The sequence below is a fragment of the Quercus robur genome, chromosome 8 (genome assembly GCF_932294415.1).
Source record: "Quercus robur chromosome 8, dhQueRobu3.1, whole genome shotgun sequence".
NCBI lineage: Eukaryota > Viridiplantae > Streptophyta > Magnoliopsida > Fagales > Fagaceae > Quercus > Quercus robur.
The window spans coordinates 56,315,875-56,386,848 of NC_065541.1; the positions used below are offsets into that span (position 1 = coordinate 56,315,875).

At 34.8% G+C, this 70,974-nt stretch overlaps 7 protein-coding genes across 8 annotated transcripts; 1 reads left to right on the forward strand and 6 right to left on the reverse strand.

The window, feature by feature from the left end:
* Positions 1–2,594: 2,594 nt before the first annotated feature.
* LOC126697181 (glycine-rich RNA-binding protein RZ1C-like) lies at positions 2,595–8,175 on the reverse strand. 2 transcript variants are annotated; one of them, XM_050394068.1, is made up of 4 exons: positions 7,949–8,175; positions 7,691–7,830; positions 3,188–3,684; positions 2,595–2,956 (listed from the first exon to the last, which is right to left on the reverse strand). In XM_050394068.1, exons 2-4 carry the CDS (start codon positions 7,799–7,801, stop codon positions 2,719–2,721), a joined length of 846 nt encoding a protein of 281 aa, XP_050250025.1. In that variant the 5' UTR covers positions 7,802–7,830; positions 7,949–8,175; the 3' UTR covers positions 2,595–2,718. The 2 variants fall into 2 exon arrangements, with proteins under 2 accessions (XP_050250025.1, XP_050250026.1); XM_050394069.1 differs by lacking the exon at positions 7,949–8,175 and adding an exon at positions 4,728–6,691 and having other exon boundaries at positions 7,691–7,829.
* Positions 8,176–13,999: 5,824 nt separating this feature from the next.
* Positions 14,000–21,032, forward strand: LOC126696514 (4-hydroxybenzoate polyprenyltransferase, mitochondrial-like). Its single transcript, XM_050393238.1, has 9 exons — positions 14,000–14,427; positions 14,519–14,654; positions 16,778–16,899; positions 17,992–18,061; positions 18,189–18,338; positions 19,520–19,655; positions 19,819–19,915; positions 20,067–20,138; positions 20,359–21,032. The coding sequence occupies exons 1-8, from the start codon at positions 14,000–14,002 to the stop codon at positions 20,134–20,136; spliced, it is 1,209 nt and encodes a 402-aa protein (XP_050249195.1). The 3' UTR covers positions 20,137–20,138; positions 20,359–21,032.
* Positions 21,033–22,933: 1,901 nt separating this feature from the next.
* On the reverse strand, positions 22,934–28,205 carry LOC126697182 (protein SEEDLING PLASTID DEVELOPMENT 1-like). The gene is made up of 9 exons (XM_050394070.1): positions 27,409–28,205; positions 26,173–26,387; positions 25,524–25,674; positions 25,230–25,421; positions 24,822–24,984; positions 24,454–24,695; positions 23,932–24,108; positions 23,687–23,848; positions 22,934–23,398 (listed from the first exon to the last, which is right to left on the reverse strand). Exons 1-9 carry the CDS (start codon positions 27,877–27,879, stop codon positions 23,096–23,098), a joined length of 2,076 nt encoding a protein of 691 aa, XP_050250027.1. The 5' UTR covers positions 27,880–28,205; the 3' UTR covers positions 22,934–23,095.
* A 7,286-nt stretch (positions 28,206–35,491) lies between these two features.
* On the reverse strand, positions 35,492–38,522 carry LOC126697185 (pectinesterase 31-like). The gene is made up of 4 exons (XM_050394072.1): positions 38,441–38,522; positions 36,397–36,481; positions 36,228–36,259; positions 35,492–35,814 (listed from the first exon to the last, which is right to left on the reverse strand). Exons 2-4 carry the CDS (start codon positions 36,472–36,474, stop codon positions 35,652–35,654), a joined length of 273 nt encoding a protein of 90 aa, XP_050250029.1. The 5' UTR covers positions 36,475–36,481; positions 38,441–38,522; the 3' UTR covers positions 35,492–35,651.
* Positions 38,523–38,598: 76 nt separating this feature from the next.
* LOC126697184 (dynamin-related protein 3B-like) lies at positions 38,599–40,340 on the reverse strand. Its single transcript, XM_050394071.1, has 4 exons — positions 40,268–40,340; positions 40,031–40,168; positions 39,091–39,177; positions 38,599–38,812 (listed from the first exon to the last, which is right to left on the reverse strand). The coding sequence occupies exons 2-4, from the start codon at positions 40,166–40,168 to the stop codon at positions 38,672–38,674; spliced, it is 366 nt and encodes a 121-aa protein (XP_050250028.1). The 5' UTR covers positions 40,268–40,340; the 3' UTR covers positions 38,599–38,671.
* Positions 40,341–43,615: 3,275 nt separating this feature from the next.
* LOC126696515 (protein MAIN-LIKE 1-like) lies at positions 43,616–52,691 on the reverse strand. Its single transcript, XM_050393239.1, has 6 exons — positions 52,545–52,691; positions 47,253–48,016; positions 45,578–45,668; positions 45,070–45,462; positions 43,732–44,564; positions 43,616–43,619 (listed from the first exon to the last, which is right to left on the reverse strand). The coding sequence occupies exons 1-6, from the start codon at positions 52,689–52,691 to the stop codon at positions 43,616–43,618; spliced, it is 2,232 nt and encodes a 743-aa protein (XP_050249196.1).
* A 9,049-nt stretch (positions 52,692–61,740) lies between these two features.
* Positions 61,741–66,136, reverse strand: LOC126697186 (ACT domain-containing protein ACR10-like). Its single transcript, XM_050394073.1, has 6 exons — positions 65,690–66,136; positions 65,027–65,248; positions 64,142–64,247; positions 62,778–63,114; positions 62,292–62,576; positions 61,741–62,178 (listed from the first exon to the last, which is right to left on the reverse strand). Exons 1-6 carry the CDS (start codon positions 65,841–65,843, stop codon positions 62,041–62,043), a joined length of 1,242 nt encoding a protein of 413 aa, XP_050250030.1. The 5' UTR covers positions 65,844–66,136; the 3' UTR covers positions 61,741–62,040.
* Between the last annotated feature and the right edge of the window lie 4,838 nt (positions 66,137–70,974).

Below are 70,974 nucleotides of genomic sequence, written 5' to 3' on the forward strand. Positions count from 1 at the left end.
CCAAATCGATCTGTGCACAAGTCACAAAGAACTCCAAAAGATAAATATAGGACAAATATAAATAACATGTACACAATATTTTATGAAAGTCAAGAGAGAACAGTAATTTAAACAAGTGTAAAATACTTCAATGAGTTTTATTTAATTAAGTCAAGTATTTGAGTACATTAAGCCATTTTCAAAAGATACTCTACAAAGCCCATAAGTCTCAAAGGTCACAGATTTAGTTAGCCCCTTTTTGGATTCACAAGGCTTGTGAGATTTGAGCCCTTGGATCAACGTAGCTCCTTGAATATCACCAAAAGACTTTTTACAATGTTTTCTTTCTCTATGTGAACTTGACCTAAGTTTTAAAACCCCTTTGGTACTTTCTGAGTTCTTTTCTCTTTATTGTGTATATTATCTTTCTTCTTTTTTTTGCTTCTTAACTTGTTCTTCGAGTGACTGCCTTCTCCTTTTATATTGGTCTTGGAAGGCTTGAAATTACCATTTGCGCTCCCCTACCTTGGTATTGGAGTTAGTCTCTTTGATCTAAAACTTGGTGGCTGTTCTTTCCTCTTACTTTGTCTTTTTGGGAACCCATGTCTAAAAGTGTCATGGTTGTTTTTCCCTTCATAGAAGGCATCTTCTAAGGTTAGTCAGATCCCTTTTGAGGTTAATGAGGTAGAACTTATTTTCAAAGCTTTAAAAGGGACACTGAGAAAGTTCTCTTGTCTTGATTGTGGAGGGAATGTGCAAACTGGCACAGTGAGGAGGAAGTATATCGTAAGTTAAGATGCGTTTGAAAGAAAGTTGCAAAGTAGCATCTCGAGTTTCATAAACTCGATTTCAATCTAAAACTCAAGGGTTAAAAACTCGATTCCCACTTGGTGAGTTGTCAATATAATGCCACATAGATCTCGAGTCTAAAAGACTCGATTTTGTACTTGAAAAACATCAAATCTGAAGAAGAATAGAGGAAGAACGATTTGAAGAGGCACAATCTGATCTGAAGAGGAAGAACGAAGAGGCGATTTGAAGAGGCACGATCTAATCTAAAGAACAAAAAGACGATTTGAAGAGGCATGATCTGGTCTTCAGATCTGCCGTCGAAGAACAAAGAAGAAGAAGGAAAAATGATCTGACAAAGATGAAGAAACCCAGCAGATGAAGAAAACTAGGAAGATGAAGAAACCCAGAACGAAGAACGACGAAGAACATAGATGATGAACGCTGGGTCTGAAAATGGTGAAATTCGAGTCTTTAAAACTCGAGTTCCACGTGGATTTAGCTACCAGCCCTTGCAAATCAAGACTTAAAAACTCGATTTTTATCTTATAACTCGAGTTTTAGACACTCGAGATGCTATTTTTCAACATTGTTTTGCAATGTGACAACTTACTAAATTTTTGGATATTTAATGTTATTTGGAAAAAAAATTCCTTGATTGTGGCTTTTCCTAGTTGGGCCTTTTCTTGAAAATAGTATAGATTCTTCTTCAAGATTGATGAACTCGAAAAGTCTTTAAGCACCCTTCCTCTTTTCCCATGTTTTCTCTGGCCGAGATTCCTCGAACTCTTCACGTTGAATTTCGAACTTCAAAACCTATTGAGGGCATCATAAGTTCCTTTCATCTTTTCCTCTTCTCCAAGGAACTCAATTGTGATGGGCTTTTCCAGGGTTCCCTCAGTTTTCTTGATGGGCTTTTCTCGAGGACCCCTTTCTTGATCTGCTTCTCGAACAAGGCTTTTCATCACTTATTTGCTTTCTTTTGACATTGGGCCTTCTTATCACTCCATCCTTTACTTCCCTAATTGAATTCTTCTTCTTTTTGCAGGAACACATATTAAGCCTTGGGTCCTTTGATTCCTTCAGGCCCATAGTCTAGTCCCTCAGACTGGGCTTTTTGCAGGAACACAAAACTTCGATTTATTCTCCTACTCCTTATAATTAATTAATAGGAATATGTTGATTACAAACCCTCCTGCAAATCTTCTCCTGTACACTAGTGACTAACAGACGCAAGAAATTGCCGTTGACAACATAATATATACCGAAGGGAAATTTGCCGTGAAAGCCCCATGATTGACCAAAATTTTACCTTCCTCCATTTCATTACTATATATTCTTTCTTTTTATTTTCTCATTTCCTTTCTTTTTACGATAAGTAAAATATTTTATTAATAAATTAGAATGCAAATACAGGACCTATATATACTAGGATTACATCACAACTAAGCTTGGAGATTGCATAGATTTAACAGCACTAATAAATTAGAAACAGCAAACAATTCTGTTGCTTATGTCCACTCAAGTAAAATTTTAAGGAATTGCCGTTTCAGATCTGGAATATCCCATTCACACCCCTAGGTTCTAGCATTTATTTCCCTCCCAATGCACCACTTTCCATATTTCGGTTTTGACAGACAGTTGAGAACTGAAAAGCTCCCCGAAGTTGTTTACCTCTCATATCTTAAAGATCTGATAACAGTTTTCCCTTTCACATATTTGAAAGATCTCATTTAGTGCTTTTGCCTAATCAAAAATGGAGAATGGACATTAAGCATTCATGAAGTTTTATACAGGGGAAAAGGATGTTTATCGGACAAAAGCCAAGATAAAAGTAAATGCATTAAACCATTGGTTCATCCCAATTGCGGCATTCTACATAACTGAAAACCAAGCACCTACCAGAGTTTATACACCTAAAAGTTCCAAAAGAAAAATAACTACGAACATTTAGTAGCGGTCAATGGAAGATGGGCGCCCAGCCCTGTCAGTGCGGTCATAAGGACCCGACCTGTTCCTGTAACTTCTTCCCTCATTCCGTGCTGGTCCTCCATTTCCATACCTATTGCCACCCCCTCTTGGGCCACCATCCCTATCATAGGCTCTGTCCTTGCCATAACCATTCTGGGGATAACGATCTGAACCTCCATACCTATCACTCGCAATGCGGTCTCCACCAGGCACATACCTGCATGGTAATAAGTTAAAAACCATCCATATCAAGGCTCTAAATAGGATAATTGAAATCTAATGGGCATTTGTTCCACCAATGTTCACAATTAGAATATCCAAAACTATTCCAAAAATATATATAAATGGCCACCATCACCATAACAAGGACCATACAAAATGCATAAAGCACTACTTCAGTTACTGTTCTAACTGTTTTAACAATTGTCTTGTCTTAAAACTAGGATACCTGTCACCAACATGGCGATCACGGCTGCCATATTTGTTGTCTCTGCTGTCAAAACGATCCCTATCTCCATGGCGACCTCCATCATAACGGTCATCCATATAGCGATCACGTTCTCCCCCAAAACGATTCCCACGGCCACCAGCCCCTCCAAACCTAGAACGTGAAGAAAATGAACCTCCACCCCCACCGCGGTCACCACCTGTTAAAGGGCAGTCCCTCGCCCAATGACCTGGGCGCCCACACTTGAAACAATCATCTTGCCCAGTAGACCTATCTCCTCCTCCATAGCTTCCCCTGCCACTAGATGAGTAGCCTCCTCCCCTATAGCCATGGTCTAAATCCTCCCCCATTTTGGGTTGGGCCTTATTCACTGAGATAACCCGATCCCCAAGCTCCCGTCCATGCATATCCCTGATTGCATCTTCCATTCCCCGACGATCTGCAAACGTAATGAACCCAAATCCACGAGGGCGGCCTGTATCTCTTTCCAACATGATCTACATAAACAGACCGTAATGAGCTCATGCCAGTTTTATGCAATTGATTTTTTAGTGCTGCTTAATGCAATTGATTGATATCAGCTGCATAAAGCAATACTAAAAATTCAGAACAACTATTTAAAGAACACAGTTGCAACAAATGATGAGCTAGCAATCAAGCCAAACATGACCTTGTGTACTACAGCTTAAGCTAAAAAATAATTTACTTAAGAAATGCATATGGACTACCCCCTCCAAAAAACAACTGGAACTTCATAGCTATAAACCTAAAGCAAACCCTGAAGAAAAGAACTGGCACTTCATATAAGTGACCAAAGTGTCCAAGAGCCTTGTGGCCGCTCAATGGCACTACCCAGCTCTTCTCATGGGGAGAACCTAAAGCATTTCAGGCAATATCTTTTGTCAGTACTAATCCTTAAAGTTTTCAATTAATCACAAAACTGAGGAAAAGATAATGCCAATTGCAAAGGAATTGATGATTATATAAAAGAAATGGATTTGAGAATACCAACCTCAAATACAACTGGTACTGTAGATAATATATAAAAGGGCACTATGTAGAAGTATTAACACCAACTTTTAAAAGAAAGAAAAGGGCATTAAGATACAAACTTATAAGGTAAGGCTGCTCAATCTCCAACCCCATACATACATCAAGGTCAAGTCGGTGACCATAAATTCATAATAAGCTAACGGAAAAACTAGAAGACAATACAAACCCATTGAAATTGACCTAATAGCTGATATCACTTATTTGGTTTAGTGCATGATTAGTGGTAAACCATCATGAAGCAAATCCTTTTTCTTTTCTTTTCTGATAATGGCAAACCATAAAGAAGCAATATTCAAAATACTATGAAACGATATGAAATGAAATGCAAATCTATTTCAGATTTCTATGGGAAACAGAAATAATAAAATTTAGAATTATAATTCATCAACTAAAAATAATAGGAAATAAAGAAGTAAATTCAACAACAAGATCAGCATAAAAATTAGACAAAATGGGAAGAAGCTCAAAACTAAAGCAGATAACTTACTTTTTCTTTGCCATTATGGATAAGGCAATGCAATGTGTTTCATATTGCAAAGAATTCTTAAACAAACCAGAAGAATCTGCCAGATGGTACATGTCTGTCATCTGACAATATATGAGACTCCAACCTCAAATTTTTCACAGAATCTGAGAGACCAGTTGCAGCATAAACTGGTATCTCTCTTAATGCACCATGTGGTCAAGAAGTACATGTAAACACTCTAAAATTGTTACAACATCCCACTTAATCTGGTCAGAAGTCAAAGCATTCTATCGGATACGATATCCCAATCAAGAAGTCATTATTTTCAACAACAAATATCGGAACAAGAAAACAATGCGGGTACCCATCTACTGGTAACAAAAAGGAATCTCTTCCAGAACCAAACTTTTCATGGACATCAGGCAGTGTAAATCCCCATAAAACATTTCTTGCAACTATGAGTTTTCCCAAGTACAGCATAAACAATACCTACAATAAGGATATAACCAATTGATAGTCTTCATTTGGGAGACTACATCCTAGCTTTTTCCATAATTCTGCCACCTTCTTCAGCGGTTCTACCAGGAAAGAAAAATGATTGCAATAATCAGGCAGATACATTGTCAAAAGCGGCGCTAACTATACATCTCTTCCAACTGATAACTTGACATGGAACAAATCTAACACCAGAAAACAGAGCCTACCACTACCATAAAAACTTTCAGTCGGCATGCCAACAGAAGTACAAGATCTCTGTGCCCTTGGGTAGAATATTGGCGCAGAGTTGGAGGGAATAGATGAAATGATCTGTGATACCAGCTGTGAGTACCCAGACTCCAAACTTAAACAGATTCAGCATCCCAGGCAGTCAAAAGGAGACGCACTACACTCCAAAATTTTTGAATTCAGATAATGAATCCAGTCATCCAACCATTACTACCATGTTTTAAAACATCAAGATTTAGTCTAGATGTGAATGCATTTCAGGCACCTGAGCAGTCCAGCCGAGATCAGTAAACGAGGATGATTGTAATATGTTAAGTCAACTTACAGATAGTCTAAAGCTGCCCAGTACTAAAATGAACAAGGAAAAACTAAAATTGGTGGTTCAAGGGCTCTTGAAGAGAATGGTATAACTTAAAATGGTTTAGACAGTTAAAACAAAGGTTCAATGGATCCACACAACCCAAGCCAAGCACAAATGGCAACCATGAATTTGCCAACTAAAACCAGAGACATTAACTTAATTGTAACAGCAAATACATATGCCAAACCAAACAGAACCTCAAGAGAATAAGGCTCAAAAACAGGAACCTTGTACCCCATGAGCCCGCTGCACTAGAAGATGGGAGTATCTCATTGCCATCAAATATAGTAGCTATGTCAGAAAAACTGCAGCATTGTGTATTATGTAACTAAAGTTTCAGAATCATAGAACCATTGCAGATGCAACCTCACTCAAATTATAGTCAATATCAAAGGTGACATATCTCTTTGATTCTCTGACACAGAAATCAAACTGACATGGATCGTCATTGATTTAAATCCACAAACAAGAATAAGGACACAGTATCCAGCTGAAAAACTTGTGTTCCTCACATAACCTTATATATTCAAGTTTTAGCCTTACTAGTGTAAGGACAGCCAATTAATAAACAAGACGCATCTCCTTTCAGTCTGTCTAAAACAAAAAAGCAAAATTCTTCAAGCAAATGAATAAAGGTATCACTTGATCAAACAACTATCATTTTTCGACCTTCACAACCTCAGCCACAAAATCCAGAAAGAACATCAGTAAGCTCTTCAACAGTACTTCTCATGGTCTGCTAGATCATGTTTGTGTTGATTTGTTGGCCAGTTTTTACTCCAACTTACCCATTTCAAATTTATGAGATTATCTTATAGATCCCAACCACATTTCCAAACACTGTCTTTCATGTGAGTAGTTCCTCGGTTGACAATTTTTTTACAACAACCTGCTTAATCTAATCAAAAAATGACATTCAGGTTAAGCAACTTGAATGCAAACCACTCTGACCAGAACATCTTTAAAAAGATCCATCTACAAGATCTCAAAAGAATGTGACCACCATTACCCAAAATAATTAATATTATGAAAAGACCGAAGGAATTTTAATCTATTAGAAAAGAAAACAACAATAATATCAAAAATTAATGACAGCCACTAATAAAAGTAAGGGTAATTTCAGGCATAGGCATATGAATCATGTTTCAATTTAGTGAGAACAGGAATAAACAACCTGACATCTTTTCTTAACTAACTATTCCCTAATCATTCTTCTTAAAAGCATGAACATATAAGGTTCAGAACAAGAATCAACAGGATTTAATTTCCGGCACTCGCAAATTTGATGTCCCAATGGAGTTCTTAATTTGCACTTCGAACAAAATCCATCAATTTCAAAACAAATGCTTCTAAATAAATTTTTTTTTTTTTAAATTCAATTTCAAAAATTATTATATGATATAACTTAAATTCTTTGTTGAAAGATGTTTAAACTACCAGAACAGCACGTCCATAACGTGGTTTATTCTTAAAATAGTGCTTTTGCAAGAACGCAACCTAGCTGAATTTCTTCTTGATTTGCTTAATGCCACAGGACTAATGCCTCAAACTACCTAAAAACAAATCAAACACGAGCGTAATTTCACAGACAAGATACTTCACTTGTCAAGTCATGGCTGAGCACGACGCGAAGAAACATAATACATATGCATTGGTTCATTCTAATGTGATTTAACCAATGTGAAGAATCACAAATCACTATGTTTTTATTATTATTTTATTTTTTCCAGGTTTTCACAAGCATACCAGTGTAAAGTAATACATTGTTTTTTTCCATATTTGGCTAATAGAACACCAGACTGAAATTCCAAAACCTAGTTTTCTTTTCATTTTCCTTAATTTTCTTGGCAACCAAACAGAGCAGGAACAGCAATGAAATGAAGAGAGAGAATCTTACCTGACATTCAACGATTTTGCCGAAGCGATCGAAAGCGTGGTGGAGCTGTCGCTCCGTGACGTTCCACGACAAACCTCCAACAAATATTCGGTTCTCTTCCTTCCCAGCCATCACTCTCTCTCACACACACACACAATTTTCTGCGCACAAATAAGAAACAGTGAGTGACAATTCAAACAAAATTTTTTTTTAAAAAAAACCCTAAGTTCTGTTTGTTTCCTAAGAAAAAATAAGAAAAAGAAAGGGAATAGTGCGTACCTAGGGTATGAATTTTTGTGTTAGAAAAAAATTAAAAGTGGAAGACTTGCTCTCTGTATATCGTAATGTAAAGAAACTTTTGGAGTATTTTAGGGTTTTGAATGAAACCTAGACTATACGGAGAGGATGTAGTGGATTGGGTTCCGCTGTTTTTGTTGTACCTTTGAAATTTTCACTTGATTTTTGGTGATTTGGCAATTTTTAAGGTACAACCGGTGGAAAATCGAACCACAGGAATTGCAGTCTTTCCAGTTAGCTAGGTCCGTTTGTAGAGAAGGTCGGAGGTATTAGTGGGTTTAATCGCTTTTTGGGTTCTTCATCGGCCCAATTTATTTCCTCAATACGTTGGGCCTTTTTTTGGACATTCTTTATTTTATTGGGTACTGAAATAATATGGACTGGATAAAAATTTAGCTAAAATATCTTCAATGCATTAGGTTTTCCTATTAAATAATTTAAATTAAAAAAAATTTTTTTTTTTTTGAAAAAGGAAAACCAAGTTATATTGACCAATAAAATACGTAGTATCTAAGGTGCAGTATCTGAGGGATTGTATGTTTCTACGTAAATGAACAGAAAGTAGGATGTTTACTTTGCTTTGAGGGGGCTAAATGTTATTTCTTGTCCAACTTTGTAGGTGATGGACAAGCAACACTAATCTGACAATTGACTGAGGTGTCAAACACCTCATGTGGCTAATGGTGTTTATGAAATTTAATCCTTAAAATTTTCTTAAAATTTCTAACTTTATTTTATTTAAATATATTTTTCTCTCTCTCAAAATAAATAACAATAATTTTTTTTTTTTTTTTTCTATCTTCCATTGGCGCCTTTCACAGCATTACCACCACACCATAGAGGCACACCAAGGTCAAACTAGCATTTGCTCCCAAATCCCAAACCCAACTTGAAAACCAAACGCAACTAGGTTTCTTATTAAACCCAAACCCGTAAAGTCCACACCCATCAAACCTAACCTTTTAAACCTAAAACCATAACCTTATCTATCTAAGCCTATATCCCAAACCAAAAATTTTAAACCCAAACCCATATCCCATACTTCATTATCCCACTTGCCCCTAGGGTCGTAAATGAATCAAATTGATTCACTGTTCATAGACATCTTGGATTTGACTTGATAAAAAAAGCTCATTAATATTTATTTGTTTATAAACAAGCAAAATTTAAGCTTTAGTTTTATGCTAGTTTAATAAACAAGCCGAGCTTGAGTAAAAAAAAAAAATTATTCATGAACAAGCTCGTGAACATTAAACCTTGATACAAAACAAGTTGAACTTAAACTTATTTATGGGTTTGATAATAAGATTGATATGAGTTGGACTAATAAACTCATATCTTTCTAAGAGTTTAATTAAGTTGAGACTACTCATCCAAACAAAACAAGTTAAGTAATAAGCTTGATACGAGCTTGATGATATACTTGTGTTGGATCTCAAGCTCGAAGCATGATATTGAGTTCCAGCTTGGCTTGACTAATATCAAGCCAAGCCAAACTCAAACTTTTATACTTTATAACAGGCTCAAACTTGAACATGATTTGCAACCTTGATTCAAGCTCAAGCCATGCCTAAGCATTCTATCTTTGTTGTCGACTTGAGTTTGAACATTTATTACTTAACAAAGCTCTGCTCATTTATAGCCCAACTCATCACACCTCCGTCACAACAAAAGTCACAAATTAAATTAAACCCTCCATTTGGTTGATCTGTCAATGTTTAAGGATATATTTGGTAAACTGTAATAAGCACTATAATATAATAGTTATTCCAATAGTTTAGCTATTCAATAATTTGGTTATGTTTTTATTACAGAGAATAGTCATTCCTTATGAATAACTATTCTTTAAAAAAATGAATAATTATTCATTTCTAAAAGGGTTGTAATAGCTATTCCTTGGTAGATATATTAATTTCTAAAATTAATATATTTCAAAACAAACAAACAAACAAACTTTTCATGTGCACATAACAATTATGAAAATAAAAACTCATAAAAAATAACTAATATCTTTTTCAAATTTTAAAAATATTATTTTTTATGATATATAATTATATGAGTAAGATATTTCCTAAAATATATCTTAAGTTTAATTTAAAATGTTTTTATTCTATTGTCTCTAGGGTTCTATGATTGCATTGTCACCAAACAAATGAATAGTAATAACTAGCCTCATCACACATGTTTTGCACGTGCGATGAGGCTTTTTTTTTTTTTTTTACTGTCATAATTTTTCATTCATTCCAATTTAAGGCTTACGCATTTTCTCATTAATATTACGCATTTAGAATTTATAAGTGGATAAAACAATTTGAAAATCAACCGGAGAGTGGTCTTATTTTTTAGAATTGTATTTTTATCGGATTTTGCTTTAGTTTTGTCTCTACTTAAATATAGGGGTATAAAGGCATTTTTAAACTAAAAAAATGAGAATCTCAAATAGGGAAACTCCTTAAATTGTAGTATAGATTATAGAATATAATTATATGAGTAAAATATTTCCTAAAATATATTTTAATTTTAATTTAAAATGCTTTTATTTTATTGTCTCTAGGGTTTTATGATTGTGTTGTCACAAAACAAATGAATAGTAATAAGTAACCTCATCACATGTGCTTAGCGCGTGCGATTAGGCTTTTTTTTTTTTTTTTGGTGTCATGATTTTTCATTCATTCCAATTTAAGATTTACACATTTTCTCATCAATATTACACATTTAAAATTTATAAGTGGATAAAGTAATTTGAAAATCAACTAGAGAATGGTCGTATATTTTTAGGCAATATTTTAGTGGGAGTTATTGAATTATCTTTTAGTTTTGTCTATACTTAAATATAGGGGTGTAGGGCCATTTTTTAACCCAAAAAAATAAGGACCCCAAATAGAAGAACTCCTTAAATAGTAGTATTTCCTTAAGATAGTATAGATAATTACATTATTGCGTCTTGTATTCCTTGTAATACCTATTCCTATTCCTATTCTTATTCCTTTTTTTTTAATGACTAAATTCCTATTCCTATTCATATCTAATTACAGCTACTCCTTTTCTATATTACTATTTAAGGGACTTCCTCTGTTTGGACCAGTAAAATTACATTTTTAACTTCTAAATAACCCACTACAGAATAACTTCACATCTACTAAACCACTACTAAAATTCAAATTTGCAATAACCACTCCTATTAAAATACAGCAATCAACTATCTTCTTCTTTTCTTTCTTTTTTCAAATCTTTTTGCAAGTTCTTTTTTTTTTTTTTTTTTTTTCCCTCCTTCACTATAAGTTGGTCTTTAAAAAGATAAACAAGCACATCAACAACACAAACACGCACACAGAGTTAGGGAAACTGAGAAGAAAGTGAGTTTGTAATTGTTCTCTAAACCTTTAAAAAAGAAAAACAAAAAAAGAAATGGTACAAGTTCTTCTTCAGTCATCACCACTACTCCTCCAATGTTGTTCCTCTTCTTCTCGTCCCATTCCTAGGTAATCATCCAACAGTTTTCGCTTTAAAAACTTGCAATTTTCATGCACCAAACTTATCTTCTTCCTAGTTTCTTTGTTATTTTTATCCTTTTCTTTTTTGGGTTGTTTTTATTTCTATGTGTTTTGTTCATGTAAGAGAGAAGAGATTATGAAATTGGATATGAGGAAATTAGTGAAACAGAGAGAATTTGTGAAAATAAATCAAATTTGATTAGGAATGGTGCAATGTGAAATGGTTAGTCATCTTTTTTGTGAATCTGTTTTAGTAAATGTGGGAAAATGAGTTGGGTATTGATGATCAATGCATATAGACTATGTTTCAATGCTGTTTTCTTTTTTCATTTTCCTAGTCTCAATTTTTAGGAATTTTTGTGTGGAAACAGTTAATGATGGCTGGTGAGTTTTTTTATTTTTATGTAAATGGAATAGGTTGAAGGTAGTTTAGAATTTGGTGGACTAGATTTTGATATTCAAGTAGGACTAGGACAAAATCAATGGTGACAAGTCAAGTGTGATTGATATTTGGAGTGCACCATCTATGAGGCACTTAAAGGTGTGAAGTTTTCACATAAATTTTGGGTGTACTCTATGTTTTTACTTGGGCTTTGGAGAATTCAAGCCACACGAAAAAACCAAAACCTATAAAGCAGAGAAAAAGCCACACGAAGAGGTAAAGACTTATTCCTAGAGAGTTCTCTTTTAGTTTAGGTTTGATTATTATTGGTTCTAACTTTCAATTTTCATATTTGTTTGATTACTATTGGTTTTAAGTTTCTATTCATAGTTTCAATTGATTTTGCGATATTTCATATTTGCTTTGTGTTTTTGCTGTGTTTTTGCTTTCGTTTGTTTATATATATATATATATATATATATATATAATCAAATTATTAAAAAAAAAAAAAAAAGTCATTCTTTGGCTAGTGGCGGCTATAGGATTATTTTTAAGGGTGGTCATTATTGACCAAAATTTAATAAAAAGAGAACTTTATATATTGACCAAAACACACACAATTTGACAATTTTCTTATAGGAATTTTCTTATTTTGAAATCTTTGCATGATAATCTCATTATTAATGTTGCAAGTTACATTTCTTTCAAAAATTTATTGGGATTTTTCTTTTTGTTTGTAAGGACCTATTATATTGTTAAAGTGGCCAAAATTTAAAAATAAAGTTTGGCTACAAACTTAGTTGTAGTCTAAGACTACAACTCTCACTAAACAAATTAACATGATTATATATTTTGAAAATCTAACCATTGAATTGTATATTCTTTATATTCTTAAAACACATGTCAAATTTCATGTCAATTGGATGTTATTTATTATTTGATCTATAAACTTAAATTTTTATGTAATTTTAGACTACAAAAACTCAAAATTTAAATATTTTATTGATGACGTAACTATTGATCTTTGATTTTCTTGAAAATTTGCAAGTATGGAGGATATAAGAAGAAAATGTAATCCAATGGTGAATTTTTCACAATTCACATCCAATAAAAAAATATTGAGTGAAGTTATAGTTTTAGTCTACAATTAAGTTTTTTTTTTTTTGAGGGGAAGTCTACAATCAAGTTTGTTGTCAAATTTTGTCAAAAAGTTAATTATATTGGGTCTAAAAAATTTTAGGGTGGTCACAAATATTTTTTAAGGATAATAAAATTATAAATTTTTTAAAATTTACATATAATAATTAATTGTTTTGCCAAGTCAGGGTGGTCTTGACCACCTTAAACTACATGTGAAGCCACCAATGTCTTTGGCTACTTCCCAAAAACATTCATAAGTTGCTGCTTCCGGGATGTAGTTTTTTGGTTATTAGTTCTTTTGACTGTATTTCAAAAGTTATTTCTTTTTCTATTTTTCTCAGGCTAGGTGTTTGCTATGCCGGAGGTCATACTTTCTATACATTTTTCTTTGTTTGATATTCAATATATTCTATCTTTTCTCTAAAAAAAAAAAGTCCTTATTCATTTATTTATATATGAGTTAGAGAATGAATTGGAAACATACACTTTGCACCAACAAAATTATAAAGTTTGCTCTTTAAAAAAAAAAAAAATTAATTAAAATATTTGGTTTATTCAAATTTCAAAGTAATAATAACCTTAAATTTAACTATTACTCATCTCTTATCATCTTTTGCTCAAAAAAATAAATAAATAAATAAATAAACTATTACTCATCTCTCTCTCAGGTTGATGTATGTATAATAGGGCATATTGGAATGAAATATTAGATAAGTTTGAGTAGAAGACTTTACAAGAATTATTGTATAATTCAAACCTCACATGAAGTAGTTGTTATCTAAGAAATTATTATAAAAAATAAATTTCATCACACTCCTAGTTTTTTTTTTTTTTTCATTGAAAATGTAATAATCTCAAATTGTAATAAATGCTCTAAGCCTCTTAACACACATACGAGTACGTGCATGCCTCAAAAGCTAGTGTTTTTTTACTGAGTTTCTATTTGTATTCCTGTATAATTACCGTTATAAAGGTTTAAAATTCCTTACGAAACAGCATCTATGCAGAGGAACAAAAATGGCGCGGTATTTGGCGGGCGGAGCATTGCGTACGCGTAGGCTTCAGAAATCCTCTCTTTCTACTTCTTCCTTCTATCTCGCTCGCTCCATCTTCAATCCCTTATCTTCTCCTCCTCCTCCTCCTCCTCCTCCTACTACCTTTTACAAAATCCCAATCACTAATCCTAATTATCCCAACACCTTCACTCCCACCTCTGAAGTTTTCAAATTCGGTCGGGATTTTCGATCCTTTGCCCACATTTCAACAAGCAGCGTCGAGGAAAAGAACAATGATGATGGTGATCGATCCAAGGCGGCGGCAGCAGAGGTGGTGGTGTCTTCTTCTTGGATTGACTTGTATTTGCCGAAGCATGTTCAACCTTATGCTCGTCTCGCTCGCCTCGATAAGCCCATTGGGACTTGGCTCCTTGCTTGGCCTTGTATGTGGTAAGTAACCAAAAAAAAATGCTTGATTGCTTTCAATTCAATGAATTGGATAAATATGCAATTCATTTCATGTGGAATTGGTTTGGTTCAGGTCGATTGGCTTGGCGGCAATTCCGAGACATTTGCCTGATTTTAAGATGATGTTGCTGTTTGGCTGTGTATCTTTGATTTTTAGGGGTGCTGGATGTACCGTAAATGACCTCATCGATCGCGACATTGATACAAAGGTAGTATCATATGATGCAATTTTTCATTTTATGTTTGTGGTGGGTGGTTCTGAGCTTGAGCTTTAAGTATTGTCATTTTGCAAGTACATGTACAAGTAATGTAGAGAAAACCCACATAACATATAGACCAAAGAGAGAGCAATAGAGATCAAAAAAAAATCGTCAGGGCTAGGTAGCTAGCAAAATGACTGAAATACATTGGCACACTTTTATTATAAGAAAGCACTAATTAGAATTAAATTTAGCCTTTTGGAATTTCAGCCATCCAAAACACCACAATTAGAAGAGGGTTTCTTGGCATGAGATAGAGTGAATTCTTTCACTATTGGATGTGCTTCCAGATGGTATCAATGGGTTCTTGGCATGAGAGTGAGAGATTAACGGAGGGTTAAATGATCTTTTGAACTCAATCTTTGTTTTCCTAATTAAGTAATAATTTTAATATTTATGCATTCTATAGTCAGTAGTTGGCCTATGTTCATGTACCATTGATGCTACTTGATGTATACGGTATACCATAGCACTCAATTAAGTGAATCAACAAATATTTTCTTTAGGACGACTAGATCTTTAGGATGCCTTTGACTATGCAGGAGTGTCAATTCGGATTAGCGTGTTGGGTTCGTATCGTGTCAAAGTAGGGGTATTTGACTAAATGGTTCAACCCTAATCCGACCCATTTAATAATCGTGTCACGATCCTTCAACTCTAACCTGACCTATTAATAAGGCGGGTTGACTTGAGATGGGTTGACTTGACCCAACCCATTTGACACGCTTAATAAACGAGTCATGTTAGGTTGACACGAATGTAACACAACCCATTTCAACCTGCATAATATTAAATATAACATCCATCTAGAAATAATTTTTTTTACATCCCAAAAAGTAGTGCATACACTTCAAGTCTTCAACCTACATTCAAAATAATATAGTTCAACAAAAATATAACATTCATCTAGAAAATAAGTTTTTTACACTCCAGAAGAAATGCATACACTTCAACCCAAATTCAAAATAACTAAGTTTAACAAAAATAAAATAACTTAGTTCAACAAAAACATAATATCATTGGAACTCGTCAAATGCTAAGTATCAATATTGATAGAATTTGAGTAAACAGTAGACTAATCCTGACCATGACCACGATTATCATCCATAGATTCTTTGTTGATGTCCAAATTCATAACATCTTCCACAAGCTCATCCAAGTTCATTTGTGCAAGTTCTATGCCATAAAAAAGAAAAAGAAAAGTATTAGTAGTTCTAGGGTCTGTAAAGTTTCAATTTCCAGTTATATCCCTTGTAAATTTTTGTAATTACTCACTTTTTTTTTTAATTTAAAATATATGTTGGATATAAAAGGTATTTGACAAATCTAAAATAAAATAAATATTTATTTGTTATACGAGTTAAACGGATTGTGTTAAGTGAGTCATTTCGGGTTGACACAAATAAATTAGCGTGTCAAACGTGTCTATTGCGAGTTATGCGGGTTGACCCGCTTATGACATGTTTCTTATCGTGTCGCTTTCAGGTCGATCCGTTTATGACCCAAACCCGAAAAAACCCGTGTCAGGTTCATGTCGTATTCACGGGTTGGGTCGAACATTGACACCCCTATAATGATGTTATCAATGGTTTTAACATCAATGACCTACCTTAAAAAAATTTAATACTTATTTTTTTTTTGTGCATGTGATTTAGTGCCTTGAAAATTCAAACCACATGATTGGATTTTAGAAAAATATTAGGTTTTGGCATTTATTTTAGGGTCTAGTTAACGGGTGTCTTAAGAAAATTTGTTAATAGACCATTTTAGAAAAATTTGACACTTTTATAGAAAACATAAAAAGTTATTAAAAATTAAAATAAATAAATTACTTTTTTCTTTTTCCATAAAAAGTTTTTAAAATTATTTCCTAAATCAAAGCATCAGTTAAATTTTCCCTTTATTTTATAGTTCTCTAGTCCTTGTTAATTGACACTCCCATCCGTACAACTGTTCCTTATCTTTATATGATTGATAACAAAATGAAACTTAAGGATATTTTGATCTGAATCTCGATAGATCATTCTTCCTTCAACTAGAGCATTTTTATAAAAGAACTCTCTGTAATGCAGGTGGAACGTACAAAGTTGCGACCAGTTGCAAGTGGTATTTTGTCACCATTTCAAGGGCTTTGTTTTCTTGGGTTTCAATTGCTTTTGGGTCTTGGGATTCTCCTTCAATTGAATAATTATAGGTTAGTGTTGTTTTAATCTGCCTTACTTGAGTTACTCTGATGAATCACCAACTTTTGCAACATTTGTGACCATTTTGTTTTCTGAATTGAGAGCTATCAAGTCATCATTTGAGCAGGATCCCACAAAAACAATCAGTGGGATTTGTTGCTTCATTTCAACAAATGTTCCTAAAATGAATTTATATTTTTACCTTTTAGACTTATTTCTGTAGAGCGAAAATTGATAGCATGGTTAGGCAACAAATATGCATAAAACTACCAATGCAATTAATGTAATCTTACGTCTTATTCACCATCAATATAAAGTTTTTGGCAAATCGATGAATATTTTGTCAAATTCAAAAGTTAGAACAAGATTCAACTTGGTTTACTAAGCATGTACAACCCGCCATGCAAACTTTTAGCTTGCTTGCATGTAAATACTTTCTTTTTTCTTTTAATGCACGTAAATACTTTGATCTACGACATTAAATTTCTATTTCAACAATCTAAAGTAGTTTTCTGACCATGTGAGCCCTTAGTGTTCAGCACCATATGGGAGATAGGTTTGCACTACTAGAATTATACTTTGTTTTGGTAAGTTATAAATTTATTCAAAAGAGGTGATTGTTCAAATATATTGTGTACCAAACCACTCCCAAAAATTTACAATCTCAGATTCAATAAATCTAAGAATTCTAAAACAGAACATAGTTGAATGCACACTCCAGTATGTTCAATGGTGAACTATCAAATTCCAGAAAAGGGTGTTCTCGTTGCGTTTTGTGAAGGAAGAGAGCATTGATGCAATTTTAAAGCTTAAGCACTTTGTGAAATAAATCAAAATCATTGCAATGATAATTTACTCTGATCATTGATCTGGTGGAAGCTAGCAATGAGTTTATCAGCTTTCCAAACTGAATGGTTTCAAGTTTGTTTTCAAGGTCTTAATTCTACTTTTTTACTCTCTTTGTGAAACCTAGTTAAACAATGCTGCAAAGGGACAACAGTTTTTTTGTGTAAATTGTGAATTTTCTTCTTCTTCTCATTTTTCTTTTACAAATTTTCTTTGTAAATCTAATCAAATTAATGTGGCTCATTTATTTCTACCAGCTGCATTTTGGGGGCTTCATCCTTGTTGCTAGTCTTCTCCTATCCTCTCATGAAGAGGTTTACATTTTGGGTAATGATGTTTACATGTCTGTTTCTGCTAACATATGCAAGTATAACATTGTTTCTTTCTTTCATTTGATGATCAATTTCATGAAGTTTAACTAATATTCTGATTAAGTACAACTTTGTCACTGCAGCCTCAAGCCTATCTAGGTTTGACCTTTAACTGGGGTGCTCTATTAGGCTGGGCTGCGGTTAAAGGAAGTCTGGATCCAGCTATAGTGCTCCCATTGTACATTTCTGGAGTATTTTGGACTCTTGTGTATGATACGATATATGCACATCAGGTACTATTATATATCTTTTCGAGGTTGTGATCTCATTTCCTTTTGCCTCTTTCTCTCCAATTGCTCCATGTCACTGTATTGACTTGTACGAGCCATTTAGAACAAGATTTCTTAGGACAAAGTCTTTTCTCATGGTTTTTGTCAGTTGTATTTTATTTTACTTTATTTTTTGCTCTTTTCTTTGACAGATAAATTGGTATCTTGGTGTTCCCTTAATCTCATCTAGGCTGAAGAAAGTGGACTATTTTAGTTTGCATATTTGCATAAGAGCCATTATTATTTTGATTTCATCTAGCATTCAGCACTTCCATATTTTTTATTATTATGAAGTAGACAGTTTTTATGTATTGTTTTAAGGGGGTTCCATTGTTAGTTTTTGGTTAATGCATATGCACCTTTTTTGTTGCTCTGGTTGTATCTACTATACATCCTCAGCTAATAATACTTTTAGTTATATAACCTTTAAACATTAAAAAGAGAATGGCATTGAAAAACTAGATTTTTTTTTTTTTTTTAGTTTTGAAAAAACTTGTTTGAATTTTAAATTTTTGGTTAAATAATGAATTTGGTCCTCCCAACTATAGGGTAAGGTTCAATTTGATCCCCTCAACCATTGATTGTTTCAAATTAGCCTCTCAGCTATTAATTGTACCAATTTAATCCTCAAACTTTCAAAACTAAGTCAATTTCATCCTTGATTTTACTATCCTTTAAAATTTTAATGAATATAGTTAATGTGAAAAATGGAGCACAAGTTAAAAGGTTATGATAGAAAGTGTAAAAATTTTGAACTCCAATCAATTTCAACTATTATTTCATTAAAATTTAAACAGATAGGAGATGCAAGGATGAAATTGACTTGATTTTGAAAGTTGAGGGACTAAATTGAAAGAATTAATAGTTGAGGGACCAAATTTCTCTTTACCCAATAGTTGGAGGACCAAATTAATTATTAAATCTAAATTTTTCACATCAAAAAAAAAAAAAAATCTAAATTTTTTATTCATTGTTTTTTATCTTATGGTGTAATTTATTGGTAAGAAGAAACTTAATCTGTTGTGGCTTTCTTGATCAGAAATAATTACTATAATTTAAGGGTTTGTGGTTTCCAAGATCTGCTGGGTTGAGTAATAGCACTTCTCCTTACTATCTAATAAATAATGCTGTTAACATGCATTCAGGATAAAGAAGATGATTTGAAAGTGGGTGTTAAATCTACAGCTTTGAGATTTGGGGATTCAACTAAGGAGTGGATTACTGGGTTTGGAATTGCATCCATCAGTAGTCTTGCCCTCTGTGGCTATAATGCTGGGATTGGTATGTGCTCTATATTCTGTACCTGCAACTCTGTGTTAACAATTGTGCTTATAATGGATTTAATTTTGGGATTGGGATTTCTATTTTTCTGTATTTGCAATTTCCTCTTAAAAGTACTTGGCTTATAGTCTTTTTTTATTTTGGGGAAAAAATTGTGGAGCAGGGTGGCCATATTATGCATTTCTGACAGCTGCATCTGGACAATTAGCTTGGCAGATATGGACGGTTGACCTATCATCACGTGCTGATTGCAATAGGAAGTGTGTAATTTTATTTTAAGACAATTTACTTATAAAAATAATTAATAATGAGTCTCAATTTGTTTGTTTTAAGAAGTTCTCTTTCTTCTTTGTTGATCTTTGACCACTACCAGCTCATCTTTTTTATTGAATTGTCTTTGCTTGTTTTCAGATTTGTTTCCAACAAGTGGTTTGGTGCTATTATTTTCAGTGGGATCTTATTTGGAAGAATTTCATCATAGTGGTATGGTTTCCTTTTCTATAAAAGATGATACCTGATATAAACTTCAAATCTAATTATTCCCTGCTCATGTCACATTGATTACATGATGATCCCATTGATAAATATCCCATTTGGGCATTACTTGTGTATGCATCTCTGGTTTTTTTTTTTTTTTTTTTAGCCTCATCCTGCATAAAAAAGCACGGATGTTTGAATATGTTAAATTTCAAATGATTCACAGGGACACTGTATATTGGATTTGCAGGGAACGAAGGCTTCCAAATTGAATAAATGGTTGAGCAGTTTAAGTTCATTTAAAACAATAGTAAGCTGCTCTCTCTCTCTCTCTCTCCAAGACACACGTGTGCACACACACATACATGAATATACACTGAATTGATAGACTTGAATAGGTGTTCGTGGGTCAGTTCAGGTTGGTAACATATTGACCCGCTACTGACCGATGGGTATGGTGAAACCACCCACCCAATGGGATCATTGGGTTGGGTTGCATGTTAGAAAAAACCAATCTTGATTCTTGTTTGGATGGTGTTCAGAATTATCTTCCATTGAAATGCATGGTTTAGGTGGACTTTTTAGTACAAAATTACTTGAGGTTCAAACCAGACTAGATGGTTCAACTGGGAACTAGGCCCTAAACCGGTCTAGTAAAAACCAGGAACCGATCCCTTTTTAGGTTCTTTGACCATTCTTGTATTTAAAACCATGGTTTTTTTGTTTGTTTTGTTTTTGGGATGAGATTTCAAAGTAGTCAGTTTACAAGAAATTTGAAAATTTTAAACATTGTCGAATATTTGGACCATTTAGCTATATCAAAGATGGAAGACAGAGCTGCAACATGCCTTCTGTTAGTCCAAGTGATTGGCTCTGAGTCCATTATATTTCAGATTTATTATTGATTATTATTTTTATTTGAATCAGCTATGGGCTGCTTTTTCAGACATTTGGTGTTGATGATAAATGGTTGGGGGATGGATCTTTGGGAAAGTTTGACAGAAAATTGAAAAGAGAAGAGTGGTATGTATGTAAAGCCCAATTGCTTTTAATTAGAAATTGGGGGAGATTCTAAAGTGGACTTTTTAAAAGTCCAGCTTTGGAAATTTTGTGGTCATCGTAAAATTATATTTTAGAGAGTTGCATGGAATCTATGGATACTGTTGTAAGATTCATATTTTTTAGAGAGCTGTATGTGTACTGCTGTAAGATTCATTTTTATGGATACTGTATTTGTTTTCTGTTTTTTTTAGAGAGCTGTACGGATACTGATGTAAGATTCATTTTTATGGAGAAATATAGATGGGATGAAAATGGTATACTTCAACATTATTTTTTCTAATATATGGTTAAAAGTAATGTGACTTGCCTTTAGGAGGGTTATCCCAATACAACAAGCCGGAATTTAAAAAGTGCATATGTTTAGATTGTATCACTATGATTATAAAAAAATAAAAAGACTATCACGAATGCGGTAGAAGTTGTTAAGGGCACACAATTATGTGAGGCACATTTGGTAGTCATTTCTTTTCTTCAAAGGTCACATTCCAATAAATTGCGGAAGTTTTATCACCAGATTGAAGATTGTGGACTTGCAATGCTAGAGCCGGCTCTATTTCTCTGGTGCAAGAAATTAATGTGGAAATGCTCAAATAACCCGTATTCGATTTTAGATTTCCATAATAAATGTGTCCATCTATTTGTTGGTTATGGGTATAAATACGGTTCATTGGATGGTGATTAGATTAAAGGTTCCTTTTGGAGGTTATATAATCAAATAACATTTTCCTAGCTTTAAATATTCTAGATTCTAGTCTCTGCTTAACATGTTTGAGCCGAAAATTTCTATCATCCAGTTCCAAAGTCTGGAAAATCATTCCCCCTCTTTTTGTTAGGGGAAGTGACACAAATCTAATATTGTTTTAACGCAGCTTAAATAGTCTCATTCATTATAAATGTATTTTTATGAAAAATTTTACCTCTATATATTAAAAGGATTCAGAAAGTTAGTTATTGTCTTTTTGACTTCCAAAAATACCCCTAATTTAATTAACTTATCATTATTCTTAAAAACAAAAATGAGGTTAAAACTATAAATTGACAAAAAATAAAAACAAAAAATCTACCCATGTCTATAAAACTACCCCATGTTCTATAAAACTTCTCACTACCCCATCTACACAACCAAAACTACCTCATGTTCCTAAAAATAAATAATAATAAAAAATAAAAAATAAAAAAACCTACCCCAAGTTCCTATTAAAATATATATATATATCTAAAAAAGAGAGCCTCATTACATGTACAAAGCATGTGTGATGAGTCTAATATGTTTTAATGGTCTGTCTTATTTTAATAATTATATGTTGTTTTGTCATTTTTTTCTCTTTTACATCTTATTTTTTAACATATCTAACTAAAGTGGAGCAGTATCTATAAAACTACCCCATGTTCTATAAAACTTCTCACTACCCCATGTACACAACCAAAACTACCTCATGTTCCTAAAAAAAAAAACCCGACCCCAAGTTCCTATTAAAAATATATATATCTAAAAAAAAAAGCCTCATTACATGTACAAAGCATGTGTGATGAGTCTAATATGTTTTAATGGTCTGTCTTATTCTGATAATTATATGTTGTTTTGTCATTTTTTCTCTTTTACATCTTATTTTTTAACATATCTAAATAAAGTGGAGCAGTATTTATTCCTCTTCCTTGGAAAGAATGGTAAAGGAAAGATATGCTTATGAATCTCTCATTTCACTAGGTCGAAAAAAAAAGAAAAATGACACAATGCAGGGTAAAAAGCGCATTTCATATTTGGGAAATGAATACAAATTGCATTACATATTTGACAGTTAAATAATTACATGGTATGAGATACATAATTTGCACGTGTGCGTGAAATGACACACTAGTCAACCAATGATTGAATGTGTTACAATTGGAGACATGTCATATTATTCGGGCAAAAGGGGCAGCCTAGTAACACTTGTACCTCTGCCACTGCGAGTTAATGGTGTAGAATCTGCTTCTTTTCGAACACTTGAATGAGATTTAGGGGATTTGGGTAAATTTTTCTTGCTTAACCTTTGAGGGAGAATCTGCAGCCTTGGATTAAGCTCGGTACCAGAGTTCTCAGCAGCCAACTGATAGCTTTCCACAAGCTCAAGCTGCCGGGCAATAATTTCAGAGCGTCTAGGAAGAAGCTCCACTGGTTCTCCACCAGGAATCACAATATACTCAATTGCAAGTCGAACCTCCTGTCAGAAAAGAATGAAAGAGTACTAACAATTAAACATTTGCAAGCTATTACAATTTACACATGGTAAGATTACTTTAAAAGTTAAAAGTGGAATTGTTGTTTTTAGTGACCGTGTAAGTGAAGAGTGTGTCTCATGTATTGGATATATACATCTTCACTCTCAGATTATGTATTTTGACCAACAAACAGTTACTCCATTAAGACTTTAAAAGGATCAGCTAAATTGAAACGTTTCTGAACAGATGAAAACCGAAATGGAAAATATGCAATGAGAAAGGATTTGCACCTCCAATGCATCAATCTCTTCTAGGGATGGTTTTCTTTTTGGGGCATCATCTTCAATTTCAATGTCAAACAAATTATTGAATGGTTGCTTTGATACTGAGGAAAATGATTCCATTTCAAAGATCATGCGAACTGCCTTGACCATTTGTGCCATGGTATTTGACTGCAACAACAAATGTTAAATTATCTGCTAGGTGGAACTTTAATCTAATTTATTTGCAAAATAGATAAAGCAACAAGAGTTACCTTGATAACAAATACAGGCAACTGATGGAATTTTGCTATACCACGGATCCATGGGTTCTGCTTCATTTCAGAACTGGACGCCAAAATTGCATCTGCGGTTCCAATGTCATCAGTTACATCTATTTCATCCTCAAGCCCCATTACTGTTGCTACTTGTAGAAGATCAGCATCAAGGATCTGAAGACATCCATTCCAACCAAAAATAAAATGAGAAGTTTCATAACAAGTCTTCTGCCTCAGATAGTTTTTCAAGTATAAAAAATTATGCAGCTTCAAAATGGCTGCAGCTTCAAAATGGCTTTATGACATCTTAAGTCCCAAATGATATCAAACATTTTTACTAAGCATAGGCAGCTTCGGAAACAAGGAATAAACCAAAAACTTCTAAATTGGGAATTATTTTTACAACAATCTCATCTTCAATGAATGTAGATTCAATATTCCTCCATGTATTATTGACTGAAATTTATAGTGGGAGAACCAGGAGAAAAATGAATGCAGATATAAACTTGAGGAATTTACCTTGTAAGTATAGACACACACTGGTGAGCTCCGCTTCTTCACATATATACTAGTGCTCTGTTTTTTAGACCAACTGGGTGGATGACCTACTTCTTCCTCATCAGACTCTATGTCAGAACTTACATCTTTACCATCATTCATATTTGATTCTTCTATATGGCTTTTTTCAGGTAACAGAGTAAACTTCAGAGAATCATTATCATCAGCATCCATGTGACGGATTTCGAAGAGAGGAGATTTTCCTATCACCCAATAAAAATTCAACTTCAGATTAACTGTTGGCCTAAAAACTTCAACCCTCATACAAGTATGTGAACATTATATTACATAAGAATCAATTCAAATATTCCATAGAAAAAGCACAATACCTGCTAAGATGGCATCTACTGTGGCATCCAATCTGTGATGAACACGACACTCAGTTTTAGATATTATCTCAACAGCACATGTAAATGTTGGAGGCCCCTGCCTTTCAAGAATTGTCTTCTGCACTTTCCTCTTCCTCGCTTCCTCATCTCCAAGAGTTACACTCTGTGTTTAGATGAAGAACTAGTTTTGATCAATCAAAATTCCTTACTCAGCAAGGCTTAAAGTTGGTAAGATTCCCACACAAAGTAAATTGTGATGGAAATTTCTTATTTTATGGATTCCCATTCAGATATGATACCACAGTCTGGATCAACTTGCACTTTATGAGATTAACAGATGGGTTAACCTTACTAATTATAAATCCATATGAATGAATGTAGATTAAAACAAAAGGAATCACTTTGCACCTCTATGCCACCAACAAGGATCTGCAGAGAGGGGTTTTTTATTATGTTGTCTATAGTCATTCCATGTGCCGTTCCAACTAGCTGGACTCCTCTTTGAGCAATAGTACTGGCTGCCAGTGCTTCAAGCTCAGTTCCAATTTCATCAATTATAATGGTTTGAGGCATATGATTTTCAACTGCTTCAATCATAACCTGCATAGAAGTCAACCAAGAAAATAACATCACTGAAAAGGAGAACTTGTCAAAGTAACATTTGGAAAACACACAAACCATACAATTGAGTTCAAAGCTTACATTATGCTGCATATGAACATTAGGAACTTGCATCCTTCTTGCACGACCTATTCCTGCATGAGGAACATCTCCATCACCTCCAATCTCATTAGATGTGTCCACAATAACAACACGCTTCCTGTGTTCATCTGCCAACATTCTAGCAATTTCTCTGCACAAGCAAAGTGTCTTCAGATATTAAACAAGTGTATTCTTGATGCTTGTAGCCACAATAAAAGAAACGTGATAGAATAAAGCGTCAATTTCAAATGCTCATTGAATTTTGAATTCATCCTTTTTGTGTTCCTCTTCCAATGGAAGAACTTGAACACTACATAATAGAGATCATTATCATGAAAAAGCATGCAGCAACTAATTATAAGAGGATATGAAGAAACACAATGATGGCAAGCCAATGACGGGAAATTAGTCTTCCAAATTACTAAAAAGAACAAAATGTAAACCAAAAAAAAAAAAAAAAAAAGGCACTCTAGTAGACAACAAATATAAACATGGACAGGATATAGAGTGCATTGTTGGTGAGGATGAAAAATGGATCAACCAAAATTGCACACAAAAAGTTTGAAATTAAAAATCAATTCTTTAGACAGTTACCAAAATGATCATCAACTCAATAGCTTCATTTTACACACATCAGAAATGTAAGTACCTGATCAAGGTTGTCTTGCCGACCCCAGGAGGACCTATGACTAAGATGGAACCTCCCCCCTCAACTAAGTCACGTATTATCCCGGCACTTCCGGATACAGCACGACCAACCCGGCAAGTGAGGCCAATGATTTGCATTTTCCGATTCCGAATAGCACTTATACGATGTAAAGAATTATTAATACCCGAACGGTTGTCATCCGAAAAATCACCAACCTAATAGGATCAAGTAACTTTACATTAAACTCTCTAAACATCCACCTCCCCACAAATATCCTAAGTAATACAGCATACACATGTAATCCGAATAATAATTTATTATAAGAAGTTATCATCAATAATCAGCACAACCAATCACATAAGGGAAATACCAAAGGTACTATAAAATTTATACATGGGTCATGTTAACGGGTGACCTCAGGACAGGGCAGATGTTAATAAATCATATTTAAAAAGTTTTTTATCCAACTTTTAAGGAAAATATTAAAAACTGTCAAAAAAATCAATTGATTTTTTATTTTCCAATAAAAAGTTTCTAAAAATAATTTCTAAACTAATGGCTTAGGGCATTTCGTTTTTTTTTTTTTAATCTGACATGTCAAAATGTAGGTGATTAATGCCACATCAATAAAATAATAAATAAATCTTTTATCTTTTAATTACTACTTTTCTTGATTTGTTTTTAGAAGCTGACCCATCACCTTTTAGAGCTTGTAATAAAATTTGTAGTAAACCTCATCACTATCACACAAAATTTGACCATTCAATTAAATATAACATAAAAAGTGCTCTAAGCATATATTAGAGCATTCAAATCAGTCTCACTAATTTAATATTTCAGCAAAAATTTATCTAAACTCAACCAAAACAAGCCTGTATCAGAGTCACTAAATTAACTAAAGTTTCTAAATAAGATAGTCTCACTGCTACATGTAATGAGCCTCTATCCTCAGTACATTAAATTTCAATATTGATAAAGTATTGAGGCTGACTATGTGTATGAAAATAATAGGGAGCTAAACCAGTAAAAGTAGAGTTTTTTGGATTAGTTTAGCTATATATTTGAGGATACCGAAGTGAATGCTCTTAGTAGCTAAGTCACCATCTCTCTAAAAGTCTAAAATGCAGAAGCACCGAATGAAATACGTTACAAACGAAGCATTTTTATTTGCACGCAAGAATTCCAATGAGCTCAAACCTCCAAAAACAATGAAACAATGGAAATGACATTGATCACCTTAGATATCGCGTGCTTTAGATCTTCATGCTTTACGGGTTGCTCCGAGATGACCCAATCACCCGAAGGAAACCTCGCAAGAGGCTGCCTTCCCAAATCCATAACAACCTCAATAAGCTCCCCAATCTCCTCGTGCTGAAACAGCTCCCCCCTCATCCTCTGAGGCAGCAACTCGAGAAACATCTCGAGCTCCGACGATCGCGACGTCGAGGCCGAATTCGGCGAAATCGACGGCGACCCATTTCCGGGAAAGAAACGATCGGACGGTCTACGGATCTCCGGGGCCGCCGGTCTCGACGACGAAGCTATTACGGGACGCGCGCGACATGTTCGACGAAATGACGAAGAGAGAGCGGAGATGAAGTTTGAGGAGTTCTTGAGGTACGTGAGAGTCGAAGTTGGGATTTGGTTCGCTGAGTGCCATGATGTGTGCAGATCAATCAGCACCAAATGTGAATTCAAAGCTCTCATTCCTTTAAAAAAATTTGTGTAATTGTTTTTTTTTTTTTTTTCTTTTTTTCTTTTTCTGGTTAGTTTGGATAAAGAGAAGAAGGAACAGTCAGAGAATTTGGATGAAGAGAAGATTCGAAAGGATCTCCTCTGGGATTGGAGGGAGGGTGGGGCCAATAGAGAGAGGGAAAACAAGTTAGCTAACTGTTTAGCTTGGGCAATAATTGGTTGAACGTTGAAGTTGAACCACGTGGGGCTGCGAACCACACATGTTTGAAGAAGAAGAGCCGTGTTTAGCCATTTCCCTGTTTTGGCGTTTGGCGTATAATTTTCTTCAATTTTTTCAGAAAGAGAAACGCAATTTCCCTTAAATAATCTTTTTTTTTTTTTTTTGGGAAAAGGGGGGGGGGGGGGGGGGGTGTAATGAAACTAGAAGCTTTATTAATTAATACTAATTAATTACGTATAGAACAGGTACATGTCAGGTGGACTATTGATTGGGCTTAATGGGTTTTCCAACCTGAGTCTAAAAGACTAAGTTCCATATGCTGGCAGGACTGAATTGGAAAAATTATTCACACGGAACTTGAGTCTACCCTAAAGAAACAACAAACAAAAACGGGAAATGTAGGAAACTAGCATTAAAAAACTAACTATTCAGTTAGTTGGACCCGTTTGCAAACAATTTGTGGTTGTAACATCTCGAGCCTTAGAGGGTCGATTTAGGCCTCTAAATCGACCCTCTAAGCCTCGGTTTACCTGGGTTAACATGCGAAAATTCCACGTGGAGTACACGAGGAAATCGAGTGTCTGAGACTCGATTTCCGCGTGTACTCCACGTCGAAATCAAGTCTCAGAGACTCGATTTCTACGTGTTCTCCACGCAAAAATCGAGTCTATGAGACTCGGTTTTCTAAAGGTTAAACCGAGTCTCAGACAGTCGATTTTTACACTTTCAGAATCCCCACCTCTTGGTTTGTCTCTTTTGGACGCACATGGAATATCTGACCAGCCAGGCATTGGTCATGTCTGTTGGGCGCAGAGAATATCTGACCAGCCAGGCATTGGTCATGTCTTTTATGTTTTATTTTGAATGTGCAATGTTTTGTCTAAAAGCTTATAAAGAAAAATCTTTGGGCGTGAAGAATATCTGACCAGCTATGCATTGGTCATGTCATGCCCATTTTTATGTTTATTTTGAATGTGCAATGTTTGTCTAAAAGCTAAGAAAAAGTCTTTGGGCGTGCAGAATATCTGACCAGCTATGCATTGGTCATGTCATGCCCATTTTTATGTTTATTTGGAATGTGCAATGTTTGTCTAAAAGCTAAGAAAAAGTCTTTGGGCGTGCAGAATATCTGACCAGCTATGCATTGGTCATGCCCATTTTTATGTCTATTTTGAATGTGCAAAGTTTGAGCAGCACTGTTTTGGCATTGGTCATATCCGTGTTTTGTTTTTTGGGTGATTGGTCAGAAAAAAAAAAAAAACTCTCACACAACTCTCACACCTTCAGCAACTTCTATCACAGAACCTCTCTCAACAACTCTCACAAAACATCATACAAGTCTCATAAACTCTCATACATCAGCAGCAAAACATTGCTCCTCTCACTCTCATACAATCTCAGCAGTATATTTGCTCATCCTCATGTCAAGTAAGGGTCTCCTCCTCACTCTCTAGTTGGTTGTTTAGTGTATATAGCTGCTTTAAAAAGTGTTGCTTGCATTGAATTTGTCATGCCATTTCTTGATTGTATTAAAAAGTGTTGCTTGCTTTAAAAAGTGTTTGTATTAAATATTTATATTTGTTTCCTAATAAGATATTTGTTTATATTAAATATTTATATTTGTTTCCTGAGAAGATATTTGTTTGTATTAAATATGTATATTTGTTTCATAATATTTTTTTTTTTTTTGAGTAACCGGCGTGGAAGCCCAGGCAGGGCTCCTTATGTATATTAGTTGGTTGTTTAAATATGTGTATATATATTTATATTTATACAACTAAATGCAAATATAAATATAAATATATATTTATATAAATATATAGATTTATATTTATATTTATATTTATATTTATATTTATATATATATATATATATAAATATTTATATATTTATATATAATTATATATTTATATTTATATTTATATATTTATATATTTATATATTTATATATTTATATAAATATAAATATATGTGTATATTTATACAACCATATATTTATATTTATATATATATATATATAATTATATATATTTATATATTTATATTTATATATTTATACAACTATATATTTATATTTATATATCTATACAATTATATATTTATATTTATATATTTATACAACTATATATTTAAATATTTATTTATTTATATAAATATATAAATAATAGACACATAAGGAAAGAAAAAAGAAACAGGTTCAAAGAATTGTGCAACCTCCAACTTTTATGAAATTCCAACCATGAGAAAGACATTATTGAATACAGTAAAAGGTATGAAAATAATTGGGTCACCGGTCCAGTTGCACCTAATTAAGCAGCTAGCATTTTTCCATTTTCTGGATGACATAAAGCTGATGACATATTAGCAGATTCGAAACAAATTTACTGTCATGACGGATTTTTTATTGTATGATTTTTATGATTCAGAGTCAAAATTTGAGTTTGTATATCACATCTAGTATATTTCACTGTATATTAATGCCTTGATTTTCAAATTAGATGATATGTCTAATTTGATTGATCATGATCATATTCACATTAGTGTTTTTTTTTTTTTTTTTTTCTTTTGTCTGATGAACCCTGCTCTATGTTATTTCATTAATAGTAGTGTAATAGGGTATGCCATTAATTTCCATAGCACTGGAATGATGATATTTTTATTTATATTTTTGTTAGAGCTGAGTTTAAAATTTGTAATGGGGGTGAGTTTTGTTTTTAGTTTTTTTATTTGTTTGAGTACGAAATTATAATGATTGAGTGTGTTTGTATGTGATGTGGGGTGAGTATATGCAATTGTTACACTTTTAGATCCCTTGTAATTTTTGTACTTTGAGTAGATAGAAAAGGTTTTTTAATTCGAACATAAATGAAAGAGATAAAATATGTCACTAACATAAATTTCCTTGGCTTGGCTCTCTAATAGGTTCACAATCTTTGAAGAATATTGATATAAATGTATACTTCGGTGGACCCCTTCACAATCCTGAAGGGATTGACGGATTCCCATTTAGAGGGGAGGGTATCGAATGCTACTACATGATGTTACGTCGTAAGTTGAAGACGTTGAATGATTTGAAGAGGAAAATAATGGGCGACTTGAAATTGAATCCTGCTTGGTATGACATCAAGATTATTTATCGTTACCCACAAGAAGTCCTTCATGAACGGATAAATTATGGGTATATGGCGATCAAAGAAGATAAACATGTAAAGATGATGTTTAATAGGATCCAGAAAATGCCCCAAGTAAATGCTGCTGAGTTGTATGTAAGTTTGGAGGCGCCTGCAGATAACACTACTGAGGTGGTGCAAGAAACAACTACGGCTTTACAATTTACAGCCCTAGATGATGGATGCACTACAATGGGAGGGTATACGATGGGAGGGTATACTACACAAGAAACAACGATGGGAGGTTATACGCTCCCATCTCAAGATCATGTTGCTAATACTAGTGAAACCCTCTATCGTGAAGAGACACATTTAGAGGAGGAAGACGAAGACGAAGATCATGTTGCGAATGATGGTGAAAATGTTGAGGTTGTGGATGAGTACGAAGAGAGGATTGAGCAAGGCGACTTTGAGAACGATGTGGATGAACATGAAGTCATTCCCAATTTTGAAGAGGAAAATATGGAGGACCATGATGAAGGTGATGCAAATGATGATATTGGTGTCCAGTATAATAGAAATACGACCACTGGCTACAGACCTCCTGCTGAGTCATTCTACTCAAATACTTGGGAAGGTATGGTTGATCCTTCACGTCTTCAGATACCATTTGTCTCTACTTGGGAAGATGGGATGCATTTTTCTAAAGGGTTGACTTTTGCAAATAAAGATGCGGTGAAGCATGCATTGATAATATACGCAGCAAAGGATAATAGAAATTTTATAATCCGGAGGTCGACCAAATCGAAATTGTGCGCCGCATGTGTTGATGACAACTGCATGTGGTATGTTGGGGCATACATGAAGACTAAATTCAATGGTATGTGGATGGTTACGTCTTATGTGGGTCCACACACTTGTATACCCTTTGGCCTAAAAAGAGATGGTAGAATGATGGATTCGCATTTTGTTGCATCAGAAATTGTGGGAAAATTGCAAAAAAATCACACTACACGTATTGATGACCTATGGGAGATCATACGTACTAAGTATAATCATGAGCTTTCTTACTATAAAGTATGGGACGCAAAACAAAAGGCAATTGCTAAGATATTTGGGGATTGGGAGGAGTCTTACCAAAAGTTGCGAAAGTTGTTGTTGGCATACTTGGATGAGGACTCAGGTACCCAGTACAGCTATCACACCATACCTAGGCCACACGAAGGTACTGCGTTACTACGCTATGTATATTGGGCATTCGCTCCATGCATTGCTGCATTCCAATATTGCAGGCCAGTGATTAGTATTGACGGGACTCATCTGTATGGTAAATACAAAGGGGTATTGATGATTGCAATGGCAACCGATGCTAACCAAAAGGTTTTGCCTCTCGCCTTCGCTGTTGTGGACAAGGAGTCAGGGGCTAGTTGGGGGTGGTTTTTAGAGTGTCTCAGGATTTCCATAGAGCATGTCATACCTAACGATGGCATTTGTATTATTTCTGACCGACATAAAGGTATTAAATGTGCCATTCGAGAGTGGCCTAGACGTGAGGACGGAAGAGAACAGGTATATCATCGATATTGCCTTCGACATGTTGCTAGCAACTTCAACAGACACTTTGATAACCCGATTCTAAAGGCATTGGCCTTGAAAGCTGGATATGCGAGTAATGAAGCTAAATTTAAGTCCATAATGGAAACCATTAAGGAGGCCGAGATTAATTTACTGAGGGGTGTAGACCCTACTGATACGCGGATTGAACGTTATATGCCGTACACATATCTAGTGAGTGAGGATGTGGAGAAATGGACCCAGTCACATGATGGTGGAAGACGTTACGGGGCAATGACAACCAATATCTCCGAGTGCTTTAATGGGGTACTTAAAGGTGCCCACGGTTTGCCCATTGCTGCAATGGTTCATTTCACTTGGTGCAAACTTGTTGCATATTTCCACGATCGACATAAACAAATTACTTCTGATCTCTCTCGAGGTAAGCTGTGGAGTGATTATGCAATGGATATCTATAGCAGAAATGAGCAGAAAATTGCAGGACACACTGTGAGGAATTTTAATCATGCAGAGGGTGTATATCAGGTGGTTACCCCATACAATGACCATAGAGGTGGAGGGGGAAACCACAGTCATGAAGTGCGCATATTTGCTAGAACATGTGGTTGCAGAAAGTGGCAAAACTTGAAGATCCCTTGTTCACATGCAATTAAAGTTCTTCAAGATCTGCATCTCAATGCGACCAACTATATTGACCCATGTTACAGTTTGAACAACGCCATTCTCACATATTCACATAATTTTGTGGTACCAAAGTCAGAGTCTGAGTGGAGGGACGTTTCCGGACCACGATGGGTGCCTGACCCACTGCTGTTGCGGGGCACAAGTCGTCCTGTGAAGTCAAGAATAAGGAATGAAATGGATGAGGTACGGCGAGAACGGGGAAGCCAGAGGGAAGATCCGGACTTGAGGGAGACTCAACCGAGGCAACGATGCGGAGTGTGTCATCAAGAGGGGCATAACCATAGAAGTTGTCCCAATTCCCGTGGGGCATCGACAAGTGGTACTGCTATAAACTAGGCAAGTGCCCTCACTGTTTTTATATAATATATTCAGAATTTCATTTTGTTATAGTTCTTTGCATTTGGAAACTAATGACCGTATTTTAATTTTTGGCAGGCAAGCGGAAACTCGATTTTGCTAAGTGACATTGTACGTGGGACTTGTGGTTATCTTCTGTATGGACAAGTGCTAGGTGACTATGTAGAGTATGTTGTATCAGTATGGAGAAGTGCTTGGTGACTATGTAAAGTATGTTGTATCAGTATGGTTTAGTATGGACAAGTGGTAGGCAAATATGGGGACTATGTTGTATTTATTAGTTGTTATTTTGGTAATTGTTGAATGTTGTTGTAATTGAACTATTTGCTGTCTATTGTACTTGTTACTATAGTTGCGTTGTGCAGCTTTTGCCTCTAATGCCAGCAATTATATTACGGCTGGCATTAGTAGCTACTACTTTAAAGCACATTCAACCACAGGGCCCTCCTTTGAAGCATTTTGTTGCTAGTATTGAATGTATTTTGTCCGTTAATAGGGAACCTATAATGGGTATGAATAGTAACTGTTTGAATCCAGTTGTTTGCATATGATGTACGAGCCATTTACCAGTATCATATGCTTTGTATCTACTTGTTTATCGCTGCTCATGTTATGTGTTCTGGATCTAGTTTACTGCTGCAGGGGAAGGGAAACCAATTATGGTTTACTGCTGCACGAGTAGGTGCCAAAAACAAATAAAACACAAAAAAACCCCAGTAGAAATCGACTCTCAGAGAGTCGATTTCCATAGGAAATCGACTATAAGATAGTCGACTTCCACTGGGGGATTTTTTTTTTTTTTTTTTTAATCCAGTTGGGAACTAATTTCAACAGGCAAGTGAATAGGATTGAAGTGGACTAAAATAGACTGAATGAACCTAATAGACCGAATTGGACTGCAGTGAACCGAATGAACCTAAATGGACGGAATGGACCTAAGTGGACCGAATTGGACCAAAATAGACCAAAAGGACCAAATAGACTGAATTGGACCGAATTAACCAAAGTGGACGTAAGTGAACCAAATTAGACCGAAATGGACCCAAGTTGAAATCGACTATAAGATGGTCGACTTCCACTGGGGGAATTTTTTTTTTTTTAAATCCCAAGCATACACAATCAACAGGCAAGTGAATAGGATTGAAGTGGACTAAAATAGACTGAATGAACCTAATAGACCGAATTGGACTGCAGTGAACCGAATGAACCTAAATGGACGGAATGGACGTAAGTGGACCGAATTGGACCGAAATTGACCAAAAGGACCAAATAGACTGAATTGGACCGAATTAACCAAAGTGGACCTAAGTGAACCAAATTAGACCGAAATGGACCAAATGGGACTTAACATAAAGTCATAACCCTTGTAGGTCTTGCATGAAATACATATGCCAGATCAAACGAGCGCTAAAGTTGATGCCAAAGTTGGCACTTGTAAATAAAGTCATAACCCATGTGTTTATAGTTTTGATCTTCATGGCGGTCAACATGAGACCTATTATTGCCCAACTATAAAATGCTCACTGCTTGTGACTAAAAATTAAAACTGGTTTTTCAAACACTTAGATAAACCATCTTGCTTGTACAAAACCATCAGTCACGAATTGCTGAAAATGAAGTCTGGAAATTTTCAAACACTATTTGAAAGAATCTTAACACAAGTTGATCGGAGAAGTTCACAAAATATAAGCCAAACAATCTATAGAGGAAGTTCATACATCAAAAGGCACCATGCTATTCTCTCATAACTTGACCAATCAAAGACTTAAAAATAAAACGTATTATGCAGCTCTTATATTAGTTGCTGGGAAGCATAAGCAGGTCTCCTTCCATTAAGTTTACGCAGAATATGGTATCCTCAAGGCCATTCTTTGGGCAAGCCAAGGTCTTTCTGAATCTGGGTCAATGAAACGAGGCATGAGGAACTGTTCTGCTTCTTCGTCTATCAATTCTCTAGCCCATGCGACCCTCTTTGATGGGCAACTACCTGGCCCATAGCACCTGCATTTTTAATTGAAGCATTCCATACTTATTTAGTGTGCTATTAAGAATAAACTTTCATAAACACAGCAGCATCCATTTCAGAAGAAAAGTCAAAGAAAAGAAAGTACAACCAACTCCACCAAAACAGTAATCCAACATGTTATCAATTCATTTTCATTTTCATCTCTACTCAGCATCAAAAAAAGGTTATCAATAAGCATCTACACTTGTTACAAGCTACCAAATCATAATGGTAAAATTGCCGAAAATTTTATTGCAATTTATTAATTATATGGTAAAAAATGCGATGTTCATAATAAAGGCTTATGGTCATTAAGCACAGGAATTAGCAAGCAAATAATTTGAGAAGCATGGTGATGTGTGCTGGCAGCAGCCACACCAAATTGACTATGCTGGGATTGGACGCTTACCAAGTTAATTGAGTCATACTTTTCATCAGCATCTGTAAAACAAGAAAGGTATGTTGTAAGCACTTCACACACTAATGTAGAATGACAACAATTGAATTTAGCGGAAATTCATACAATCTAGTATCAAGTAATTACATAATTTTTTAAGGTAAAATACAAGAAGCCCAACCTGCACTGTGCTTTCTGCTGCTTTTGATGCCAGGTACAACCAGGTTGGAGCCACAAGACGCGGATCATATTCTGTCATACTCTTTCTGAAAGCACAAAAAGAAGTTAAGCTTAGCAAGCAAAAGAGGTGATGGTATTTTTGTTTTTTGTTTTTGTTTTCTTGTTTTCACTTTCATCAGTCACTTCATCAAATTCAGAATCCTCAGTGGCATGTTCACTTTCAGAGTCACTCAACACATACCTTGTTTTCTAACTTGGTTCACCCTTTGAGGTCTTGCTCTTGCTGGTGCAACTTCAATAGTTTCTTCAGTACTGGCAGAAGTAGAAGCAGAACCCGAAAATTGCAATAATCATCATCATCATCATCAGATATCTCCGAAACAGTTGCCAAGGGCTTCTTCTTCTGTGCAGCAGCAGCCCTTTTGCTAGGTTCTTTCTTCTTGGCTGGTACTTTGGGCACTTCAGTCTCCATGGCTGTCAGGCATAAAAACAAAGAGAAATTTACTGTGGGAATACTTACAGGAAAAACAGTCCAACACATTCCCAATGATCACGGTAAAAGATCATGGAAAAATTCACAAGAAACTAATTATTAGTGATGCTGAATCTGAAGTGGAAACAAAAGTTGGTGCTTGTAACATGGAAAATTTTGAGCAATGTACATTACAGAATATGACGAGACAGCTTCTGCAACAGATTTTGCATTATTTGCCTTCTTATTATTGTTCTTCCGTGGGTTCGTGGGTGCTTCTCTAGCAGACTTCATAGCAGCTTCACCCCTTGCTTTGCCTCTCATTTTCTTTCTTAACTCCTCTGACTCACATCACTTCTCTCTAGCTCCTAAATGACATAAAACTAAAAACAGTCAACAAATAGACAACTACACAAAAAAAACAAATCATCACAAGGAATTGTTAATTTTTCAGTCATACATCGAGTTGCCCCTCCAAAGCATCAACATCTGTCCTCCAAAAGGACTTTGGAGTTTCCTTTCTCAAATCATCAACCTCCTTATTGGCCTTATCCCTTTCAGCGCATAACTCCTGAACCTTCTCAATGGTCAAGCTTCCAATTGCCATGGCCAGTAGATACTCATAATCACTTATCTGTACCCCATTACTACTGTTGTCAGCAGGAGATTTCACTTCTGTTTCTTCTGTATCATCAGTTGCACCAGCAACTTCTGGCTCAACAGCTTTAGATCCAAATGGAAAAGGACTGAAACCTTTTGTTTGCAGCTCAACAAACAGATCAGCTCTCTTCCTATTACTTACAATGATCTCTCCCTTCACAACTGCAAGGATAAACCTAACCTTGTTTTCTAACTTCAACAACTCCATTTCACGTTTGTTCAGTACAAATTTCTGCACAAAATACAAAAACTGCAATTAATAATTGTTTCCCTAAGAAATGGCTGAAATTATTGAGTATCAGTGTTCTATTTGTGTTCACACAACAGGCCATGACATCAAAGGCAAGATATAAATTCTATGAAGCAGCTTAAGAAGCTTGCAATTTTTGAAAGCGCCAAAGTTTTTCAGCAATTAGATTCTTCTGGAAAAAAAATACAAAAAATAATAATAATAAACAAAATAGATTCCAATATGTTTGACTGTAAGTCTGCTATAAGATGCTTCCAAAAAGAGAATTTACTTACTACATTCAGGATTTCCTAGAGATTAATATTCATGGAGGAAAAAAATAAATAAAAATAGATGCACCTATAGAAATAAGATGCATCAGTGCATGTATTTATCAAAACAAGCTCAGGAAAACAAAAATCTAATTGCCTTTAAGTACATTCTCTACAGAATAGAAAAGACAGAACATCAGTTAAGGAATGAAGTTTCAAATTACAAATCAAATACAGATCATGAAGTACAGTTTCTAAGCAAAACATCTAACGGTCAAGGATTTTCTACAATGTGAAACAGATGAGGTATGTTCACCCTCAGTGGCATACCTTGTTTTCACTTTCATCAGTCACTTCATCAAATTCAGAATCCTCAGTGGCATGTTCACTTTCAGAGTCACTCAACACATACCTTGTTTTCTAACTTGGTTCACCCTTTGAGGTGTTGCTCTTGCTGGTGCAACTTCAATAGTTTCTTCACTATTGGCAGAAGTAGAAGCAGAACCCGAATATTCTTCATTTTCAGTCACTTCATTTACCTTACCAACCCTTCCCAACACAGATCCACTTTTCTTGTTGAATGGAGATGCCCTCATCTTTCTCACTTTCTTCTCCGGTGAAATCCTGGAATTTTCAGGAGGCTTTAACATGTCAGTTCAAAGCTTCTGGGCCAATGTCTGAGGCTGCTGCTTATTCGCTGCACCTCTCTTCTTTGCCGCTGCAGCAGCCCTTTTGCTAGGTTCTTTCTTCTTGGCTGGTACTTTGGGCACTTCAGTCTCCATGGCTGTCAGGCATAAAAACAAGATGTGATATGGTAGGGCTGTTATTGGGGGGTTCAATCACAAAATCAGTGATACAAAAATTGTATATGCAATGAATTCAGATCTATTTAACAGATGTTCATATTGATCATGAATTTCAGAGTATCTAGTTGGATCTGAACTCATATCATGCCATATTCACATTGAATTGACAGTCATGTAACATACTTCATTATCACATATCACATAGCTAACTGTCTAATCCTATATAAATGGTTCAACCAAAAGTGGTGGAACATACCTGCGATGATCTCAGCTGCTGCATAGCAATCTCAACAGCTTTGCTCCCGCCTAAGAAATTTGGATTTGAAGAATTTATATAATCCATCTGAATGAAATAAGTTCATATATCAGCAGAAAACAATACTGGCATTTGTGTGTCAAATTTGATGTTATTGAAAACAAGATGTGATCAGTAGAAAGACTGCCATCACATATGAAATTCTGCTGGTACCAAAGCACAATCACTTATCATGTAAGAATCAAGAAAGCAAATGAATCAATCCCTTTCATTCCAGCAAGTGACCAAAACAACAGATTATCAAGGACATCAAAGGTGTAATGAAATTATCTGAAAGCTGCAAAAGTATTGTAATTCGGTAATTCGTGATGCTTGATTTCGGGATACAAGCTTTCATATTCTGTTCTTTATGTTATTGTATAGCCAACACCATGGTTTTGTTTCTATTGATAGCAGGATATAAGTTTTTGATTTCTTATATCCGACTAGTAGTAAGCAATCAAACACTTAGATAAAACCTAATTTTCAAGCCTTCATTTTGCCTTTAAAATTCCAGTCCACATTTTGAAAGATATTAGTATATGTAATATCAGATTTCAAATGAATTTTGAAACTTGGTGATTCCACTTTACCATCAATTAGCACAGATGCAATATGAAGTTCTAACTATAAACACTTTTGTGCCTACTTTGCCACCCATATATCTAATTACGTGCCATCCTAGATTTTAAGTATAATATCATTGCCCACAGCTTTTTTTTTTTTTTTATATGTAATTTTAATTTACTAAAATTGGAAAAGCACATACAAGAAGTCTACAGAAATTTAAAAAATAGAAAGAAACAAAAGAAAGCTAAAAGATTAGCGATACGAGTGCAAAGAGTCTAAAAACTCATCAGAGATAAGAGCAAAATTTAATTGAACGGAGATATTAGATAACCTCCATCTCAATAAGATTCACTATCATTCTCTCAGCAGGCTTTACGCCATCACGCAAAAACTTTCCCATGACTTCATCCATACGCCTTCTTAAGAAGGGAAACCTTTGCAACTCAGTTGCCTCACAAGCACGGCTCATCTGCAGGGAAACAAAATATTCTACATCTTGAAATTCATCACACAATAACACAAAAGCAGAACTCATAAGAGCACAGCAAACTAGACTTGTATATGTCACCTTCACCAGTTCATCATAAACAAATCTGAGACACTAAAGACTAGGATCTAACAACCGAGCAATTTGTCTTCTAATCAAAACTTCAAACGGAACCTGAAACACCAATAAAGAATTCACCATCCAATCACCCATGGGAAACACAAAACAAATACATCATATGCACCATTAAACAATCAAGAAAACAGATGGCTCACAGACTCCCCACTAGACTTACGCATGCATGGGCACACGCCCCTTTCAAAGAATACAAATAAAAGCAGTCCACACAAACTCCATAGCCCAAATATTCCCAGCCCACAACAATAGGATCAAGTTCAAAGTTGTTTTCCCATCAACAAAAAAAAAGTTTAAAGATGTTTTATACATATAAGTACAAAATTTATTAGGAATAGAAAAGGGAAAGAGAACAATAATTGTCTGAATGAACCTTTCAAAGAATACAAATATAAAATACAGAGAATCAATAAACTCAAACAAAAGACACAAAGGTGGTTGTCTCCTAGAGCACGTATCCTGTCAAACAAAGACCACAAAATATGCTTTTTGATTGCAAAAGTAGGACGTTCAACTCCATCAAAGACTCATCTGTAGCTTTCATACAACAGAATCCACATGACACACAAGGGCAAGGCTCACCACATGTTCGCTCCTCTGTGGCACTGAAACTCACCTTCCCAACATTCTAACAAATCAAGCACTAATTTAAGCATCACCCAAGCCAACCGAAACCAGGTGAAGGCAAATAATTTGTTGGTATATGTTGGTATATAGAGTGTCATATCCTAGTTAGCCATACAGCCTACATTATAGTCTCTGGATTTCTAAAACTAATTCCTCAGTTCTACTGAACATTGAGATCTAATTACTCAGGAATCAAATTCTCATGAGTTTAGAAACTCATGAGAATCGTAAATGCTCAAGAATTTTTTTTTTATATAAAAAATCTACCAAAAAACCATGCCCTTAAGGTTGTTCATCATAGAGCACAAATAAACAGTTTCCAGCAGAATATAAATCTAAATACGGATGATCAGATTCCATGATGAAAAAATCACGACATCATTCATGGATACAATACTTAAGATTATCTGATCTTACCAGTACTTTAATGCAATTATGGCATCATATGCCCTTATAGTTGTTCATCATAGAGCACAAATAAACAGTTTCCAGCAGAATATAAATCTAAATATACACTTATAAAAAATATATATAAATCTAAATATGGATTATCAGATTCCATGAAGAAATCATGGCATCATACATGGATACAATACTTAAGATTATCCAATCTTACTAGTACTCTAGTACAATTATGGCATCATATATGCAAATACACCAGTTCCCCCAAACTTTGCAAACTACATGTAAGCACCAAAGAAGGCTAAAAATATTCTAGCAACTCACATATTTTATACTGCGTAACTTACTTTAGATTCAATAGCTTCTCCATACATTCGCAACTCTTTAACAATACTCATCATATGGAAATTGAACTCAGCGTTCAAACCTGGGAGAACCATTCTGATATGCTGCTCCAGAATCTGAATAGGAAACAAATAACATCAACAATGAAAAATCAAAAGAAAAAAAGAAATGAAAAATAATCAAGAGTAAGAGATCTGAATAGAAAACAAACAAAATCAACAATGACCAGTCAAAAAACAGAACAAAAAATTAATAAAGACAACAAATTGTCTAAATAAGAAAGGGAAACAGAATCACAACCATTCCATTTTCCATTGCTCCAATATCTAAAAAGTTTAATTAGTAAAAAGTATATCATCTCATACACGCTATGCATTTAGTAATTTATATGAAAAGAAAAGCACTCAGCTGTTTCCTGTCTGCATCACCAATGGGACCATTTACAATTTTCAAAAGCTAAATGAAATTAAGCTTAACAGTAACCCCTAATTAATATTAATCGGCCTCTTTTTTATAAGTTTTGGCCCCAAGAGAGGGAGAAGGGAAGATTCGAACTAGTGAATACTGCCTAATGTGACATGGTCCCTAGCCGATTGTGCTACCCTTGGGGTTAATTTAATAACAAAATGCAACAATTCCATGATGGGAGCTCTCAAAGACTCAAAAAAACCCATTTTTTTCCTTTGTTTGTAGCTGTGAAATTGAAGAGATTCAAGGAAGACCCATTTGCCAAAAAACACCAATTTATGTACTTATACTCAATATTGAAAAAAACAAAACAAAAAAAAATTTAATGATAGGCTAACAAGAAAAGGCTAATGACCGAAAAGCAGAGCATAAGCCCAACTTCTGCATGAAGTACAAATTCAAGCAATAAAGATTAATTACCTGAGCCGCAGAAGTTGCACCATGCCGTTTTGAGAGCTAACTCCGATCAGGTGCAATAATTGGGTTCTCAAAGTTACTCACCAGTGCATCTTTCGGAGGATCATATGGAGGCACGTTTTCAAGTTCTGCTTTACAAGCAGCAAGAAAAAGTTAGCTTTAATGATTCTTTGTTACCGAGATTCTTCTTGCAACCTCACGTGTTCCACTTCTTTATATTTCTTTCTAATACCCCTTAGGAAAAAATATAAAGAAATGGAAGACCTGAGGAAGCAAGAAGAATCTCGGGAACATAGAATAATTAAAGCTAACTTTTTCTTGCTGCTGCAGAAGCAGAACTTGAAAACATGCCTCCATATGAACCTCCAAAAGATGTACTTGTGAGTAACTTTGAGAACCCCATTATTGATTTATGCCTCAGGTCGTGGGTTATGACGTGAACCCACGACCTGAAGCTTTAAGCCCATTTTGACGAAAATACTTTTCAATAAAAAAAGATTAGAAACCTATTAGAAATAAGTCATGCCATGGAAAACAACACACCCACGAACCATTTACAAATTTAATTGTATGAAGTAACCAACCTCAGTATTAATCCTTGCTTTGGATATGGCATCATCCTTGAGCAACTTCTTCAATACCTGCACAAAGTTCACTAACCATTAGCATCACAAGTTGAAAATCTCTATACACTGCCAATAACCAAAAAACCTCAAAACATAGTCACTTGCCTTACGAAATGGAGAAACTATAAATAAACATAAGAGCTGAGGAAACAAGAAGAATATTGTCATCAAAGAAGCATTGATGCAACAAGTTTGTAGCTACTGCTGAAACAGAACATAAAGCAAGATAGTTAGTTCTTGTTAATGCATGCACAAGGAAGCGGGAATTAAACTTGTTTTCATTAATAACAAGAGAACCATAGATAACCACAAACACATGAATATGTACCTCGAAGATAACAGCAACAAGAATTGTATTATTCACAAACACATGAATATCTACCTCCAGCTAATGTCCCAACTGTACCTTTCACCTAGTTCAAATAATGTACATTAAAACCATTTTGGCCACAAATATAATTTCATGAACTTTTCAACACCAGCTTGAAATGTCCAGTTAAAGGAATAAGGTATCATTTGAGTTACCTTTTTTGAACCTTACGCTTTCTCGTATAATAAGGAGGAGGTCTTGCATGTCCTTCGTCAGATGCGTCGGGCCCAGCGTTGTGTCCATGTTTGTGCCCCCCTGTCCCACAAGGAGGTGCCTTAGATATGCGTTTTGGTCGACCTTCTGCCGCTGCAGCTAACCCAATAGGCTGCTCAGGCTGCACATGTGGTGGGTCAACGGCTGAAGAAGGGCCAGTGGACGTACTGTGGGAAGGTGGGAGGGGTTGCAAGTCAGGAGGAGTTTGATCAAGACCCAGGTCATATGATGGAATAGGTGATAGCTCAGGAAATGACCGTGGGGTGGGTGGACGAATGTCAGACCCAGGACAGGCATGTGGGGTGGGTGGAGGGATGGTGGGACTAGGGGACTCATGTGGGGTGGGTGGAGGGATGGTGGGACCAGGGGACTCATGTGGAGTGGCTAAAGGGATGGTGGGGGTAGGGGATGGATGTGAGGTGGGTGAAGGGATGGTGGCGCTAACGGATGGATGTGGGGTGGGTGAAGGGATGGTGGGGCTAAGGGATGGATGTGCGGTGGATGGAGAGGGATCGAGGGTAGGGACAACCTGAGGGGTAGCAACAGGCGAACGAGAGCAACGTCCGGCAGGAGCTGTGCTCGTGCTTGGGCTCTCAGTAGTGCTTGGCCTCTGAGTAGGCGCTGCCGCAGGAGTAGCTGCCTCCTCGTTCGGGGCCTCAGGTTCCTGAGGTCGTACATGGCCAATCTCATGCACTGCCTCCAGCACATTAATAATGTCATTGTGGGCCTCCGTGCCCACTGGGTGACGGCGCATCATACGGACATATCCTTCAATCTGCACATAGAAAAACCAAGTATATTAATAATGCAATATCAAAATGAAGAAAGCCAATCAATAGTATAATAAAGGTTGGTTCGAAATTGATACGACAACTAATAATTGGAAATTATAGGGACACCAACTGTTACATTGGACTAAATTGAAATTAACTTTTCTATTAAAGATATAGTTAACGGATATTGTGTTCTCAAAAATGCAAATTAAAAATTCAAATGAGGAAAAAAATTAAAAATAATAAAAATGGAAAGACGAATGTATACCATAACTGTAAAGGCTGAAATAGAAGATATGACCTTAGAGCATCCCAAATTACATTTGTATATGAACAAAGTTCTCTATAAGGTAAATCAACAAGATTGTCTATAAGCAATCTTAAGCAAATGAAATTAAAAGGGAGGTTTGATGCTAAGTAAACATTGGACCACATAAGGTGTGTTCTCTAAACAGTGGTAAACTAAGTAACAAGTACAGTAAAATGTAGAACACGTGGAGAAGTTACCAATACAATGAATCTAGCACCGGGGATATCGATAAACCTTCGAGTTATCCTTGTGAACCAATCGAAGTACTCGTGGTGTAGAGGCATATCACCAAGCACTGCTTCACAACGATGTTGAAGGCGATGACCCCACTCCGTGAGATGCATAGCATGTCTCCGCACCCAATCAACACCCATCTTCCCCCTCAAATCAATGTCATGAAGCACCGAGTCCGTGTTAACATGGCGGGGAATTTCTTGGATCATCCCAAATTGCCTCACAACACGATCCGGTGTATGTTTCTCTACTAGATGGAAACATACAAGCGGCACCATTGCCGTCCACACTGCCCTCCCTGCAACGCACGACGGCGGAAGGTTCTCGTATTCATCTTCATACGGCTGCCACACCACCTACAACAGCCCAAAAACAAATATGCAACACATTAGGCAACTATCTTTCTATTTCAAAGTTCAGCAAATATATATCTTCTTCTTGAACATGTTGAACAAAGCATAAACATAATACCTGGTTTGGCAACATTAAAGCTATTTGCTCCCGATACCTGTCCCTAAAGACCTGGGCGGGCCTATTTTTCTTGTTTGGGACCCACACCCACCTACAATCAAGAACAGGGGATCAATATCTACAACTTCCGAAGTAAGATAATATTATGATTAAAACTATAATGTAATCAGATATAACTACTAATAGAATCTTATAGAAATTTACTGAATTAATAATATCACTAGAATAAAAAAAAGTCCTTAAGCCAAACAAAGCACATATTGACAAAGCAGATAAATATCTATATATCTATGTATCTAAACATTCAGAACCCAACAAAGATTAATTAAAAGCAGACCATCCCAAAAAGACCCTCATATTTGCTATATAAGTAATATCAAATATACTGAGGATTTGTCATTACAACTCCACGCATTAGCTTTTGAACTGTTCGGACCAGTGATAGGCAAGGCTTAGCTGTAAAACTTGATTGCTCTAAAAGCACATTTCCATAACTACTCACACATAAAATAAAACTAGCTAGCAACTTGATTGCTTAGCAGAATAAAATGATGGTTCCGGAAAAACTTGACTGCAATGTTTAAGCCATTTTACCCATCAACCATCACCATCACCATCACCAGGACCCCAATCCCTCACTAGATAATGGTACTAGAAACGGTAGTAGACATAAAATATTACAAAGCCAAGTTGATCCTTTAGTTTACTTACAAATAACAAAAGGGAAAGAATACCAAATAACAAATAATTGGAAAGAGTAAAAATTAGATTAAAGATAAAGATTCTACTTTTACATTATACCCAAAATTTTCCTACATTATGACATCTAAACATTAGCATTCTAAAACTGAAAGTCATTCACAATCTGGAACCAATGTCAATGACAATATTTATATTAGATACTCATATCACATTTACTCAAATAAATTGAACCCATCAATCCCTACTATACCCAATCCAACCATTTCACTAGATTAATAGGGAGTTAGGTTTCAGTCACAATAACATTTTAGTTGCTCAAAATCTCAGACAAAAAACTCATGCATTAAAATATACAACTCACACAAACATTTCATCAAACAATTTCTTAGCAAATCTAAATCGCACTCAGTTTACCAGACCTCACATATAACTCAAAAAATTGAAAACTAAATAACATTGCACTCCCAGCCTTAGTAGAAGTTATAGACCCATATAGATAAATCCAAAAAAAAAAAAAAAAAAAAAACATTAAAATTTTACCATAATTTCAAACCCAGTTCCATGAATGAATGAAAAAACAACTATCAAAACCAAGACAAGCCAAAGACGTTACTTTTTTGCAATTCCAAAAGCCATCCACATAATCTGCACATGATTTCTCAGAAACCCAATCCACAAGACATTGTGTGAAAAGTTCTAGGTTGACAAGTTTCCTTCCATAGTCCTTTAGCCCTTTGAACACTCTTCTTGAAGTAGGAACAAACTTACTTGACATAAATGATTCGTACAATGATTCGTACAATGATTCGTAATCATATATATTGAAACATGTGTTTAACATTTTTTAATGTTGACATAAATGATTCGTACAACCCTTTTAAATAAAAATAAAAATTTAAATTTTAAGTTACATGATTGTAAGCTTAGGTAATGATCACATATTGTAAATGAAGTTACTAAGGTACAGACTTACTTAAGGGACAGTGGACCACGCACTGGAGGACCATAAGCACCCACTGGTGGGCCACGCTCAACTGCCGGGCACAAAAAGGGGAATCTGGCCCACGCCCAATACTGGACCAACAATAAACACCCACCAATCTGACTGGCTTTCTTATCACTTGCCCTGCATAACTGTCGGTACAGCCATGCAAGGCAAGCACTTCCCCAACTATACCTTCGTGGGTTGCGAAGGTCTTCCAACTGCTGCACCCACATTAGATGCACCCTATCACCGGATTTGTCCATGAAGATTGTGTCCCCCAATAGTGCTAGGATGTAGCATCGTGCGTACCTATGCACTTCATCGTCTTCAGCATTAGGCGGCAGTGGATGGGCAACTTGCTCCAAAAGCCGTTTGATGAGAATCCTCTGGCCACTACATTCCAGATGGTCTTCATTGGCAGGTCGAAAGCCAAGGTACTCATCGCACACAGTCTCCCATATTTTTTGTGTGCTCCCTGTTATAGCGTCACCATCAACAAGAAGTCCAAGCAGAACCTCCACATCCTGCAATGTGATGGTGACCTCACCATGCGGCATGTGGAATGTGTGAGTCTCGGGCCGCCATCGCTCCACTAAGGCCGTTATCAGGCCATGATCAATCTCTCTACCCGGAGTCCTGAGAAGTCCCTCCAAACCAAGTGCCTTAATGATGTCAATCACTCGATCATCCACCATTGGCTCTCGATTCGAGAACTCTTCACTACGGGCACGACATTTAAGGGACCCTGGATCCTGCACAAAACATAACCATGGATTAACGGGGCAAGTTAAGTGCAATAGAAGTTGTTTATAGTATTTATAACACCCACCATGGATTAACGGGGCAATGGATTAACATACAACTTATAAACATACAACTTATTTTTAATTTCTAAAAGCTAGTTAATGACTTGATACTAACTAAGAAAATTATACTTTCAAAATATTTAGGTCATAAAATCTCTTATTGGCATCAATGTTAACATTCGTTTTTTCTAAATAAACATGTAATATTCATAGAAAGAAAAGACTTAGAAACAAATCACAGGGGGAGGGAATTAATCCCTTCTCTATCTTGTGATTTAAAACGAAAATTTAGTGAGGAAGAGATAGTGTTAAATCTCTCATTTGGCTCCATTTGATGGGCAAAAACACTAGCCTTCCTAAAAATATGATTTATAAACCCAAAAAAGAAAAAAAAAAAAAAAGACTTACTTATTAGAAGGATCCCCCTAATTAAAATACAAATATTTTCATTTTCGACTATCTAGCTCCAACTCACGACATTTCTTTATCTACCAAACTTATCTTTATCTACCAAAATTATTATTGTCTAAAAATAATCTAGTTATTAATGACTGGAAGAAATCAAGAAATAACCTTTCACGTGCGAAATTATAGAAGATCCCCTTTAAGATCAAACAATTTATCGAATTGAGTATGATATTTTACAGTGATACTATTTCTGCCAGATTGTTAAGGTATTGGAACTCATTGGGAAGAAAGAAAGACTACAACTTCCATCTGGATTTGCTGCTCTTATAGCAGAAAAGTCAAATCGGAGTTTAAGGAGAGCTATACTGTCATTTCAGACTTGTCGTGTCCAACAGTTAAGCTCCATAATTCTACTCATTGATCAGTAGCATTGTCATGCTGTTCTTCTTTACCTTTTTGTCAATCGCACAGCTTCAAAAGATAGCACTCATGGTTCCTGATAACTATGTTCTTTCTGTGTAATGTAATTTTTCATATAGGTATCCCTTTACAAGCAAACAAGTAATATCCTCAATGGATTGGGAGGAATATGTTGCTGAACTAGCATCTGACATAATGAAGGAGCAGAGTCCTAAAAGGTGATTTTCATGCATCTTGCTGTATTGTAATGTTATAACAGTATACTGAATACTTATTAAGATGGTTTTTATGCATTATACTGTATTGTAATGTTATAACAGTATTCTGAACATTCAGATTTTATATCTATCATTTCTGCTGTCATTACCATCACCATTAAGTTTCTTTGATACCATCTCTAAATAATAAATGATATTTTTATTGAGGGAGAAATGCAAGAAAACCCCTGAACTTTAGATCCAAAATTGAACTGAATTTTTGTTCTTCTAAAAGTCAACCAATCCAAAGCTAAACCACAAATCAGATTCAGTGTAATGCTTGTTTGTAAGTTACTACTCATTTAGCCATTACATATTGAATTTTGCATCCTTCATTATTTTTGTAGTATCTTGATGCATGCTTTGTCCAATCCCTACTATTCTATATATATCAACCGGTATTTCTTAACAATTACTATCAGAGGCTAAACTCATGGATTTGATCTGGTTTTAATCCTCATCAGTGGCCTTGCCCAGTCCGTCCTATACTCTCCCTGAATGTGGTGGCTCAGTCATTGTTAAAGTGGGCCCACTACAATTGAGTGTTTGGCTTGTTGTATTTGGCGGGCCTGGGCAGTCTATCATTCTTACAGTTCTTTCTCTTGTACCACTGTTCCAAACTAACACATAGTTGATAGTTGACACTTATAGATATTATGTTTATTTAGCAATTGTTAAAATTAATAATTTTTTAAGGAACCAACTTCATTGCATGCCATCTAATTAATAATTCTAATACTTCATATTTAATAGTTTTTAAAAAATATTGCTTCAGATAATTATATAAGAATAAAAAGATGCACTTATATTTAAAGTAAACGTATGTTAGGGATTAATAAACTTGATTGGCTCTATTTAGAAATAGGAGTGTGCACAGGTTGGATTGGTCAGGTCAGGTGGAGGTCAATATTTTTAACCAACCAACCAATGGTGGGTTGGGAAAATTCCAATTCTGCTGCCGAGTCACCGACCCACCAATCTATAAATTAGGCAGATCGGTTGAAAATCTTCAACTTGGCTGGTTGAGCAGGTTGGGCGGGCTGACAAATGCAATTAGCTAAATGAAATTATTTCAATTAAATTAGATAATTGTTTTCCTCAAATAAAAATTTAAAAAAAAAAAAAAAAAAGGAAACAAAAAACTGCAATCTTTAGTAAAAATAATTACAAATACTATATTATTTTATATTAGAATTTTTTAATAGAATGACTGAAAATTTATCATACTGAAAATAAAAACATCTCAGAATCTTAAATTAGATGTGTACATAGAGTGAGAATAATAACAAAATCTTAGAGAGAGTGGCTGGAGTTTATTAGAGAAAAAAAAATGTGAAAATGAAAAAATAAAAAGAAAGAGAAAGAGATGAGAGAAATAAAGTGGGTGCGTATGTGAAGAAGAGTTTTGCAACATAATAAAGTTATATATATATATATATGTGTGTGTGTGTGTGTGTGTGTATATAAGCAGGCAGGTCGGGTTGTTGTGGGTTAGAAATATCTCAACATTTAAAAAATAAAATAAAATAATAAGGGACTTGTTCCTTGCTTGTCACTGACTTGGGATGAAATGCTCCTATATTTTTTTTGGTCTAACAAATGGCTACCTTTTTAAATGATGAGTTTTGTGGAAAATGAGGTAAGTTCAAGGGATGTTACTGTAATAATATTTGCAAGGATCATTCATTATTGAGATATGGTAGATTAGAGTTGGTAAGGCTCAAATTTGTACTTCATTATAGTCTTTTTGTGATATCCCTTATTCCTTTGGAGGGTGACAAAGTGATTGGATGAGGATAAAGGACCAGTGGCGTGTTTGTGTTTATAGTTTATGGAAGCTTTTGACAATTTCCATCTGATTCTGCTTTTTGGAGGGCACCATATGCAATTTATAACTGCTCAAATTCTGATTAATTACCATTTTAGATATGCACCCTGCTCTAAACCATTTAATTAATCATTTCTCTATATTCTGTAGGCTGTTTCAGGTTCGAGGGAAGTTGTATGAGCTACTTGTCAATTGTATTCCACCAGAGATTATCTTGAAGGTAAAGACAAGCTTCTTTTAGAGCTTTAAAAAGAAATTCAATACAAAACAAACACCATAAGTTCTATATGTGAGCTACTAACCAGCTACAGCAACCATGTCCAACAATTTAGAGATATCATAAATTAGACAAAGAGGGCCATAAGCTCTAGCCTAAATGGCAGCTCCTGCAGTTTGCAGTTAAACCAATGAGAGCAACCTTCCCCCTAACCCTTTCCAGCAACCAATACTGTTATTTATAGATCTTTGCAATCTACAATTAAACCAATGAGAGCAAACACCAAAGCCACAATAGACTATAATTCTAAGCTGCCAAAAACTGAAAAAGTATATGAGTAACCAACTCCCCTTTAACAGCATCAGCTAACAACCCATGTCTTGATCAAATCATATGTAGTTAAAATCTAGAGCTTAAGTTCCTTGAAAACTAGCAATTACTCAAGTTCAATCCCTTCATTATCTAATTAATTCCAAACAGAAAACAAATGAAATTGGGAATTGAAAACCAGTTAATCTCCCCAAAATCATAACTGATGCTTAGAACAGTGATTGTATTATGGCTTGATCCTAACTATCTTCTATATATTTACTCTTAATCTCCACTTTCAAAGAGTTGCATTAATTCGTGGAAAAGAACTTGGTACACTTCTAAAGCTACAGAAATTGCTGTTACAGAGGCTAAAGTCTAAGTAATACAACAAAGCCTAATTAGTTGAAGGATTTCGTAGAGCACTAAGCTTGGGTTCAACTCATTCAGTTTTTCAATCCAACAACAATCAATTAAAATACACATCTCATTGATCCATGCTTCTCTATGTATATATAAAATACACTCTTAACTGCAAAAGCAGTAGAAATTCAAGACACTCTTAACCTGCAAAAGCAAGTCATAACAACAACCTGAAATTTTCCATCAACCCCATATATCTGGATTTATTTATTTATTTATTTATTTTAACTTCACAACCAGTAAAGAAATAGCAGCAGCAACAACAACTGAAATATTCTTCAAACCCATATACTATTCAACAAGAAAAAACTAATCCCGTCCAATCCAAATGGTTTTGATCAACCTCATCTGTCTGAAATTGTTTTAAAAACTTCACAACCAGTAAGAAACAACAGCAACTACAAATCCCTAAGTTCTAATATTTGTGTTTTAGAGATAAAACAGTTTCTGATTTGGGTTTTAACTCTATTAGTTATGGTTAATTTTGTAATTAGGAGGAAGATTTGTATTTTCAGCAATCCCTGTGAATTAAGGGTATTTGGTAATTAAGTTCACCACACACAAAATTCACCACACAAAAAAAAAAATGAAATCTTTAGTGGTGTGTTTTACCTGCCCATTCCAAATGGCTTCTGATCGATGGTTGGGCTGCAACGTCAACACTGACGTGTCAATGGGGCCAGGCTGCGCATGGTTAATCTGTCCAGCATTTGCAGCAGCCATACTGCACAAAAATGTCAAACCATTCACATTTCTCATTTCAGCAATACTTCCAAGTACCCAAGGACTACAAATATGGCATTTACATTACCCACACGGATCATTTCAAAGTTATTAAATTCAAAAGACGCTCATCAACAGGCATAGAATCTAAAACCACAAAATGAAAGCAAACTAAACTAAAAATGCGACACAATTGACCTACAAATACCACAATCTACCCAACTAGAGAGAATGTATCCATTCAGCTCAATCATTTCAAAATCGTCAAAACCCATTAAAAACTCCTTGATTAGAATTATTTTATCACAATTCTCAATTGAGCCTTTCAATGTCATTAAATTCTCAAATAATTCAGTCATTAGATTCTCAAATAATTCATCGACAGGCACAGAAACCAAAAAACCAGAAATGAAACTAAATCCAATTCTTTGTTGCTGCTTTAGCAAACTAAACTAAAAGCTATGTTATCAAAACCAAATTATAGAATGTATCCATTTAGCTCAATTATGCATCTCAATATCATCGAAAGCCCCATTCAAAACTACTTGATAATAATCATTTTATAACACACTAAGATTTCATTTTGACCCTATCTATATTTCTTATTTCAGGAATACTTCCCAATATACCCACATTGATATTTCATCATGTTGCAGTTCAATTTCTAAGCCAAATGCATCTCTCTCTCTCTCTCACACACGCACACACACGAACACACCAGCATCTTATATATTGGTCTGTCAAAGACAAATTTGGATTTTTAAGTGCTTTGCTTATTAATTTGTCTTATTTCATTTCTAAGTGTTTATCTGCACAGCAGTACATTCTACATTTCTTATGGTCTTTCTAAAACCTACATTTCTTATGGTCTTTCTAAAACCTACATTTCTCAAACAAAAAAAAAATAAAAAATACTGATGTTATCTATAATGGGACTTCGAAATTTGTCTTCATTCGAACATAAAATTCGAATCTAAAAAACTAAGTGAGAAATGGCATACTTGAAAAATGGGAAGGAATTGAAGCAACAATCTGGGAATGAAGAAGACACCAACATGGAATGCTCCTTATACAAAAAAAAAAAAAAAAAAAAAAAAAAAAAAAAAAAAAAAAAAAAACAAACAAACAAACAAACAAACAAACAAAACGAACTGATTACATTGCAAAATACATAAAGACTCACCTTTTTTTCTTCTATTTCTTTCAGCTACCGCGTAGGTGAGCGAGAGAGTGAGAGGGTGACTGAGACTGGGTCGGTGAGGCTGAGAGGGTGAGTGGGTGAGTGGGTTGGGGCCGGCGTCGGCGACGGTGACGCTGAGAGAGTGAGAGAAGGAGAGGGTAAGTGAGAGTGTCGCGTTTGGCTGATGAGGGAGAGTGAGTGGGTGGGTGACTGAAGGGCCGTCGTCGGCGACGGTGACGCTGAGAGAGTGAGAGAAGGAGAGGGTGAGTGAGAGGGTGCTGAGACAGAGAGGCGTATGAGGGAGAGTGAGAGTGTGCTGAGACAGAGAGGCGTATGAGGGAGAGTGAGTGGGTGGGTGACTGAAGAAAGAGAGAGCGTTAAATTCAAAAATATCCTATTAGAAATCGACTATAAGAGACTCGGTTTCCAGGTGGCTTCCACGTGGGTCCACGTCAGTCCACGTCAACGGCACGTGACACCACCATGGAAATCGAGTCTCTGATAGTCGATTTTCAGATGGCTGCCACATGGCAATAACGCCACATCAGATGTCACGGATTATCAAAACCGACTCTTTGAGAGTCGATTTACACATCCCAAAATCGACTGTCATAAAGTCGAGATGTTACTGACCCAATTACTTTCATAACCGGACCTATTAACTAGATTGTTGGGAAATTATGGCTATTTTCCCATTTCGTTCAACAAAAACCACAAAGAACAAACCTAAACATAAACCACGAAGAACAAACAACAAACCCACAAAGATTAAACCCAAACAACGAAGAGGAAACAACAACGCCACGAAGGAAAAACCCAAACAGAAACCACGTAGAAGAAATAGCAAACTAGAGAAATCAAACCCAAACAGAAACCACGAATAAGGCAAACCCCACGAACCCAGAGCTCCCTAACCCAAACCCCTCGGCTCAAATTGAACCTAAGTGGCGATGACGAAGACTCCAAGAGGCAACGACGACTGAATCCAAGCAACGGAGGGCTCCAAGCAGCAGTGGCAAATGCTCCAGCGAAGGTTTTCCTCTAATTCCTTCATTTTTTCTTATCCGGATCTTTGGGTTTGTTGATGTTTTGCTGCTTCTCTCTAGGTTTGTTGATGAATGTTGTGCTTTAGGGAACTTAAGTTTTAATACTTAAGTTCTACGTGAATAATTTTTAACCTCAACTCTGCCAGCACATGGAACTCACGAGTTTCTGAGACTTGAGTGGCTACAATGAACTCGAGTCTAAGAGATTCGAGATGTTAGTTTCCTAAAAAATGTTGATAACCAATAAAATTGTTTGAAAATTGGTGTTATATGACAAATTTGGCCTAGTAATATAGAGGTTTGGAATTTTTTAGTTGGGTTTAGAAATGGCTTCTGTTTAAATATTTTAATCCGTTGAGATTTGGAAATTATTAGATTTTACATGTCTGTGGGAGGCTTCTCCGTAGAACAAGCACAAGAGATAATTGTTGAATATTAATCCAACCTATTCATATAATTGTGTTAGCTATGATCAACACTAATGGCTGTCTTGAAATGGAAAGGATCTCTTCATCTATTTTGAAATTAAAAAAAAAAGGGTCAATTTTTATGATGAAAATCTACTTTTTCATAAATAGTGTATAATACTCGCTTTTAAAATCTCATTCTAAAAATTAAAAAAAAAAAAAAAAAAAAATTTAAATAACATGACACCATATTCAACTTAAAATTTCACCATCAAATAGATCTCTCGATTATGAAAACAAATGGAGAGGATTCTAATTCATGGAAGGATTTTAGAATTTGTATGAGTCTCTTGCTTATGACCCCAAAAAATGTCTAATTGTTTGAACCCCTTTGTTTTTACATCAAGAGGATCGAGAGTTCAAGTTTTTTGTTTAAGTCTTGATAGCATGGAACTTTTGGACAAACAATGGACGGTACATCCATTTCACGTGCTCTGAGAAACTAATGGAATAGTAAACGTCCTAACAAAGAAGGGCAGAGAGCAAAGTAGTAGAATAATGGAATATAATCACTACCCTCATTTTGTTTTTTTTTTTTTTTTTTTTTTTTGAGAGAGAGTTTCAACTTATGGCATCCGCTCCTGGTGATAGCTCTTTATCATTAGACCAAGACACCAATCAATTTTTGGTGTAGGCGGGGATTGAATCCTAAATCTCTTATACAACCATCAAATATTTTACCAGTTGAGCTAACTAGAACCCACCCGTCATTTTGTTTATGAAGCATATATATTGATAATTTAGTTATTAGAACTATGCATCTATGCCCAAATAAAATAATAAAATAATCCATAATTTATGATCATATCAGTACCAAAAAAAAAAAAAAAGGAGATGAAATTTAATATATTATCCAAAAGATATTAAAATAAAGTACTGAATTGATAAGCCAAAAAAATATTGCATGAGCTAAGGTTCACCAACCCAATCCTAAGTTAACAAATAGATTTTGTATACCAATCAAGCCGAAGAGGAATTGATTAAAAAAAAAGAGTATTATTATTAGGCTGCAAAGGGTAGAGTACAAAGTTAGAGTATCCGCATCAGTGGATGTAAAACTTTGCAAAATACAAAAAGCAACAAATTTTACACATTTTGCTCTAAAAATCTTCCACATCAGTCTTTCTAAAACTATATATATTTACATATGTGCTACAGTAACCGTACATATATGCATGGTTATTGTAACTGTGTATACTATTATTTTATTAATTTCAAATTTCGTACCTTTTTTTCTCTCTCTTCTCCGTGCAAAACGAACTCAGTCTCAGACTTCTCCTCTCCTCATCTTCTTTTTCCTCAGATACACACAAACACACCCACACGCAAAACACACAAAGACATCCACTCAAACAAATCAACACAGAGATACATAAACACACCCACACAGACAAACCAACAGAGAGACAGATCGGTGCTGGTGTTGGTCGCTTGTGGATCGGTGCTGGTGGCGCTAGATTGGAGTTCTTGGGTCGACGGAAATGAGTCTGGATGCTTGTGGAACGGTATTGACGGCGGAGATCCGTGCTTGTGGGTCAACGAGAATGAGTTTTGATGCTTGTGGATCAGTGCTGGCGGTGGAGATTGATGCTTGTGGGTTGACTGGAACAAGTCTCTGCATGTGCATCTATCGTTGTGGGTCGGTGCTTGTGGCGGAGATGGATGCTTGAGGCGACTTAAGGGTCGAACACAGGTAGAGGAGATCTGACCGAAAGGGAGTGGAGATTAGATCGAGAGGGAGAGGAGATCTGAGTATAGGATTGTCTATGGAAGTTTGTGTTTAGAAATGGGTATAGAAAGAGAGCAATAAAAAATTTGTGTTCAGAAATGGGTAGAGAGAGAGAGAGAGAGAGAGAGAGTGCGCGTATCTATGTACAAAAAAGTAAAAGGGTAGTTGAGAGAAATTATAAAAAAGTGAGAAAATTGATTATATAAATAAAATAGATTGTAGAATAGATGGATTGATGTGGATGATTTTGAGAAGTGGGTATGTAAAATAGAAAAAGTAGGTTTTTAGTCTAAAATAGACATAAAATTTTAGTGGAACTAATGTAAATGCTCTTACAAATTACTTGGAGTGGAGCAAATATCTCTAGCTTCTTCTTTTTTATCCTTTTGATAAAGGCCTCGGCTTAGTTAAGAGAACATAAAGGCACTAAGTAATAAATCAGTGTCAGTCGACACACCTATATGACAAAAATAAGACTTATAGGCTTAGTTAAGAGAACATAAAGGCACTAAGTAATAAATCAGTGTCAGTCGATACACCTATATGACAAAAATAAGACTTATACCGACATTAAGTGAGTGTTTGGATAGGAATTATGTTGCATCTGGCATTTGCATTTTGCTTCTCTCTTTTTTTCACTCGTTTCCAGCTTTTAGAGACAATTATCACTGTTCACGCACTGTAGCAGTACTGTTCACGCACTGTTGGGGCCTACAACCACTTTATTCAGAAAAAAAATATTAAAAATGGGTCTCACGGTACTATTCACACATTTAAAAATTATTTTGCTACAGTGTTTTCATTTTTCAGTTTCAACAAAAATAAGTTGTATCTAAATGGACCCTAAGTTTATTCCATTGCTGAATAGTATTGGGGTGGTCTCACTCTCAGCTAGAATGCTATTTGCTGGGAGATGCCAATTTATTATTATCACCTTTTATTTTCTCTTGGATCAAAACAAAAACATTGAAAACAAACCCAAATTCACTTTAGTTGTCAGTCGCTATTCTCTGGGTTGCACCGAATAGTTAATATAAATAAATATTTATTTATTTATTTATTTTGCTTTAAGGTATAATCAACTTTATGCAATTGATTTAGAAGAATAACATTAAAACAAATGGTAACAACTTTATAAAATTACATTTGTATATTCATAACCTTCATATATAGAAAAACTTTCACTCAAATTTAGGTAGACTGAAATGAACTGAAATGCTATGTTAATGTGTATCAACAGAAGCGTAGTAAAAATAAATATTATACTTAAAATTTTAGATATTACAAGTTTAAGACACACACACATATATATATATATATATATATTTTTTTTTTCTTTTTCTTTTTCTTTTTCTTTTTCTATAAATCTGGATTTAAAATAAGTGCTCTTCACCCAAACCTATCTTTTTCCCACTATGTAAGTGCACAAAAATGGATCAAATGCAACAAAGTTGTCCAAATAGACCAAATAGGAGCAAAGTGGACCGAACATAACCAAAGTGGACCAAATAGGACCTAAGTGGACATAATGGACCGAAGTGGACTAAATAGAACCAAAGTGGACAAAATGGACCAAAGCAGACCGAATAAGTCCAAAGGGGACTGAATAAGACCGAATCGACCAAAGGGGGCCAAATATGACCAAAGTGGACGAATGAGATAGATAGGACCAGTGTGGACTGAGTAGGACCAAAGTAGACAATATGAATACTTCTTTTCTTACTTTAATTCCTAAGAAGAGTAATGCTTTGAATGTTAAAGATTTTAGGATATATATATATATATATATTCCCTAACTACATATCTAAGATTATATGATTTTTTTTCTATTCTTTTTTAGTATACCATAGCAGCTCAAGAACAAGAACGTATAATGAGACGAAATTATTGGATCATCATTTCTCTTATCTGTCAGGCGGTATTTGTTGCATGTTGGACAATAAAGTATGGCAGTCGGTATTTTGCTAATAATGTTTGGAGCTCAAAAACCATTGTTTTTCTTATATTTCTTCTCCTTAGCTTTATTAACATGGTTATATAAAATGAACCAAAGTGGACCGAATTGATAGAATAGGACCAAAGTGAACCAAGTAGGACCAAAGTGAAAAAAAGGACCAAAATGGACCTAATAGAACCAAAGTGGACTAAATAGGACCGAATAGCACTAGAGTGGACTAAATAGGACCAAAGTGGACCGACTACAACCAAAGTGGACCTAATGGACCGAATAGGACCAAAGTGGACATAGTGGACTGAATTCGACCAAATTGGATCGAAGTGGACCAAATAGGATCATATCGAATAGAACCAAATTGGACCGGATAGGACCAAATAGAGGTGGGTGCTTTAAATCATATAACATGATTCATTATCAGATTTTGAAAGGAAAGTGAAGTGGTGTACAAACAAGGGAGAGAAATCTAGGTCAATACTATCGTGTGGAAGAGGAAGAAAAGCCTTGCTACATTAGGGTTTGTGGAGTTTCACACACATATATATATATTTAGATTAGAATTCTATCTCAGACAAAAAAACAAAAAAACAAAAAAAAAAAAGTCTCATTCCATCAAATAATAAAATAATAAATTATTTTAAACAACATGACGCCATATTCAACTTGTAAGGACTCAATTTGTAACGATCCCAAATTAGTGTATTGGGTTCGAACGTTAAAGGCCCAAACAATAAATTTGTAAAGAGTGGGCTAAAAGGCTGGGCCTTGGTCACCGGATAGTTGTTAGTCATAGTGTTCATGATGATCGCACAGAGGAGAACTGAGTTTGTCCAATAAGACTTTCTCTCTGGCATGGCCTGAGCGGCTCCGATCATTGGACCTCGTCCGATGAGGTTAACGCTCTTATTATTCCTTTTTCCTCCGGTTACAATGGTTCAAGAGTCGATAATAATGCCCTCCCCTCTTTTTTTTTGGCGCCATCTGTGAGAAGAGCTTGATCTAACTTAAAAAGAAATCTGGTGCAACGTTTATGATGGAGGAAGTAGGTCCACATCACTATGCAGCAGGACCACATCAGAAAGATGCCAACCCACTCCAAGCAGAGTCAAGGGGCTCCCAGCATGGTGATCCCCACCGGAGTCCTAAACGAAGAGAAGGCCGCGAGGGGAGGGCATTATTATCGACTATTGAACCATTGTAACCGGAGGAAAAAGGAATAATAAGAGCGTTAACCTCATCGGACGAGATCCAATGACCGGAGCCGCTCAGGCCGTGCCAGAGAGAAAGTCTTCTTGGACAAACTCAGTTCTCCTCTGTGCGACCATCATGAACACCATGACTAACAACTATCCAATGACCAAGGCCTAGCCTTTTAGCCCACTTTCTACAAATTTATTGTTTAGGCCTTTAACGTTCGAACCCAATACACCAATTTGGGATCATTACAAATTGAGGACACAACTTAAAATTTGTGAAATACTAAATCTTCACCATCAAATAGATATCTCCATTTTGAAAGCAAATGGAAAGGATCTTAATCCATGTTTGAAGGATTTTACTATTTGTAAAAGTCTCTTTGACAAAAAAAGAAAGAAAAAAAAAAATGGTCTAAAGGCCTTGGCTTAGTTAAGAACCAAAGGGCAGTAAGTAATACATCAGCATTAGTGACAACACACATTAGAAAAATAAGAGAGGATTATTTTATTGCACGAATTCCAATTAACCTAACTAGTATTTTGTCATCAAATAAAATATTTGATATTCAATCTCCTACTACACCAATTCTTCTTATAATAATAAAAACACTATAAATTGAAACTATTTTTAAAATAAAATTTAAAAAAAATTCTCCAATGATAAAGATTGAAACTATTTCTATAAAAAAAAATTTTAAATTTATTTCATTGCCAAATAGTGTTATTTAGCTGGTCAGCCTACACCAATTTCTCTGATAAATTGAAACTATCTCTAAAAAATAAAAATAAAAATAAAAATAAAAAGGGTTTATACCATTGCATAATAGTGTTGTTTAGCTAGTACTAGTAGTGGTCTCAGTTAGAATGCTCTTGGTTGGTTGGGAGATGCAGTTGGTCAATGCTATTTATTAATTGCCGTAGTTGGAACTTGGAACCATGTTAGGTAAGAATCAATCTAATTAATCGTAGTGGTTTAAATTAGTCAGTGCCTTTGTTCCGAGAAAAGAGGCGCATTGACCATTTTGTTGATGTGTGTGCCCCTTTTTGTGAAACTGTCGGCACTGGCCGGATTGCATTAAATTTAATGGCTATTTTATTTGCTAATATAGTAAATGACCATTTTACTGTTGGACTAAACAAAAATTATTAAGATAAAACTTGCTTCTATCATTTCGAGTACCAATAATATACTTGTATAATGGTTAGTTCAGATAAATATCCAATAGTTCTTTCTAGCTAACGTCAGTGATGATACAAATAATATATTGCTTAAATACCGCTTATTTTGTTAAAAATTGAAAAAATTTTACTAAAAATATTATAACAAAATAATTTTTAAACTATGAATAATGCCATGAGACCCAAGAGTTACTACTTATGCACGTTAAAACAAGTTTGATTAGATTGTGAATAGTATCATGCCACCCAACCAAAAACACAAAATGCAAAATCATTGCTCGGCAAACACACGCTTACTCTACCGCAAGAGGCTTGATATAAGAAAGAATGCAAGGACTGGAAATGCTTTGCTTCCTATATCTGTAACTCATTTACATGATAGTGTTGTTAACTAAAATTAAACAAGTAGAGCAGAACTGTCTATAAGTGTGCATCACAAGCGTGTAATTTACATGGACTGTAAGATACCAAACAGCTCAACACCCTATGGAGTTTGGACAGGGTATTTCTTGATTTATAGTTGGACCTAGTTAGTACGTAATAGTAAAGTGTCTAAGACTTAAAAAAAAGGCTAAGAACATATGCTGTACAATGTACACTGGAGGAAAACCTTAACTGAGGTTTGTAACTGATTCTATTCCCAACCCATCAATCTATTTCTGACACCCTCTTCAACTTTTTTCCTTGGCAAGGAACAACATTCCCCTTCGTCTAGAAGGATTCTATATACTTCCCATTCCCGACCGTGGATCATATGTCTCCCTATCTCCACCTAAGAAGCACAACGTAAAAGTGAAAGTTAGCGTAACATGTTCAATTATTTAAGGCACCATTCTTGTAGAAAAAAAAAACACTAAAAAAAATGGATTAGAGCTCAGCTAGTACCGAAAAGATGCACGTGTTCAGAATCTTGAAAGCAAGAGTAATATCATAAAATACAAGGGGACGGCCCCTGCCAGACAACTCCACAGGGTTAGCTACCAGCAGCTCAGTGTCAGGGCCCCTGCTCACAACACCCACTCTTAGAGGACGCAGTAGCTCCATTCCCAGGCGAGAGCGCAAAGCATTTTGCTTGGAGGGGTCAATAAGCTTTCTCCCATCTGCTTGCATGATGAATAATTCTAACTCACAGCTTCTTTTTGAGCTTGCGTAGAATCGTCCATAAGAAACCTGACATAAATTTCACATAAAATCAGATGAAAAATCACCTAAAGGAGTGTTTCCTCTCTCTTTCTATAGATTTTGGGGGGTTTTGTTCATTGCAGAAGTTCCCAAATTGTGCCTTCCCGGTTGTCCCACCCAAAAAAATCCTAATAAAAATACATAGATTGACACAAAAATGTTTGTTCATAAAATTTATTTCTAATTTACCTGAATGTTGTAATCCTTTAGGGTTCTCATGATATCATAAATGAGGCCTTTGTGATCCTGACAGAGGATTCGAACAACTGTGTGGGAGGGGCTCAGGGTATTATCCATTGTCACAGAGACAGGGTTGAAGGAAAGAAATCCACTTGGGCGTCCATTGGGCAGCTCCAAACTGAATATATCTTCAGTGATTTCAGAAGGAAGAAATGGAGCACCATGTGAACATGCGGTAAATTCTGGGCCAGCCAAATCAATCTCACAACTTATAATGATATCCCCTAAGGCAGCTGTCAAATAGTCGATTGTTTCCTCCTGTCTCCTTTTTGTATGAAGAAGTTCTCTGATGAAAAATGTGCAAGTAAATAAACTATTTTCCCAAAAAAAGAAAATCATAACAGTTCACTTCATCTCTCACTAACACTCACAAATGCAACACACGCACATCACATGCTGGCACATACAGACACTGATACCTACATCCCACAAATCACTTGTAACCAGCACAACAATAATTTTTCTACAAGTAAAACTGTTTATTCAGATTTGAAGAAATTGGAAGGTCTGGAATGAAATTAAAGGTGTCATGGATCAGGTATTCGCCTTCACATCTATTGCATTTCATAGGAGTTCTGTATTGTACCATATAAGTCAATCCTATCAACAGAAGTTTTCCCATTAGTGCAAGCCATAATTAATCATAGATCAATATTTGACCTCTTTTTAAAAGTAATTTGAATGAAGTATCAACTTTTTAACTTCTTTCTGCTGTACCAATGAAAGAACGCTTGGTAGAAATTATTGGAAGCTATTAAGGGTGTCAAAATGGCAATGAGTGCAAGAATGAAGATTGAGGGAGCTACATGCAATATGCAATCTCATAACATGGTTGGTAGATAGAGAGAGAGAGAGAGAGAGAGAGAGGGAAAAAAAAAAAAGAAAACCATTGCAAGATGAATCCAAATGTTGGCTTCAAGGCAAGGAAAATTCAATAATCATAGGAGTGTAAAGATTTGGAAGGCTGCTCCATTGTGTATCTTGTGGACCATTTGGAGGGAAAGGACTAGTAGGTCCTTTGATGGTGTAGAACACCCCAATTATGTAATTAAACAGATTATGTTAAGCTCTTAGTATGATTGGATAATCGCATTAGGCAACATTCCTATTTACCTTTTCTGGATTTTTTATAATTTATACATATCAGCTTGTAATGTTCAGATAGTTGATTTGCTTATTATACTTTAATTATTTTTTTTAATAAATATGATTGGTTATACTTCAACACAAAAAAAAAAAATTATTTACGTATCAAAATGGAAGCCGAAAGGTAGCAGCATCATTAAGAAGGGGGGAAAATCATCATGACAAACCTGGAATCTGTTATGAAAAAGAGGAACATAACTCTCCCATCTGGGGTAGTGGATACCTTCACTCTCTTTATCGTTAGTTCCAGCACAAAGAGAACCTCAGTTACATCTACAGAGGAAAGGTATAATTAGTTCAACATCAAATAAATGTATTAGTTCTATAAACCACTTCAAGGCTCAAATACAAAGCTGCAATAGAAAATGGGCAATATCAATCAAGGAAAAACAAAGACACACATGGAGGTAGCACAATTATAAAACCACCCAAACAGATATGCACACACAGTCCATTTTAAACAAGTAATAAGAATAAAACTAATTAAACTCGAGAAAGAGGAGCTAGTATTTCTTCTTCAAACAACAAGAAATAGTTTTTTTTTTTTTTCCCTTTATGCTGTACTGATTATTAGACCATTAGTAAAGAAATAGTGAAGCATTGGTAAAGTAAAATTCAGTCCAATCCAAGGAATAAGATAAAATTATTAAATTTTGCCTACACGTGTCTACAATTGTATCACTTCACCTTCAATTCCTACCAATTTCATTTCCCTAACTAATTTCAATGATCCCAAAGAAATGAATTGATAAACTCAAAAACGAATTTTCTCCCTTTCCTCTAAAATCATTCCAAATTCAAATCAAACCAATTCCAGCAATTTTATCCAATCAGAGCTTAATTGCTACTATACATCCAAATTTGACATAGCGAATTGTGCTGCCATCACTGTTCTTTATCATTTCTTAACAAGATGATCAACATCCCTTACAAACAACAGTTATCATGATTTCAATTTTAGCCGCCACTAGGTCCAGATGTGCTACATATCCATGTTTCCACTAGAGAGCTTCAAAGCTAGCATGAATTTTTGCACAAGAAAAGTTACTTACCATGCAATAGACCCTTCCTATCACAGGAACACCAGAATTTCATGAGGAAAACATCTGGTTCCTTAGGTTGCTGGTTTTCAGGCCGGTAATAGTCTATATCTGATGTTGAAAAATAAGATGGGCACACCTCCAACAGCCTCTTCTGCAACAAGTGCCACCTTGTTGTTGGCTTGTCCACCACCCAGAATACTATGTAGCACCATTTCCCATCCGTTGAAAAATCTTTACAGCAACAAAAAGCAAATATAAATACACAATCACCAACATATTCATTAACAAAGAAAAAAAATTTAGGGAAAGAAAAAGGTTTCATAAGGACATATATATTGTTTTCCTACTAGAAACTTGACAGAAATTGAAGATTAAAAAAAAGACCCTTAATTTGTTTCTCTTTGGATCTCTAATTTCAACCCCAAACATATTTGAAAATTGTAAAATCACAATAACCCATCACTTCTTTGTCAAGAAAAATCAGATCCCAAGAACCTAACTTTCCACTAAAAAATGAGAGAAAAAAAAAACAAAAAACAAAAAATTCAAGATGACCCATAAATTTTTTGGCCATAAACGATAAATCCCACACGCCACAAACTAAAAACACCAAAGAAACAAAAACATACGGATTTGAAGAGCCTAAAAGGCTAATAAATAATCCTTGTTTACCTCCTCTGGAAATGCTTAGGCCAAAGAGCAATATGACTCTGCACAAATCACAGCCCAATCCAGTCTTGTCCGGGCAATTCACAGTGATCACAGTGGAATCTCCTGGCTTCTCTGCATGCCTTATGACCACCACGTCCTCATACAGAACACCCATTCTCTTCCCCCTCTTTCAAACTCTCTCTCTCTCTCTCTCTCTTTTTCCTTTTTTTTTTTTAAATTATTATTCCTTACTCCCTTGCCACTCTATTCTTTTCGCTGTCTAAATTTCTCAGACCAAAAAACAGAACTATAGGTAGTGTCTATTACTAGCCAGTTGGCTAAGGTACGCTACTCGGTTCGGTTGGGTATTGGAGATTCCGCTAAAAAGTGAGAAACAAAACAAACACCACAACAGATCAGATGTCCCTCTCTTCCTCTCCTTCCCTTTTTCTTTTTCTTTTTTTGTCCTTACTCGTTTTCTTTTGTTTCCTCCTTCTCTTTTCTTCTTCTTTTTCCCCCGAGCTTTTGAATTTCTCGTCTTTTCGTTTTACAATACTAGCTTAGCATAGTTAGTAAAAGTTTTATATGTATATGCAGAGGCAGTAAAAGTAATAGCATATGGAAAAAGATTGGTGGGCAAGATATTTTTAGAAACTTTTTTATAAAAGAGGAAAATAATAATTAATTATTTTGATAAATTTTTATATTTTTTAGGAAAGTAATGTAATTTTTTTTTAAAATAATTTATTAACAATTATCTTAAGGGTATTAGTTAACTGATTCGTACATACATATGTTATTTAATAAAATTATTGTAATTTAATTGATTGACATATTCTTCTTAAAAGATAAATTAGTTGATACATTTTGGTATTTCCATGATATTCGGGTTTAAATCTTTCTTCCTCGTTGTAATTATCAAACAAATAAATCTCTTGTTTATTATGCAAAACAAATATATTCTAAAAATATTAGTTTTCTAAAATTAACCATATAAATTATGTATTAGATAGTTCTTATGTTATACATAAATTTAACTAAATTTTTATATTTTTATTGAGAGTATAATTGTTTATTTTATCGAGACTTGTCATGATATATAACAATTATAAATTTAACTAAATTTTTATATTTTTATCGAGAGTATAATTGTTTATTTTATCGAGACTTGTCATGATATATAACAATTATAGTATCAAAATTAACATTTTTAGTTCCATGTTTTATTATTTATATTAAACATCAATATTTTTCATTTTTATTATAATCTTTAAATTATTTCATCTATTATTATATTTTTTAAATTTGAATTATTAGATTTCTTTGCCATATATAATTTATATATTGGATTTAAAATAAATAAAAATAAAATATTTTGAAATTTAAGATATTATGAGACAATAAATAAATTTTTTTTTTTGTTGGCTAAGTAAGTGCATGAAGGGTATATTAAACATTGTCTCATTCATTCACTTGTTATATATTTTACTTAAAAACACATCTAAAATTTGAAGAAAAGTACACCATACGTACAGACAATGTCTCTCACTTACAAAAAATTTACAAACTATGGAAGTAGAAGTGGAAGTTGTTAACGGTAAATGATAGTCAATTAGTCACCCTCATGAATTAATAAAAAACCGCAAATTCAAATGTTTTAAATAAATTTGTATATATAACATTTCTTAATCGATTGGGATGGTATTTTAACAAGTTTTAGCATTTTGATTGTTTAGCAAATTAGACTATATTTTGTTAGAATGATGGAAAAGTGAGAGAATATTAGAAAAAAGTGAAAAAATAGAATTTTTGTTTTTGTTTTTTACCATGTGTGTTTATTAGGAAGAACAAAACGAATGGTATGGTAGAACGTAAATTACTGTTATGCCCTTATTGCTGATTAATATAATGGGATAGAAAAAAAATCCTTTTAAATCTAAAACACATTTTTCTTCCAATTTGGTTTGAGAGGATAAGTTTTGGTGTGTCATCCAAATTCCCAAACAACCGAATGAAAGAAAATTCTCACAATCCTCAATACTCCTAGTTCCTTCCATAATTTTTAATTTTCCATTTTTTCCGCCCAATCAAATGGATTGGAGAGTAAATAGTTATTTAAAATTATTTATTTATAACAAATTATAGATTTTTTTATATAAATAAAAGTTCTCATTTTCAAATTGTTAAAAAAAATAAAAGAAAAAACTTTATGAAGGGTTGCTCAAAAACTTCTTTTTTTTTTTTTTTTTTTGCCTTTTCAGAAAATACTTTTATCACTTTTACTAAAGCTCTTTCTCTCGATGAGCTGGAAGAGGAAAGAACTAAACCCATTGTTTTTCGTTTAACTCATTTATTTATGTATAATTTTTAAATTATTTAAAGTATAATTATATTTTAATGAATTTTCATTAAAAAAAAGTAGTAAATATCAACCTTGCTTGGTAGGTAATCTGACACTCGGTATTAGTTGGGCCCAACCACGTGGCTTCAATAACCTAGCTTGTAAGCTATCTCCTATCTGACACTCGGTATTTGACACGTTTAGTTTCGGCACGTGCAATAGAACCTTTTTTTGTCATCCAAGGTTAATTTGTACGTAGCAGTTTGGTCGGTTCTTCTTCTTTTTTTTTTTTTCTTTTTTCTTTCTTTGGGTAAGCAGGTCGGTTCTTCTTTTTTCTTTCTTTGGGTAAGCAGGTCGGTTCTTCTTCTTTTTTTTCTTTTTTCTTTTTTGTGCCGAGCAGGTCGGTTCTTCAATTATATATATATATAGTTATTATTATATAAAAAAAAAATATATATATATATAGTTATTATAATCAGAATTGTTTATTCAGGAACTATGAACTCTGAACTAGTTCCATCTCAAAAAAAAAAAAAAAAACTCTGAACTAGTTCATAGTATAGTTCAGACTTATTCAAATGTTTTAATGTTAAAATTCTATTATATATTCTGAATGAATTATAAAGATGATTCTGAAAAAACAAAATAATGAATTATAAAGATTAAAATACATAAAAATTTGTGGTTAGGATGGCCATAAATATTACTATATCTTAAAAGATAAGGGTTACATAGAATATTCTACTTGATTGATTCAAATTTCATTTAGAAAAGAAAAAAACGTGGTTCAAATTTCGTGTAAGGGAAATTTGATTTGGCAACATTTCTCAGGTTCCAGACTTTTCATATTTTTATGTGGATTTGGAAACTTATTTCTTTTTAATCCATACTTTTAACACTGAATTTGGCTACAGTAATTGAATCATTTCTTTCAAGAAAGACAAGCATAATAACTTATTCATAAATAAAATAAAAACTTATAAGCATCTGTTTCAAGTTTCTACAACTTTCAAATGGGACTCGGTTCAATGCAACAATCATAACAATTTTTGTTCTAAGATGACCTTGTAAGCGATTGATGTTAACAACCATCTGCTGCATGACTTGCCTTTATTTAGTCCAAAAGCTTATCAAATATCAGTACCTTATTTGTTCTTTCTTATCCTCACAAAAGATTTTCCTTTTTACTTTGTGTACAACTTAAATAAATAAATAAATAACTAATATGTGATTTCAATGTGTTGCATTTAGAAAATTGAAAGAAAAATTAAGATTATAAAGTATCAACATATACCAAAGTTCTTGCACTTATGTAACCTTTTTTAGGACTAAATCATAAACTACACAATCAAAACTTGACCTGTTTTCATTTTCATCCTTATAGTTTCAATTTTAATTTTTTTTTTTTTTGTTTTAATTTCAAATATTAAGTATTAACTGTCATTCCATTTTCCATGTGGTCGTTTTGTCCACTTTGAATCTTTGATCCAATAAGTTGCTGTTAAGGTCATGAAACAACGTAATCTCTATTACTCATTCAATATAATACAAATTCACATGTGTGAAACTGTTTTACTAGTTTAATATTTGTCAAACTCAAAATTTAGTCGTGTGTGTTTATATATAGCCATTTTAAGAATAACAAAAAATACAAGAAAAGGAAACGAGTGAGAATATGTTCCCTCGGCTTTTATTGTACGAAGTTCTACGAACTATTGATGCTCAACTGGGTCCTCCTATAAGAGATATTTTCTTGATCATGGATATTATTCTTCTTTGTATGATAAGCAACGTACATATATCTACTATACAAGTCATGTCAATGATATTTTTCCCGATAGGACTATATTTTGCTCGATAGCTTCATCATTGCACGTTGGTCCTTTCTAACGACGGCACACCTATCTCTTTTACTTTAATTTTTATATATAACACCTTAATGTGATATATTTTTTTTTTATGGGCCATGTACTTGTAGGGTGTATAATTATTGTTTTTTGTTTTAGGTAAAATTTTTAATTACTTGTCTGGGCTTCATTCATGTTAAATGGAGATCATGCTCTTGTCGATTGCTGTGTCTTTTAGCAGCTCTTATGGAATATTTTGGCATCGGAAATTGAAAGGGTACTCATGTGAGGAATGTTAGGTTACACGTGTGAGTGAAGTCCCACATTGAATAAAGTTGAGAAGAATGAGTGATTAATATAACATAATTGAACACATATCCATTGGGTTTAGACCTTTTGGGTTAAAGTATGTCTCTATATGTTATATTAATTATTCAAGGAAGCTCTCCAAGATGTTTATTTCTCCAACAAGTGGTATCAGAGCCCATGGTGGTGTGCGGTGAAGGTGGTGAGGTGTTCATGGTCCCTACCCAGCGGGGACTGAGAAAGCCTAGACGGCCCACACACAAAGATCCTGAAAAAGAAAAAAAAAAAAAAAAAAAAAAAAAAAAAAAAAAAAAAAAAAAAAACCCAACAAATGAATATTGCTAATGGTGCTAAATAATGGTGTGATGCAAGGTTCCCATGGATGTGCGTGCGGGGTTGACACGTGGTTCCCATAAATGACGTACGAGAGACCCATGGATGATGCATTGATGAAGTGAAAGGCCCATTAGGCAAGGGGGAGTGAAAAGGACTTGTTTATGGCCCATAGAGAGGCAGACTCACACGTGAGGGGGAGATTGTTTGATTACACGTGTGAGTGAAGTCCCACATTGAATAAAGATGAGAAGAATAAGTGATTAATATAACATAATTGAGCACATACCCATTGGGCTTAGGCCTTTTAGGTTAAAGTGTGTCTCTATATGTTATATTAATTATTTAAGGAAACTCCCCAAGATTTTTATTTCTCCAACAAGGAACACAACAAAAATTCATAATATTCTTAAATTAGTGTACCATCCCATACATGGGTCATTAAAAAAAATAATTGTAGACCATGGTGCGTTCATGTG

Excerpts from the sequence above, each read along its gene's own strand:
- LOC126696514 (XM_050393238.1), top strand. The coding sequence starts at position 14,000 with ATGGCGCGGTATTTGGCGGGCGGAGCATTGCGTACGCGTAGGCTTCAG. Across the intron at positions 14,428-14,518 it reads CTTGCTTGGCCTTGTATGTG|GTCGATTGGCTTGGCGGCAA; the intron begins GTAAGTAACCAA and ends GGTTTGGTTCAG. Across the intron at positions 18,339-19,519 it reads ATACGATATATGCACATCAG|GATAAAGAAGATGATTTGAA; the intron begins GTACTATTATAT and ends ACATGCATTCAG.
- LOC126697184 (XM_050394071.1), bottom strand. The coding sequence starts at position 40,168 with ATGAGCCGTGCTTGTGAGGCAACTGAGTTGCAAAGGTTTCCCTTCTTA. Across the intron at positions 39,178-40,030 it reads TGAATCTTATTGAGATGGAG|ATGGATTATATAAATTCTTC; the intron begins GTTATCTAATAT and ends TATTTCATTCAG. Across the intron at positions 38,813-39,090 it reads AGCAGCTGAGATCATCGCAG|CCATGGAGACTGAAGTGCCC; the intron begins GTATGTTCCACC and ends TATGCCTGACAG.
- LOC126697182 (XM_050394070.1), bottom strand. The coding sequence starts at position 27,879 with ATGAGAGCTTTGAATTCACATTTGGTGCTGATTGATCTGCACACATCA. Across the intron at positions 25,422-25,523 it reads ATGTTCATATGCAGCATAAT|GTTATGATTGAAGCAGTTGA; the intron begins GTAAGCTTTGAA and ends ACTTCTATGCAG. Across the intron at positions 24,696-24,821 it reads AGTAGATGCCATCTTAGCAG|GAAAATCTCCTCTCTTCGAA; the intron begins GTATTGTGCTTT and ends ATTGGGTGATAG.
- LOC126697186 (XM_050394073.1), bottom strand. The coding sequence starts at position 65,843 with ATGGGTGTTCTGTATGAGGACGTGGTGGTCATAAGGCATGCAGAGAAG. Across the intron at positions 65,249-65,689 it reads CCTAAGCATTTCCAGAGGAG|ATTTTTCAACGGATGGGAAA; the intron begins GTAAACAAGGAT and ends GTTGCTGTAAAG. Across the intron at positions 63,115-64,141 it reads TTTTTCATAACAGATTCCAG|AGAACTTCTTCATACAAAAA; the intron begins GTTTGTCATGAT and ends ATTTTTCATCAG.
- LOC126697181 (XM_050394068.1), bottom strand. The coding sequence starts at position 7,801 with ATGGCTGGGAAGGAAGAGAACCGAATATTTGTTGGAGGTTTGTCGTGG. Across the intron at positions 3,685-7,690 it reads GCAAAATCGTTGAATGTCAG|ATCATGTTGGAAAGAGATAC; the intron begins GTAAGATTCTCT and ends CTGTTTATGTAG. Across the intron at positions 2,957-3,187 it reads GATCGCCATGTTGGTGACAG|GTATGTGCCTGGTGGAGACC; the intron begins GTATCCTAGTTT and ends ATTACCATGCAG.
- LOC126697185 (XM_050394072.1), bottom strand. The coding sequence starts at position 36,474 with ATGACAGAATATGATCCGCGTCTTGTGGCTCCAACCTGGTTGTACCTG. Across the intron at positions 36,260-36,396 it reads CAGCAGAAAGCACAGTGCAG|ATGCTGATGAAAAGTATGAC; the intron begins GTTGGGCTTCTT and ends CTTGTTTTACAG. Across the intron at positions 35,815-36,227 it reads AGTATGACTCAATTAACTTG|GTGCTATGGGCCAGGTAGTT; the intron begins GTAAGCGTCCAA and ends TTAAAAATGCAG.
- LOC126696515 (XM_050393239.1), bottom strand. The coding sequence starts at position 52,691 with ATGAGAAATGTGAATGGTTTGACATTTTTGTGCAGTATGGCTGCTGCA. Across the intron at positions 45,669-47,252 it reads CGTGGTCCACTGTCCCTTAA|GTGGGTGTGGGTCCCAAACA; the intron begins GTAAGTCTGTAC and ends TCTTGATTGTAG. Across the intron at positions 45,463-45,577 it reads CTTTAATGTTGCCAAACCAG|GTGGTGTGGCAGCCGTATGA; the intron begins GTATTATGTTTA and ends GGGCTGTTGTAG.